This window comes from Bubalus kerabau, chromosome 11 (assembly GCF_029407905.1).
Source record: "Bubalus kerabau isolate K-KA32 ecotype Philippines breed swamp buffalo chromosome 11, PCC_UOA_SB_1v2, whole genome shotgun sequence".
Classification (NCBI taxonomy): Eukaryota; Metazoa; Chordata; class Mammalia; order Artiodactyla; family Bovidae; genus Bubalus; species Bubalus kerabau.
In genome coordinates, this window is record NC_073634.1 from 17,304,543 (window position 1) to 17,358,496 (window position 53,954).

At 41.0% G+C, this 53,954-nt stretch overlaps 1 long non-coding RNA gene across 1 annotated transcript; it reads left to right on the forward strand.

Moving 5' to 3' along the window:
- Positions 1-16,235: 16,235 nt before the first annotated feature.
- LOC129622513 (uncharacterized) lies at positions 16,236-35,489 on the forward strand. Its single transcript, XR_008700028.1, has 4 exons — positions 16,236-16,287; positions 19,900-20,056; positions 33,661-33,942; positions 35,452-35,489. It is a non-coding gene; the product is annotated as an uncharacterized LOC129622513 (long non-coding RNA).
- Positions 35,490-53,954: the final 18,465 nt, after the last annotated feature.

Here is a 53,954-nt window from a genome sequence, read left to right on the forward strand (position 1 = left end):
AGGAGAAACTGTTTACAATGTTATATGTGTGAATTGTTTTATATCAAATTGTGTTGATGGGAATTATTATAATAATTATACGGCTGAGATGATCATAAAGCAACCACCATATTTGATGGTTCCTGTAAAATTAGAGGGACAATGGTTGGATGATTATGCATTGAAAGTTTTATAGAACTTAATGGCTTAATTTCTCGACCTTAGGAATTCATTGCAGCTCTGGTTGTGGGAATAACTGCCTTGATTGCCATAATTGCATCAGTCACGGTTTCTACTGTTGCCCTGTCAAAAGAAGTGCATACGGCCTCGTTTGTCGATCAGCTGTCCAAAAATGTCTCCATAGCTCTTACTACACAGGAAATTATAGATAAGAAAATAGAAAATAGGGTCAATGCTTTAGAAGTAGCAGTTCTGCTTATGGGGCAAGAAATTACAAACTTAAAAATTAAATTATCTTTAAGGTGCCATGCGGAATTTAAAATGGATGTGCCTTACCCCTCTACAAGTGAATGAGTCCATGCATTCTTGGGAACGCATTAAGAATCATATTTTAGGCATCTGGAATCATTCAGATTTTAGTATTGATATCTCTAAATTACATCAGGATATTCAGGATACGAAGCAGGCGGAGTCTGACTTTTCCTCACAATGGCGTTCTAATTCCCTCTTTGAAAATCTGGAGGGGTATCTTTCCCATGGATCCTTTTCTACAATAATGATTAATGAGGCCATGTGCTTATGCCTGTTAGTTCTGATTTGTGTAATAGCCCCGTGCCTTTTCAGAATACCCAGCCGAAATGTTTCTGCTCTATCTACTGAGTTTCATACCTATGCTCTAAAAAATAAAAAAGGGGGAAATGTCAGGAGCCACATTAGGCATTACTGACAAAATGGAGGCACGGCCCTAACCCCCTCCCTTTGTTCCACAGGCACGGATCCAGAATGAAGGAGTTAGGCTTTGTGATTCTGACTTGTTTTTACCTTTCCTCGGCTGAGTGGACGGAAGAGAATATTAAGGTGCTTATTGTTTTTGAGAGGAGCATGAGAAGGCATAAACCTTCTGCAGCTGTGCTCAAAGAATAATTCATAAAGTTAATCATTGACATTTGTTCAAGGACTTTTACAAAAGACTTCCAGGATGAGCATGCAGGCCACAGCTCAAGGCCATGGGAGGGATTGCTATCTGAAGCCCATTTGTGAGAAAAGCGCTTATGGCAAAGGAGTTTGCTGAATTTAGGGCTTAGGAATAATTAAAATAGTTAGAAGCTAAAGAGTTAAGGATTGTTGTAATGTTAGCATATTCTACTATAGCTTATAGAAATTAGGGACTTTAGAGATATTATTAGCTAGAAGCCCCTTCTAAGAAATAGTGAGCCAGGATACTAGGGGCAAACAGGACTTAGAAAGACAAGAAATAAACTGAGGAATGTGGTATGCAGCCCAGGCATTAGCATGAGTTACAGTGTATTCACAAGGACACATGTGAAAAAGTAGATGAGAGAATCGCTGAGGAAGGAACTCCTTGTTGAGGGGCAACAATGATTTTTGGAGAAAAATAAATCTGGGTCAGTGGGAACTAAAAGTATCAAACCTCTGACCTAATACTTTTGTAAAAGTATAAAAGGGAATCATAAGCTTGAAACAAACAGGCAGTCCAAGAAAAATGAGAGGCTGCCTCAGTTTCTCGCCGACACAGTTCACCCCTTCAGATTGAATCCCTGGATGCTGGAGCTGGACTCGGGCAAGAAAGGAAACTCCTCAAAACTGAGAGAGTTGCATCAGGCCCCTCACCCACAACATGCATTTTGAGATCGCATTGGCACAAGGTCTTAGGGTTAGGGTTAAGGCAGAGGAACCAGAGATCAAATTACCAACATCTTCTAGATCATCAAAAAAGCAAGATAATTCCAGAAAAACATCTATTTCTGCTTTATTGACTATGCCAAAGCCTTTGACTGTGTGGATCACAATAAACTGTGGAAAATTCTTCAAAAGATGGGAATACCAAACCACCTGACCTGCCTCTTGAGAAATCTGTATGCAGGTCAGGAAGCAACAGTTAGAACTGGAAATGGAACAACAGACTGGTTCCAAATCGGAAAAGGAGTACATCAAGGCTGTATATTGTCACCCTGCTTATTTAACTTATATGTAGAGTACATCATAAGAAATGCCGGGCTGGATGTAGCACAAGCTGGAATCAGGATTGTTGAGAAAAATATCAATAACCTCAGATACGCAAATGACACCACCCTTATGGCAGAAAGTGAAGAAGACTAAAGAGCCTCTTGATGAAAATGAAAGAGGAGAGTGAAAAAATTGGCTTAAAACTCAGCATTCAGAAAACTAAGATCATGGCATCCAGTCTCATCACTTCGTGGCAAATAGATGTAGAAACAGTGGAAACAGTGGCAGACTTTATGTTTTTGGTTCCAAAATCACTGCAGATGGTGACTGCAGCCATGAAATTAAACTACGTTTGCTCCTTGGAAGAAAAGCTATGATAAACCTAGACAGAGTATTAAAAAGCAGAGACATCACTTTGCCAACAAAGATTCGTACAGTCAAAGCTATGGTTTTTCCAGTAGTCATGTATAAATGTGAGAGTGGGACCATAAAGGAGGCTGAGTGCCAAAGAATTGATGCTTTTGAACTGTGGTGTTGGAGAAGACTCTTGAGAGTCCCTTGGACTGCAAGGAGATCAAACCAGTCAAGTCTAAAGGAAACCAACCCTGAATAGTCATTGGCAGGACTGATGCTGAAGCTGGAGCTCCAATACTTTGGCCACCTGATACAAAGTGCCAACTCATTGGAAAAGACCCTGATGCTGGGCAAGGTTGAGGGCATGAGGAGAAGGGGGCAACAGAAGATGAGACAGTGGTTGGATGGCATCATCAACTCAATGGACATGAACTTGAGCAAACTCTGGGACATGGTGGTGAACAGAGGAGCCTGGCATGCTGCAGTCCATAAGGTCACAAAGAGTCAGACATGAGTTAGTGACTGAACAATAACAACAACAAAGACAGACTTGAGAACTAAGTGCAAGGCATGATCCTGGGTCCTGAGGTTGTGGAGAGAAAGCTATAAATTACATTTTTAGGAAAATTGGAGTCATGCTGCATAAAGTCTATAGATTAGATAATAATGATATAGTAACACTAGATTTCTGATTTTTATAAATAGATTGTGGTTATGTAAGAATACCCTTATTCTTAGTTTAAGGGAGAAAGAAGTATGATATCTGAAATTTATCCTTAATGGTTCATTAAGAAAATTTTATACTTTATATGTTCAACCCAATTAATTACATATTTAAATATATAAAATTATGTACTTATAGATCTATATATCTAGGTACCATATATCATTTTGTTGGCATTCATTTAGCAAGCATTTCTTTGTATTCTTCTTGCAAGTTTCCTCTAAGTTTACCTTTTTTTTAAAGTTTAACTTTTAAAGTTCAAAGTTTGAAAAATAAATTTCTTTAGTAGAGGATTTCTCAGGGTTTTGATATCCATCGATTCATCCTTTCCGCATTAATTGGGCACCTACTATGTGCCAACAAAATGGTCTAAGAATATCTAAGAAGAGCATCTTGTGGGGATTCTGGTCTTTGAAATACATTTTGGAATATGGTAATTTACCTGATCACAATCTACTCTGCCAACCCGTTCATTAGCTCCCAAATGGTACATGCCCGGTCTTGGAGATTGTGTTCCTCTCATGCATGTGTGTCCCATAGGCTCAGGCCTGGGAGGAGCTCATAAATGTTGATAACAATGGGAGTAGGTGGTTAGGTGACTGAATGTTGACTTATCACTGACTGCTGCTTCTCGTGGGCGTCACTCCTGGACACTTTCAACTGTACCCTCCATGCAGAATTTTCTAGACTTCTCCAGGGGTCAACATCTTCACTAACCAGAGAGGGACTGTTTGAATAACAAGAATCCAGTGCCCTCACCTCACCCCAACCAACCCACCGCCAGGAGCAGAGATGCAGACATAGAGAATGGACTGCAGAGAGGCAGACACAGAGAATGGACTGCAGAGAGGCAGACACAGAGAATGGACTGCAGAGAGGCAGACATAGAGAATGGACTTCAGAGAGGCAGACATAGAGAATGGACGTGTGGACACAGCAGAGGAAGCAGAGGGCGGGACAAATTGAGACCGCAACACTGACATGTCTGCACTACCATGTGTGGGGTAGATAGCTGGTAGGAAGCAGATATATAGCACAGGGAGCTCAGCTCAGTGCTCTGTAATGACCTAGAAGGGTGGGATGGTGGTTGGGAGAGAGGCTCAAGAATGAGGGGATATATGCATACTTATAGCTGATTCACGTTGTCATACAGCAGAAATCAACACAACATTGTAAAACAATTATCCTCCTATTAAAAATACATTAAAAAAAAAAAAAAAAGGATTCCAGCCAAAAGCATGGTCACTACAGTGATACCAAAATACTGGGCAACACTTTCCCTTTGACTCTGACTTCAAATCAGAGGAAGTGGAAGCCATAGTCACCAAGGCCTGTCACCACGACAGAAGGCTCTGGAGATATTTGATCATTTGTATCTTACACCCTCTCCAGGATCACAGAGAGTGAAGACAAGAGTCCTAGACAGTGGTCTAAAACAGGAAGAGGAGGAAGTGTATATTTAAGAGTGAGTCAGCAAGTTCCATCAGCTTCTTTGGTAACCTTCTTGCACAGTGTCTGGTAAAGAAAGATCTAGACCATCTTGAGAATAGAATTGCGAAGAAACAGCTGCCTCTATTTGACTGGGAATTCCTTTCTTGGTCCAGTTTTTACAGCACTGTTTTCACCTCATCTCTCCTCGCCTTGCCTCACCACCTTTCCAGTAGATTCTCAAAAGTCCATGTTTACAAAATTAAATGTGCCAATATTCATCACAGAAACTGGAGGTAGTCCAAGTTTCAAGAGATGGTAGGGTTTGATGCCATAAGACCATCTAAAAATTTTTAAATTGCTTTCCTAAGGTGAAAATAAAATACACAGGGAAACAATTTTCAACAAACCAGACTGACCTTGAAATGCTGCTTTCTAGATTTGGTGCATCGCAGCAACCATCCCCAAAGCAAGAACCCTGCACTGGCACACATGAATTGATGGCTTCATAAATCATCAAACCTTTGAGTTAAGTCACTGAATCCAGCTGCTCACCCACTACAAAACTCACTTAGAAAAATGCCACGGACGATGCCTCTGTGTAAGTAATATGTGAAGAAGACCTATTCAGCAACTGTTTCTTAATCTCTCCAATGTACCTGCTGCGTGCGACAGCATTGTTGGAATCCTTGGCTGCAGAAATCTTACAACCACCAACGTGGAAGCTTTGCCTTACCTCTTGGTTTGCTGTCAGAGGCCAACCCTGAAAGCAAGTCAACAAGAAACACTCTGCACCCGAAAGAGCACGGGTGACCTCCTTCCCCAGGGCCACCCGCTGATACCACTGAAACTGAATCCGACCGCCTTGGAAGCCCCTTACATTGCAACAGCTCACAGCATTCCCCTGCTAATCACCCAAACACCCCCTGACAATTTCAGCACTAGTTGCATTTTAATTCTTGAAAACTTCCTCCAAAGTCGCCTAGTTTCTCAACTTAAAATTGCCAATCTTGCGAAACAAAATTGCTCTAACTCCTGGGTGTGGTCCTCACCCATAAAATCCACATGGCCATTCACAATGTACAACCACAGCTACCTTTTAACTGTCCACTTCATTCCCAATCAGGGAGCTGAAGCGAGCACCTCAGCACCGGTGGAGGGAGGGCAAGTGGATGACAAGGGAGACAAAGTGATGTGTTTACAGCTCTCTCCAACTGCCTTAAAATTTGCAAAGATTCTTACCCTTCTGGTGCTGCAAGGACTGGTACCCATGTCATAAGACCCTCCTCTGCCCCATTCCATCCCCACTTTTCCTAGGTCCCTATGCACACAGTGAAGTTGATCCAAGTGGGCAATTTTTATCAAAGTAAGAGGTTTGCAGTATTTATACATATAACCAAGAGTGGGGTGGGGGGACCCATGCCCTTTAGGAAACAAGAATTGTGACTTGCCACAAGATGTCAGTATATGTCCTCACGCAAGTTAGCTGTTACATTGATATGGATGAAATTTCAGAATCAAAGCTGTGTACACGTTATACCCTGAGATTAACAAGAAAACACATTCCTGTTCCTTTTCTCAGTAAAGAAAGCAACAAAAGCCTTAGGATACATTTGATTAAACACCAAAATAGAGGTGGGGTGGGTGACCTCCAATCTCACTGAGAACCCTGTCCACATTTCTGAGCTTGGTGCCAACATCTCTACAGGCTGGGAGCCTGGAGGAGGGAAGTGCTCACATATACCCCTCTTCTCTCTTTCCTCCCCATCGCTCCTCTGCCCTATGAAGATCTTGACTGGGTTCTAGACCCGAGAAAGTCTTCTCTCCCCAATGATACCACAAATTCAGGAATGGCTTTGAAGGAAGAGAAAGAGAGAAGGCGAACAAGTGACTGAGAACCCAAAATAGAGAGGACAAACATTCCTCCCAGGGATCAGGGAAACCAGAGGAAAAGTCAGCTTCTGCTTACCTTTTTGCCATTCACAAAGAAAACCAGTTCATCTGCTGTCATTGTCAACAGGTTGGGGGTCCCCGAACTCCAGGTACCTCACGCAGGAGAGGCACTGCCAGTTATCACTGCCCGGCAACTTGACAAATACACCTCCCCCAAAAAGGAAATGAAGTCAGCCCAGGGGAGGGACCAAGCTCAGAGCTTTGGGACACAGAGAGTTCTTGGCACAAGCCACCAGTTTACATAATCAAGGAAAATCCAAACAGCCATACACAGCTCATCACACCCCCAACACTTGTGTCCAAGAGCACAGAGGAAGACACGGTGGATACAGCCTTGGTGCTAGACGACCGTGTGTCTTAGGCATCACCCACATGGAAACTGCTTCATCCCCCTACTTGAAGACAGAGAAGGGAGAGGGGCCATGGTCATAGTCACAGTCGTGGCAACAGAGATGAGTCACATCCTCCAAGTCCACACTTGCCATCTCGCTATTTAGTTATAGAGACCCAGACTCAGCACGTAACAGCAGGACTCACTCTCCCAGAGCCTGGAGGTGTCTGGAGTCACCAGAGGCAGAGTCCAGTGCTTCAGATGCAAACTCTGGCATTTGACTCCAGCAGGTCTCTTCTCACTTTCAGAACTCATTGATTTTCATCTGTAAATGGGCAAATGAATGACATCAAGAGCAAAAGGCTGAGGGATAGATGATGTATTGGGGAAGTGCTTTGTAAATTGGCAAACAACCAAATTTTTTTTTCTGTTGCAAATGTATTCTCAACAGCACAATAAAAATAATCCTCATAATAAACCAATTTTGAGGTTTCCCTTTTGTTTCTCTCCATGAAACACCATAGATTAAACTGTCAGAATAACTCATAAACATATTTTAAAATACTGCACCAAATAAAATATGCCTATCTCATAGTATAGGCCAAATTAATACAGAGCTGAAAACCTTCCCCATCCAGTTTCCATCAACTCCTGGTATAAACACACATGCATATCACCTACCTGACGCCACCAATGGGCTCTAAAGTCCAGCCCCCCAATGTCCCTCCCAGCTCTCTGTCTCTGTCTCTGATACATGCACACACACACCAGCATTCTCTCTGGTCTCCTACTCAGCTAGCCTCTCTGAGGTAGGTCACTTTCCCTATACCCCTTGAAGGATATAAGGAGGGAGAAAAGCAGACATGCTTGTACAGAAGTAACTTAGAGAAACCAAAGACTGGCAGGACAACTACCACGAGATCAACCAACACCCCTCTCACAACAGCCTCCACTTAAGCAGGAGATGAAATTCCACTTGTTGGGTGGCTGATCCTCCCAGTTTGCCTCCAGATGTCTTGATTTTAGCACTAAAGCCTTGACGTATCTCAGTCCAGGGAAAACAAGGATGATTGGTCAACATAAAACAGTAGTTCTTAACCGGGAAGCGATGATGCCCATCCCAGGAGCCTTTTGGCAGTGCCTGGGGATACGTCTTGGTGACAGCAATCATCAGTAATCAATCTGTAATAATAATTCCAACAGTAACAATAATAAAAAAGAGTTTATCTGAGCCAAACTGAGGCCTACAGTTCAGGAGGCATTCTCTCCGATAGTTTTGAAAAACCGTTCCAGAAAAGCATGGTTTGGGGAAGTTTTATATCTTGTCAGAAAAAAATAAAAACATCTACCATGATAAGAGTACTTTTCTTCATAGTTTCAAAAAAAGACAGGTCAGCACACACACAGGGAGTCAGAAAAGCGCTGGTACCGGGAAAGGAGGCTTATCACCCAAGGAGCACCAGAACTGGTGTCCTAGGAAGGGAGGCATTTATTTTTTAAATGGACAGTTTCACTCTGGTCAATGCAGTTTTTCTTTATTGTTAAAGCAGATGTACAACATATGTTTAATAGGTCACAAAACAGGCTGTCCTAGTTAGGATAAAGTTTAAGTTAATTCATGGATAAGCCAGAATGACTTCCTCATGCCTCCATATGTGAATATTTCCACCATCATTTCCCTCTTCTGATCAAACAAAATCTTTGAAAAGAAAGCAGTGATGATCAGAATCTTTGTCCCTTGATGCCAGAATGGTTGCTCCCTACCCACAGGTCTCTCAGGGCTAGGACGTCCTCTCTTTTTATTTTTTATAGGAAAAGAGTTGCCCAATTATTCTCATTGAAAGTGAAAGTCTCTCATTCATATCTGCAACTCCATGGACTGTAGCCTGCCAGGCTCCTCTGTCCATGGAATTCTCCAGGTCAGAATACTGCAGCAGGTAGTCATTCCCTTCTTCAAGGGATCTTCCCAACCCAGGGATCGAACCTAGGTCTCCTGCATTGCAGGTGGATTTTTTACCATCTGAGCCACCAGGGAAACCCAATCATTCTCATTATGGGGGAGGTAATTGATTAATGAATGAATGAAATGAAGTCACTCAGTTGTGTCCGACTCCTTGTGACCCCATGTACTGTAGCCTGCCAGGCTCCTCCGTCCATGGGATTTTCCAGGCAAGAATACTGGAGTGGGTTGCCATTTCCTTCTCCAGGGGATCTTCGCAACCCAGGGATCGAACCCAGGTCCCCCGCATTGCAGGCAGACGCTTTAACCTCTGAGCTACCAGGGAAGGCTAAATTAATTAATGGAACAAAGTAAACACAGAGGTATATGATGATGGGTAAACATTTTATAAGATATATTATCAATTATATCAAATTGTTGCTCCAACATTGTACATGTGCTTTTAGCAGTCAGCTTAGAGCAAAGAGCAATACATATCACGTGTACCTTGACAGCTAGGAAAAGAATAATAATGCCTACTATGAACGATGATAATCCTCTGTAAAGCAAGCTGAAGAAAATTGCCTACTACTGATGGACTGTAACCAGATTATTTAAAGGATCTGTTTCCCATACATCTTTTAGCTTTTTTGCAATTTTTTTTCTAAATGTATAACCTACTTTTCCTCAGGTGTTGATATGAATGCAACAAGAAATGGGAGCAATGGCACAAACATCTCTTTGTTTAGCCAGCAAAAAATCTAAGGCAGCCCTGTTATCCAGTACTACCTGGACTAAGCGATTGAGAGATGTCTGTTGTGCTCTAACGCTGTTTGCACTGTCCTCTGTCAAAAGTTTTGTCCTTTTGTCCTTTGACCAAAAGCAACTGATAGATTCCTAATCATCTCTCTGTGTACATATACTCCTGCACTAAGAATCAAGATTCCCCAAAGACTTTGCCACCAGGTATCTTGGTATTCTGCTAAAATGGATCTCTTGACTCCATAATGAAAAGAGAAAGAAGGTTCATCTATTGCCTTCTGCAGAGACGATGGGCTAATTATTTTATTTACCATAATTATTTTATTTACCATAAAAACATTATGTGTCCATCTCTGAGAAGGTGGGTCAGTTCTAATGCCACATGCAAAGATAAAACTCCAGGGAGCACAAGCAATCTCACTACAGCTTTGTTAACTGGAAGCTTTCTTAACACAGTATTAAAGCATGGATTTATTTATTTATTTATTTTTGCAGGTTTTCCAGAAGTTATCTGTATGACATTTAATATTTGAGAGTAGCTGGCATAATATACACACGTTATTTTCTTTAAGACGTTTGTTAATTAAGGCATACTTTATTTCACATATATTCCCAAATATGACATTTCTGTTAAAGCCATGGTAATATCTCCAATGTTTCCAGTTGTGTCTTGCTTGCTATTAATATAATATCAACAACTTCAGATATGCAGATGATACCACTTTAATGGCAGAAAGCAAAGAGGAGCTAAGGAGCCTTTTGATGAAGGTGAAAGAGGAGAGTGAAAAAACTGGCTTAAAACTTAACATTCAAAAAATGAAGATCATGGCCTCCAGTCACATCACTTCATAGAAAATAGGTGGGGGAAAAGTGTAAACAATGACAAGTATTATTTTCTTGGGCTCCAAAATCACTGCAGATGGTCACTGCAGCCATGAAATTAAAAGATGCTTTCTCCTTGGAAAGAAAGCTATGACAAATCTAGACAAATCTAAAAGCAGAGACATCACTTTACCAACAAAGGTCAAAGCTATGGTTTTTCCAGTAGACATGTCCAGATGTGAGAGTTGGACTATAAAGAAGGCTGAGTGCCAAAAAACTAACGCTTTAGAACTATGGTGCTGGAGAAGACTCTTGAGAGTCCCTTGGACAGCAAGGAGATCCAACCAGTCAATCCTAAAGGAAATCAACCTTGAATATTCATTGGAAGGACTGGTGCTGAAGCTGAAGCTCCAATCCTTTGGCCACCTGATGCAAAGACCGATTCATTGGTAAAGAGCCTGATGCTGGGAAAGATTGAGGGCAAGAGGAGAAGAGGGTGACAGAGGAGGAGATAGTTGGGTGGCTTCACTGACTAGTGGACATGAGTTGGAACAAACTCCGGGAGATAGTGAAGGACAGGGAAGGCTGACGTGGTGCCATGCATGGGTTCACAGAGAGTCAGACTTGGCGACTAAAAAACAACAATCAATACAAGGAGAAAAAATTCTTATTAAACTCGTGCGAGTAACTATTATCATGAACTTAAGAATACTCCACATTCTGGTGGAAACAGGTAGAGAGGAAAGACAAAAGTTTTCATTCTGACTACGAAGGTTTAATTTACCAAATTGGTATAAGTCATAATTAGGTTGGGCTTCCCTGATAGTTCAGTTGGTAAAGAATCTGCCTGCAATTCAGGAGACCTCGGGTTGATTCCTGAGTCAGGAAGATACGCTGGAGAAGGGAGAGGCTACCCACTCCATTACTCTTGGGCTTCCCTTGTGGCTCAGCTCGTATAGAATCTACTTGCAATGCGGGAGACCTGGGTTTGATCCCTGGGTTGGGATGATCCCCTGGAGAAGGGAAAGGCTACCCACTCCAGTATTCTGGCCTGGAGAATTCCATGGATTGTATAGTCCATGGAGTGGCAAAGAGTTGGACACGACTGAGCGACTTTCACTTTCATAATTAGCTTAGGGGAAATGTTTCCTTATATCTGAAAAAGAAAGATAAAAAGCCAGTAATATTTCAGATCACAAAATCACTAAAACTATTTTTCTATTTATCAGTTCATTCAACCCATAGAACTAATTCTTGTTTTGCTTAAACCCAATTTTTCCTTTAGTTTTATTACTCTTGCCTGATGATGGAAGGTGATAATGTCAGTGATCATCTCAAGAAGTTTGCAAGGTTTTTGTTAAGGCTCATAGAATTTGCTCAGGGAGACTGTGGAAGATATACCCCAAGTAGAAAACACATTTATTTTCCAGTAGTTCCTTTGTCATTGTGAGGGCATCAGCCTTGCTGTAAGGGAAAGCTCTAACCCATCAAAAGAAAAGTGGAGTTTGCCAGGAATCCAGGAAGAGCCAAACAGTCAACTTGAGTTTCCCAAGGCCCAACTATTTAATTTACAGCTATTCCTCACTCATCTTAATTCCTCTGAGTTAGGAGTAGACATTTGCCATGTTACAAGGATGTCAGAATAGCAAAAGTCTGACAATGAGAAGTTAATTTTCGCTGCAGTAGCATGGACTTTATCTATACATAACATAATCTTCACAGATTCTTTTGCTGTTGCCTTCACATGTGCACAAACTGGGCATTTCCCTGATGCTTGAGTTCAGTCTCTGTGAAAATGAAAGTGGCTTCAGTCATGACTTCGGTCTTTGTGACCCCATGGACTGTAGCCCGTCAGGCTCCTCTGTCCGTGGGATTCTCCAGGAAAGAATATTGGAGTGGGTTGCCATTTCCTTATTTAGTGTAGACTTAATTTTGATGACAGATAACATTTCATGTCAGGACATATAAGACTTCCAGGAATTTCACATAAAAATTTCTGGGACACTTATTTTGCATATTTACTAACAACATAAAGATAGTAACAACATAAAGAAGTAACAACATAAAGAAGGCTGAATGTTACTTTCTGTTTGACAATACTTCCCATACAACATGCTGGATTAGTTTAGGAGAGAAAAATATTTCAAAGTTAGTTCTAAACCAAAAGACTTCAGTTATAATTTGAACATGGGAAATTTTTTCAAAATGTCAAAAAGGTTTTTTTAAAACCTTTAGTCAAATAAGTCACCATGGAAAAACATTTAGTCATTAATTTAACCAAAGTGACAATAAAATATTTCAAAGGCAAATACAGAAAGACAACAGATTGCTTAAAATGTATATATTAAAAAAAAGACCTTTCACAATCCATTATCAAAACAGATCAATATTCTGAGAAAACTTTGTCCTCCTAACAGAGAAAACCAAATTCTAGTCCTGACCACTATCTTTTCTCAGGTCACCTCTTCCACAAACCTCCCACAATCTACAATATCCAAATTTGTCTATCTTCTTTCTCATTTAGAAATAACCAGATTCTGGACAAAATCACTTTCTTTTTACCTTAACAAAATGCATTTACATTCCTCATATCTTCTTTTATTGGATCACATCCTACTTTCCTTGAATATTGAAATAGTTTTCTTATTGTTTCTAGTAGGTTTAATTATATTACTATTTTTAACCCTTAAGAACCTTCAGTTCAGTTCATTTCAGTCACTCAGTCATGTCCGACTCTTTGCAACCCCATGAATCGCAGCATGCCAGGCCTCCCTGTCCATCACCAACTCCCGGAGTTCACTCCGACTCACGTCCATCGAGTCAGTGATGCCATCCAGCCATCTCATCCTCTGTCATCCCCTTCTCCTCCTGCCCCCAATCCCTCCCAGCATCAGAGTCTTTTCCAATGAGTCAACTCTTTGCATGAGGTGGCCAAAGTATTGGAGTTTCAGCTTTAGCATCAGTCCTTCCAAAGAAATCCCAGGAATGATCTCCTTTAGGATGGACTGGTTGGATCTCCTTGCAGTCCAAGGGACTCTCAAGAGTCTTTTCCAACACCTCAGTTCAAAAGCATCAATTCTTCGGCATTCAGCTTTCTTCACAGTCCAATTCTCACATCCATACATGACCACTGGAAAAACCATAGCCTTGACTAGATGGACCTTTGTTGGCAAAGTAATGTCTCTGCTTTGTAATATGCTATCTAGGTTGGTCATAACTTTCCTTCCAAAGAGTAAGCGCCTTTTAATTTCATGGCCACAGTCACCATCTGCAGTGATTTTGGAGCCCAAAAAAATGAAGTCTGACACTGTTTCCACTGTTTCCCCATCGATTTCCCATGAAGTGATGGGACCAGATGCCATGATCTTCGTTTTCTGAATGTGAGCTGTAAGGCAACTTTTTCACTCGCCTCTTTCACTTTCCTCAAGAGGCTTTTTAGTTCCTCTTCACTTTCTGCCATAAGGATGGTGTCATTTCTAGCAAAAATCAAGAACCAATCATTGCAAGCTGTCTGTTTTATTAGCATTTCCTGATTGGTGTGCTTACATACATATTCCATAACTTCTAGAAACATATGTATTTTCACAACATTATTTCTCTCAATGTGGTATAAGATGTCTTTTCAATAAACCAAACATCTTTCAGTTCAGTTCAGTTCAGTCGCTCAGTCATGTCCGACTCTTTGCAACCCCATGAATCGCAGCACGCCAGGCCTCTCTGTCCATCACCAACTCCCAGAGTTCACTCAGACTCATGTCCATCGAGTCAGTGATGCCATCCAGCCATCTCATCCTCTGTCGTCCCCTTCCCCTCCTGCCCCCAATCCCTCCCAGCATCAGAGTCTTTTCCAGTGAGTCAACTCTTCGCATCTGGTGGCCAAAGTACTGGAGTTTCAGCTTTAGCATCATTCCTTCCAAAGAAATCCCAGGGCTGATCTCCTTCAGAATGGACTGGTTGGATCTCCTTGTAGTCCAAGGGACTCTCAAGAGACTTCTCCAACACCACAGTTTAAAAGCATCAATTCTTCGGCACTCAGCTTTCTTCACAGTCCAACTCTCGCATACATACATGACCACCGGAAAAACCATAGCCTTTTTAGCAAGCTGTTAATTAGAGAAAGGAAACTCCTCAAAACTGAGAGTTGCATCAGGCCCCTCACCCACAACATGCATTTTGAGATCGCATTGGCACAAGGTCTTAGGGTTAGGGTTAAGGCAGAGGAAGCAGAGATCAAATTGCCAACATCTGCTGGATCATCAAAAAAGCAAGAGAATTCCAGAAAAACATCTATTTCTGCTCTATTGACTATGCCAAAGCCTTTGACTGTGTGGATCACAATAAACTGTGGAAAATTCTTCAAAAAATGGGAATACCAGACCACTTGACCTGCCTCTTGAGAAATCTGTATGCAGGTCAGGAAGCAACAGTTAGAACTGGACATGAAACAACAGACTGGTTCCAAATTGGAAAAGGAGTACGTTAAGGCTGTATATTGTCACCCTGCTTATTTAACTTATATGAAGAGTACATCATAAGAAATGCCGGGCTGGATGTAGCACAAGCTGGAATCAGGATTGCTGAGAAAAATATCAATAACCTCAGATATGTAGATGATACCACCCTTATGGCAGAAAGTGAAGAACTAAAGAGCCTCTTGATGAAAATGAAAGAGGAGAGTGAAAAATTTGGCTCAAAACTCAGCATTCAGAAAACTAAGATCATGGCATCCAGTCTCATCACTTCGTGGCAAATAGATGTAGAAACAGTGGAAACAGTGGCAGACTTTATGTTTTTGGGTTCCAAAATCACTGCAGATGGTGACTGCAGCCATGAAATTAAAAGATGCTTGCTCCTTGGAAGAAAAGTTATGACCAACCTAGACAGCTTATTAAATAGCAGAGACATAACTTTGCAACAAAGGCCCGTCTAGGCTACAGTTTTTCCAGTAGTCAAGTATGAATGTGAGAGTTGGACTATAAAGAAATCTGAGAGCCAAAGGATTGATGCTTTTGAACTGTGGAATTGGAGAAGACTTCTGAGAGTCCCTTGAATAGCAAGGAGATCCAATCAGTCCATCCTAAAGGAAATCAGTCCTGAGTATTCATTGGAAGTATTAGGCAGTTAGAATAGGAAAAAGGAGTCCAGAATGGCGGTGGCTAAAAGATAAGCAAGGGAAAAGCCCTCGAAAATAGAACAAAGGAAAGTCTGAGAACCAGAGTGAGGACCTCAGGAAGAGCAAACAGCACCCCAGGCTAGCCCAATTTACACAGGGCGGGCCCAGGGGGAGGAAAAAACATAAAAAGAGGAGCCAAAGGGCTGGGGGTGTCTCTCCCCTGTGTGCGCGCGCACTCTCTCTCTCTCTCTCTCTCTCTCTCACTCTTCTTTTCGTGTCTTTTGGGTCAGCATATCCTCACACCTCAAGGATGTATTTTCCTTTATTTTCTAAATAAAACTGAGCAGTAACATGGAGCTGTAACACTGTCCGAGATTTGTGACATGCCGAGGGCTTTAACGTCTGTCGCTTCAAATTTTTGTTGTGATGAGACAGAACCAAATAAATTATACACTCCCCTGAGAGAAGGACTGGTGCTGAAGCTGAAGCTCCAACAGGACACGTGATGCAAGGAACTGACTCATTTGAAGAGACCCTGATGCTGGGAAAGACTGAAGGTGGGAGGAGAAGGGGACGACAGAGGATGAGATGGTTGGACGGCATCACCGACTCGATGGACATGAGTCTGAGTAAGCTCCGGGAGTTGGTGATGGACAGGGAGGCCTGGTGTGCTGCAGTCCATGGGGTCGCAAGGAGTTAGACACAACTGAGCGACAGAACTGAACTGGCACAAGGTGAGTCCTGCCCAGCCATAAAACAATTGACATGAATCTTAAAGAAAGGCAGATTTCCAAGCAAATACATAGTTCATTAACATAGCTTAAGAAAATATTTCCATAAGAAAAACGCACTGGTTAGCTCAAGGTTTGAGATGGAGTTAAGTTCAGGCAGAACCAGGTGTCACCGTGACAACACAGGATTAGAAGAGAAATTTTTTAAAAAGCGTCTGCCACTTGCAGTTTATTTCCTCCTGCTGCTTGGGGACCTCTGGCCTCAAGTGTCCGACACTATTAACACTCTCAGATGGAACCACAACAAGAGGGTGGGAGTGAGGGGACATGCGGTATAGTCAAGACCCACAAATGGGAGGATAATCAATTGCAAAGGTTCTCCGCAAGGAGTCAGAGTCTCCCATTGGGCTCCCCAGCCCAGGGCTCCTGCTCTGGGAATATGAGCTCCCAGAATGTTTGGCTTTGAAGGCCAAAGGGGCTGGCTTTGGGAAAACTCAGAGAGCTATGGGAAACAGAGCCTGTACTCTCAAAGGATGCACAGAAAATTTCACACACTCTGAGACTCAGGGCAGAAGTAATTTGAAAGGCACCTGGGTCAGACTTGTTTGCTGATCTTGAAGAATCTCCCAGAGAGGAGAGGTGGGAGCAACTGGGACTGACCCAGGGTACACAGAGCCTGGAAGCAGACATTCTGGGGGAGCTCATTCTACCAGGAGGACACCAGTGCTGCTGAGCACCATTTTGGAATCCTTATAGTAGCCACAACCCAAACACTGAGAATAGACACACACGGACAAAGAAGGGGATCCAAACACAACACTAAAGACAGTCATAAATCACAAGCGAAGAGAGCAAAAGAGGAGAAAAGGAACAAGAAAGAATTATAAAACAACCTCAAAACAACTAACAGAATGCAATATTGCATACCTACCAATAATTAAATATAGGTGGACTAAATGCTCCAATCAAAGACATGGAATGGCTGAAAGGATATAAAAAGAAGACTCGCGTACATGCTGCCTACAAGAGACTCACTTCAGATTTAAAGACACACAGAAACTGAAAGTGAGGGGATGGAAAAATTATTTCATGCAAATAAAAATGAAATGAAATCTTCAGTAGCAATATTTGCATCAGACAAACTAGACACTAAAACAAAGACTGTGACGAAATACAAAGAAGTTTTTGTTTGTCTGAAATAAAGAGTTTTAATTACTCACCTCTATTATTTATACTATCATTTCTCTTTTTTTAATTTTTGCCTTATTATACTGGTTATTATCTCCAGACCAATGTTATATAGAAGTGATGAGTAGATATCCTTGCCTTTTTCCTGACCTTAGAGAGACCAATATTTTTTATCTGTCATTTCTCCTAACTAAACAGTGAGATGGGAGCTTCCCAGGTGGCTCAGGGGTGAAAAATCCACCTGTCAACGCAGGAGATGCAGGAGACGCAGGTTGGCTGCCTCTATCAGGAAGCTCCCCTGGAGGAGGAAATGGCAACCCACTCCAGCATTCTTGTCAGGAAAATCCCATGGACAGAGGGGCCTGGTGAGTTTCAGACCATGGGGCTGCAAAGAGTCAGACACAACTGAGCACGCACACACACACACTGAGATTCTCCAGAGTAGGAATTATGCCTTATTCGTGTTTATACTCTCTGTTATGCCTGACACAGAAAAGTGCCTGTCATTTAAGAAGAATTTAGTAAATGTTTATTGATGTATTAAATAAATGATAGCAGAAATGCACTGGGCCATAGTCCGTTGTGAATCCTCAACACATTTGGAAGTGGTCTCTTAAAATGAAATGGCAGCTAGTAAACAGGCAGTGACTAACAAGGAAATTTTTAAAGAGTTAATGGTTTCCGGGAACTTCCCTGGTGATCCAGTGGTTAAGACTTTGAGCTTCCACTGCAGTGGGCACAGGTTTGAGCCCTAGTCAAACTAAGATCCCACATGCTACAAGGTGAGGCCAAAAAAAAAAGAAAAAAAGTTGGTGGTTTCAGATTCTGAGTTTTATGCAAATATCACATTAAACTGTCTAGACATGTGCAGGAGAAAGTGAGCATTTTGACCAGGATGCTAAGAAAGACACATTGCATTACCCTGACTCTGAAATTCTATGCACACTAAGAACTGCCAAAAGTAACCAAAACATTCAATTTTGCCAGCTGTGGACCTCAAATATGCAAAACTATAAAGTTGGCTAAAAATGATAAAAAACTGAAAAACTAGGACTTTTGGGAAAATAGATTCATCCATCTGATATTCATCCACAAAGCACCATGGCTTTCAACCAGAGTGTTATTGAAACTTTATCATCAGGTTCAGCAGCAACTGCTGATTCGGAGCTTTTTGAAAAATAACAAATAATAGTAAGTACCATCAATGATTGAGAACTTATGCTAAGCATTGTGCTAAGAGTTTCAAATACTTTATGTCATATCACCCACCTACACTTGGAGAGCTGCACTGCATCCCATGTTATAAATAAAATATAATGCAGATTAACACACATATATGAAATTTAGAAAAATGGTATTCGGGGGCAGGGAAGAAGAGGAGGACAAATTGAGACACTAGCATCGACATATATACACCACCATGTGTAAAATAGATAGCTAGTGGGAAGCTGCTGTGTAGCACAGGGAGCTCAGCTCAGCGCTCTGTGATAACCTAGAGGGGTGGGATGGGAGATGGGGTGGAAGGCAGGTTCACAAGGGAAGGGATATATGTATACGTTCAGCTGATTCACACTGTTGTATAGCAGAAACTAATACAGCCTTGTAAAGCAATTATATTTCAATAAAAAATATTATGTGGAGATCACATTATTCCTAAAGATGACTTTTACCTTAAAGTCCATTTTATCTAAAATTATTATCTTGTCACCAGCTGTCTTTTGTTTAGGATTTATGTGTTTCATCTTTTTCCACCCTTTTTATTTTTAACCTTCCCATGTTTCTAAGTTTCTGGTACATCTTTTGTAAAAGCACATGGTTGAATTTTGAATACTGTTCTCAAAATCATTCTAAAGTCTATTTTAACTAATATACTTACGTCATTTGCATTTTATTGATTACACATTTGGACGTGTTTCTACCATTTTTCTTTGTGTTTCTTTTGTAGAATTTTTTTTCTCTTTCCTTTTTTTTTTTTTTTTTTTTTTAAATATTGAGTTCCTGGCATATTTACTTTTTTATTACATTTCTTTCTCTTTTCTAGCTTGGAAGTTTCACCCTGCATTTCAGTTCTTATAATGGTTGTCCTTGAATGTTTATAATTTATAGGAGTTTTTAAAACTTTGTTTTGGTTCACTTTAAATGTTCTATTATTTTCTAAACCAGCCATAGTTTCGAGCCTTGAACCTTTTCTAAGACTAATCGGTCAAAAACTTAGCAATAAAAGTGCCAGAAGAACAACAGAACTGTTAAGAAAAGTGTCTGGTAGGTATGAAATATAAAAAATATTGTATGCAAATTGCAAATGCTTATAAAACTGGAAGCATATAGACCTCAAAATCTTCATAAGGTAAAGGCAGAAATGTTGACTTGCAAGAAAAGGGAAAATGACTCCTTTTATCTGAAAAAAGGTGATTTTTTTTTTTTAAGGTGGAAGGAACTTTTGCAATCTAATCCAAGCTCTTTGTTTTAGAGATGAAAAATATGAAATCCAGAAGGTGGAAATAATTTGCCCAAAATGTTGATCTGTGGGCACAAGATACACCATGAAATAATGTCTTTTTCTGCAGCTGTTCTGGATGGAGAGGTAGGTCAAAATCCAAGCATGAAATAATAACTGTGAAAGCAAGGTCATTTTACATTAGTGTTTCCATCCATGTAGGCCTAAAAGCCCACTTATACCAATCAAGGAAAAGGGGAGCCTTTGGGCAGATTAAAAATAAAAGCCAGTTGTGGGACAGTTATGGTCAACTGACTGATTTTTATTTGCCAATCACATGCCCACGATCCAGGTAGCTGCCACCAGGGTGATGGAATTTGCCTCCATTATTGGCAAAATTCAAACTAATTTTCCAGTACGTGGGTCAGAGTACCTCTCCACACACTGAAAGCTTTTTATTTACCATCGGTTTACCAAACTAATAAAGCCTAACAAATTAATCTCTAACTGTTGATCACAAGTTCACTAGGTGTATCTATAAAGAATGGAGCTTCCATAGAAAATCACCCATTACTTTCCAAACACATCTCTTATGCAGTTTGGAAGAAGACTTAAATAGTTCTTTCCAAGCTGATGTTTTGCAGAATACCAGTTCTAACAGGTGTTTAAGGGATCTCTGGAAAAGGTGTTCTAGGGTCAAATACATAGAAAAGCTGGATCAAACAAAGCTTTAAAATGGTCAGTGCAAATCTTATCAGAGACTTTTTTGTACTTAATGCTTTGTGTATGGAGAGTTCCCCAGCTGATTCAAACAAGAGAATCTTATTCTCATAAATGCTTTCACAGAGTATATGTGGGAAAATATGGTCAAAAGAAATACAAATTTTGCCAATAGCATAGTATCTTTCTCACTAAGCTTTTTTTTTTTTTTTTTTTACTGTTGTGGAATATATATAACATAAAATTTATTATTTTTTACCATTGCCACCATTTTTAAATGTACAGTTCAGTGGCATTAAGTATACTCACATAGTTGTGCAACCATTACCAACATCCCTCTCCAGATCTATTTTCATCTCTTCATACTGAAACTCTGCACTCATTAGACAGTAACTCCTTATTCTCCACCCCCTAGACCCTGGCCACCACCATTCTACTTTATGTCTCTGTGAATTTGACTCCTCTCGGTTCCTCACATAAGTGGAATCATGTAGCATGCTTGTGACTGGTTTATTTCACTTAGTATAATACCTTCAAAGTTCATCCACATTGTAGTGTGTATCAGAGTCTCCTTCCTTTTAAAGCCAAATGATATTCCACTGTATATATATACTACATTTGTTTATCCATGCATCTATCAATGGACACTTGGGTTGCTCCCATCTTTCGGCTACTGTGAATAATGCTGAAATTATTTATTAAACTTTATTTACTGCAAATTTCACTCTGGTTCTATTCTTGAAGTTGAAAAAACTTTGTCCAGAACATTCTTTTCACCCACAAAATCCTTTCTGATGAGTAAGGATTTCTGGCCCTGACTAAGGTTCTTAAAAGCATTAGATGGCCTGGTGTGGAAACTTCCCACAGATACTTTGTTTCACTGTTTGAGAGGAAGCATTTGGCTAGGTTTTGGAAGCATTTGAAAGGTTCCCCTAGAACCGTCCAAAGAACACATAAGCTGTCTGACTATTGCTACTGCTCCACCCAGCTCTGTCCCTTTCCATAATAAGAAAGTCCTTTATACAACATGACTTCAGATCCAGATGGGAAATCTTTAGAAGCCTCCTGTGGGCAACAGGCAGCGAGATGTGTGACTTATCCTTGAGGATCTGTTTTTTTCAATTGGATAAAGCTAGTATCCTCTCAAAGGAAAACCCTTTCATCAAGTATTAAAAACCTGCAGTTAACTTATTGGGTTGGCCAAAAAATTCATTTGGGTTTTTCCATTAAGCTGTTACCGGAAAACCCAAACAAACATTTTGGCCAACCCAATATTCACTGGGATAGAATTTTATTGATCTCCATCAAGGATCTTGAAAGCCTTAAAGAACAAAGAGGAGGTCCTGTGAGGTACTTTGTGCTTTTTAAAGCCTGCAAAGCATGAGTCAGTATCATCTCCTGTTGTGTAAGGAGAAGAAAGTACAGGGATGCTTTTAGAAATAAGCAGAAGACCACTTTGGCCAGTCAAACAACAGTATAGGAGGAAACAAGGCTAGGAAATACTAGAAAAAAAGCTTTCCTCCCTGGCTTCTGGAAAGTTAAGTTATTAACATCTTCCAAGAAGATGATGGGAATATTAAGAAGTTGAATTATCTTTTCCAATGGCAGGACACAAGGGTCTACCTATGCTGTCTTGTACTTGATACCTTCCTCTTCTTTAAACCAAACCTTGTAGCTCCTGACTGTGCTGATTCTGGGTGCCCTATGCTCTTGAGCCCATCCAGGTGACCAGTACTTTGAGATTTAAATAAAAGTTGGGTTGGACTTGATTCTGCACCATATGAGCACACGTACTGCTTTCATTACAATTCACTGGGAATCTTCAGAAGCTTGTATATTCCAGTCATTGTGATTCTGAGTTGGACACTCTGGGGCTCCCAGGCAAATAGCTTTTTTGTGTCCCTCATTTCTTGATTACCGGAAATAGACTTCATTCAACCTCCACAACCTTCCCTGAGTTCCATGGGGCAGGTTCAAACAGTTGCTAATTAGGGAAATGAAGTGCTGAAGAGATGAGGAAGGAATAGTCAAAAGAAACAACCAGAATCCTTGGGTCAGAGTTCTGATTCCCCCTCAAGGGATGTACATAACAATATCTTTAAGTTGTTTTGCAAATACTGAAACCCCCACCAGGTGGGAGAAATTAAAGGTATGCTGCCCACAAACACAGAGACCCGGGACCAGTTGGAACCTAAATGTTGGTGATGCTGCATCCCACTTACCTCACCACCAACCAATTAGAAAAATGTCCATAAGCTGAACAAGTCCACTACTATAAAACTCCTCACTAGCCCCTTCAGGTTGGGACACGTAGTTTTGAGGGCGTTAGCCCGCTGTGGCGCCCTTTGCCTGGCAAAGCAGGCTATTCTTTTCTATTTCATCCAAAACTCTGTCTCCAAGATATAATTCAGTGTTGCAGTACAGAGGCTTGATTTGACTTCAATTGCTTGATTCATCCTATCCTTTGATAGAATTCTCCTACTCTCTGTCATCTTCCCTCCTGCAACGTTTTTTTTTCTCCAACTTGTAGCAACCCAAAGCTGGTGCTTTTCCTTGTTTTTCCAAAGCACTACCACATAGGCAGTTATGAAGAGAAGGGTTTTATTAAGAATCTTGAGACACAGACAGGGAGATCATAGCCCCTACAAATTCCCTAAGCTTGGATACAGGATCTCTGCCTATCTCTGCTCAGCTGTGTTCATCTCAGTAAGTCCTCTCCCCAATACCCAGTCTCCCTTTCCCTTAGAAAATTCCTTGTTCCTTTGGTGAAAGGAGGAAAATAAAGGAGATAGGGGCTGCCTCACCTTGCCCCTGGGCTTTCAAAATTCTGCTTCCATCATTTTTGCAGAAATGGTTTTGTCTTCTTTGATTGATGCCAGCCAATCCAGAAAAATTTTTGAGGGATACTCTTTCATGTCAAAACATAGTTATCAAGATGTTTTGTTAAATGCAATTCGTTCTCTAAGAGTCAGAGTTTACTCTTCACTAATCAGTATTAAACCTCTTCCTGATGACAGCTGACCTTTGCTCAGATCTTGCACATTTTTCTAAAGATACTGGGGGCTAGACAGAAATTAGGGCAAAATCCTGGTTGAGTCTTTTACTGGCAGAATGTCTAGAAAGGTGCAATCTACATTCACATTGCAGTTTCCCCCTTGCCGGCCTGTACTCCATGCCCAATTGTAACTGCTGCTAAGTCACTTCAGTCGTGTCCAACTCTGCGACCCCATGGACGGCAGCCCACCAGGCTCCCCCATCCCTGGGATTCTCCAGGCAAGAACACTGGAGTGGGTTGCCATTTCCTTCTCCAATGCATGAAAGTGAAAAATGAAAGTGAAGTCGCTCAGTCGTGTCCGACTCTTAGCAACCCCATGGGCTGCAGCCTACCAGGCTCCTCTGTCCGTGGGATTTTCCAGGCAAGAGTACTGGAGTGGGGTGCCATCGCCTTCTCTGAATTGTAACTGAACAGGATGCTATGGGGCCTTCCTGGGACAAGACCTTTACCCATTTCTCTCTGCTTTAGCTCCTCTCTGAAATATCTAAATAACAGTATTTGATGCACATTTCCTGAGTCACAGATATGAACAGTTACAGATATGAACCCCACCACCACCACCACCACCAAATGAAAGACTTCACTACTTGATACAATGAGCCCATAGCCTCAGATGTCCTAGAGCCTGGGGACTGATTATGTTAACCCCTGTGACACCACCCTGTTTCCTCACCATCAACCAAAGACTTGTGCACAAGCTGATCACAAACTCCCTTAGCTGGCTCTTAAAATGCCTTGCCCAAACTCTTTGGTGAGCTCAGGGCTTTTTAGAGTACTGATAAAAAAAAAAAAGATGTACCACGTGAGAGTGCAAGCTAAGTTTTATTTGGGGCAAAATGAGGACTGCAGCCTGGAAGAGAGTACTTCAGACAGCTCTGAGAAACTGCTCCAAAGAGGTATTAGGGCAAGGTCAGTATATATGATTTTCATGAAGGGGAAGTTCAATGCAATCAAGTACTTATTTTACAAAAAGTTTTCTGCTAGTCACAAGAAGCTGATATCATGAAGGGATTTAGTGCTTTTCTAGATATGAGGAGATACAAGGATTGGGATCATGAAATCAGTTCCTGACATTATCTATCTGAAGACCTGTTTCACCAGTTTTCCTGGAGCACAGAGTGCCTCCCTCTCCACCCCGAACCCCTTTCAGGGCATGTCAAAGGTCAACAGCTACAGCAGCACAGGATGCAATCTACACAGAGAAAGTTGGCAAATGTCCTTGGCAATCACCAGTTTGGAGCTGACAAAGGCATGAGCCACTGGACTCCTTGCATGGCCCTGCAACAGAAATTTTTCTGCTCCAAACTCTGACATTTCGGTTTGTTTGGCCTTGCTGTGCAGTAAGCACACAAACTTGCTCTAAGAGCGTCTCTGTGTCAACACTTCCCAGCTCTGTCTTGGAAGTCCAGTTACATTTTCTCATTGAGCATGGACTTCTAAGGTTTGCTGGTTGAGGACCTTCACCTCTGTACCTAAGGCAAGATTAAGATACCAGAAAAAGTGCTAATATTCATATCTTCAAAATACATAAGAGTGACTTGAAAAAGAGGTGCAGTGCTAAAAACCAAGTCTAGAAATTACAGAGAATTTTTACTCTTGGTGGAGGCTGCAGGATTAAAATCCCACAAGGTAATTTCCAAAAGAATTTTCTTACTGACTCATCTGGGCTCCTCTCCCTGCTTTCTGCAGTTCTTTCATATTTACAGTAAATTCCACCTGATTGGCAGGCAGTCTGTATCAGCAGAGAGAAAACATCCTCTGCTCCAACAGAACTACAGCTATACTTGTTAGCACTAGCCTCTTGATTTCAGAATCCTTTTGAACTAACTTACAACATCTGCCCATCCTTCCCTGTATTCATACTATCTAGAGCTCCCAAGGGCTTCCTGGGTAAAGAATCTGCCTGCCAACACAGGAGTCAAGGGTTTAATCCCTAGGTCTGGACAATCCCCTGGAGTAGGGAATGGCAACTAACTCCAGTATTCGTGCCTGAAAATGTCATGTACAGAGGAGCCTGGCAGACTACAGTCCATGGGCTCACAACAAGTCAGTCATGACTGAGCATGCACACATACAGAGCTCCCAAACTTGCTGCTTGTTTTCAACCTAGAACTTTTCTCATCTGCCTAGAACCCATAGGCAATGCCTAAATGCTCATCCAGTGTTTTGACAGTTCTTTTTTTTGGCTGTGTTGGGTCTTCATTGCTGCGCAGGCTTTTCTCTAGTTTTGGTGCACAGGCTCACAGGATTTGTTGCTCCAGGGTATGTGGGATTTTCCCCCATCTGGGATGGAACCCATGTTTCCTGCATCGGCAGGCAGATTCTTTACCACTGAGCCACCAGAGAACCCTGACAGTTCTTATTTGATATGCAGTTCTGACTAGACTTAGTACCTGATTTGTAACACATTAGAATTAGATTTGGAGAAGGCAATGGCACCCCACTCCAGTACTCTTGCCTGGAAAATCCCATGGATGGAGGAGCCTGGTAGGCTGCAGCCCATGGGGTCGCAAACAGTCGGACAGACTGAGCGACTTCACTTTCACTTTTCACTTTCATGCATTGGAGAAGGAAATGGCAACCCACTCCAGTGTTCTTGCCTGGAGAATCCCAGGGACGGGGGAGCCTGGTGGGCTTCCGTCTATGGGGTCGCACAGAGTCGGACACGACTGAAGCGACTTAGCAGCAGCAGCAGCAGCAGAATTAGATTATAGTAGGTTGTGATTTGACCATGAAAAGTGAAGAGAAACTAAAGAGCCTTTTGATGAGGGTGAAAGAGGAGAGGGAAGAAGCTGGCTTAAAACTCAGTATTAAAAAAACTAAGATCGTGGCATCTAGTCCCATCGCTTCATGGCAAATAGAGGGGTGGGGTAGAGAAAAGTGGAAGCAGTGACAGATTTCCTCTTCTTGGGCTCTACAGTCACTGCAGATGGTGACTGCAGCCATGAAATTAGAAGATGACTGCGTCTTGGAAGGGAAGCTATGGCAAATCTAGACAGCGTATTAAAAAGCAAAGACATCACTTTGCTGACAAAGGTCCACATAGTCAAAGCTATGGTCTTTCCAGTAGTCATGTATGGATGTGAGAATTGGACCATAATGAAGGCAGAGCACTGAAGATTGATAAGACACCCCATAAGTGTGTGGGAGATAGTCAAGACAGTGGAAGACAGAGGAGCCTGGCGTGCTGCAGTCCTTGAGGTCACAAGGGGTCAGACACAACTTAGGGACAGAACAACAACAACAAGTAAGTGAGTCTTCGCCCTCTGATGTCTTCTCTGCACCCTGCTTCTGAGACTTAACATGTAGAAGTGTTCTCAACCATCTCACTGCCTGCAAGCTCCCTGCAGCCTCTGTGAAGTTTACAAACTGATTTCAGCTCAAGCCTCTGGATGTGTTATTTGCCTACCCCTGCTTAAAATGGCTGGCCTTCCATGCTCATGAGAATCTGATTGGCCCCCCTTTTGCCCTGTGTGCATGTGTGCGTGCTAAGTCACTTCAGTCGTGCCTGACTCTTTGGGACCTATGAACTGTAGCCTGCCAGACCCTTCTGTCCATGGGATTCTCCAGGTAAAAATACTGGAGTGGGACACCGTGGCCTCTCTAGGGAGTATTCCCGACCCAGGGATCGAGCCCATGTCTCCTTTGTCTAACCTCCATTGGTAGACAGGTTCTTTACCACTAGTGCCACCTGGAAGCCCCTTTTCTCTGTTTGAGGGTCACCTACTAGCCAGGATAATATCAATAGTATCCAATAAATGAGATCAGAGATAGGCAGAGGCCAGATTTATCTACTCTGTGGGCCATGGTAAGAAGTTATATTTTATTGTAAAATAAATTCCGTGTGCATGTTCATGGGGATGTGGAAATTAAAATATGGAAACCAGTTAAAAAGCTATTGCATTGATCCTGGTAAGAAATAACTGTGAATATTGTGGGTTAAATGGTCTTCTTCAACACCACAGTTCAAAAGCATCAATTCTTCAGCACTCAGATCTCTTTATAGTCCAACTTTCACATCCATACATGACTACTGGAAAAACCATAGCTTTGACTAGATGGACCTTTGTTGGCAAAGTAATATCTCTGCTTTTGAATATGCTATCTAGGTTGGTCATAACTTTTCTCCCAAGGAGTAAGAATCTTTTAATTTCATGGCTACAGTCACCATCTGCAATGATTTTGGAGCCCAAGAAAATAAAGTCTGTCACTGTTTCTATTGTTTCCCCATCTATTTGCCAGGAAGTGATGGGACCATATGCCATGATCTTAGTTTTCTGAATGTTGAGCTTTAAGCCAACTTTTTCACTCTCCTCTTTCACTTTCATCAAGAGGTTCTTTAGTTCTTCTTCACTTTCTGCCATAAGGGTGGTGTCATCTGCATATCTGAGGTTATTGATATTTCTCCTGGTAACCTTGATTCCAGCTTGTGCTTCATCTGGCCCCACGTTTCTCATGACGTACTCTGCATATAAGTTAAATAAGCAGGGTGACAATATATAGCTTTGACGTACTCCTTTTCCTATTTGGAACCATTCTGTTGTTCCATGTCCAGTTCTAACTGTTGCTTCCTGACCTGCATACAGATTTCTCAGGAGGCAGGTCAGGTGGTCTGGTATTCCCACTTCTTTCAGAATTTTCCACAGTTTATTGTGATTCACACAGTCAAAGGCTTTGGCATAGTCAATAAAGCAGAAGTAGATGTTTTTCTGGAACTCTCTTGCTTTTTCCATGATCCAACGGATGTTGGCAATTTGATCTCTGGTTTCTCTGCCTTTTCTAAATCCAGCTTGAACATCTGGAAGTTCATGGTTCATGTACTGTTGAAGCCTGGCTTGGAGAATTTTGAGCATTAGTTTTCTAGTGTGTGCTGATGCTGCTGCTAAGTTGCTTCAGTTGTGTCCGACTCTGTGCAACCCCATAGACGGCAGCCCACCAGGCTCCCCTGTCCCTGGGATTCTCCAGGCAAGAATACTGGAGTGGGTTGCCATTTTCTCCTCCAATGCATGAAAGTGAAAAGTGAAAGTGAAGTCATTCAGTCATGTCCAACTCGTAGTGACCCCATGGACTGCAGCCCACCAGGTTCCTCCGTCCATGGGATTTTCCAGGCAAGAGTACTGGAGTGGGGTGCCATTGCCTTCTCTGTGCTAGTGTGTGAGATGAGTGCGATTGTGTGGTAGTTTGAGCATTCTTTGGCATTGCCTTTCTTTGGGATTGAAATGAAAACTGACCTTTTCCAGTCCTGTGGCCACTGCTGAGTTTTCCAAATTTGCTGGCACCATGGCCCGTCTGTCTTGGGTGGCCCCACACGGCATGGCTCATAGTTTCATTGAATTAGACAAGGCTGCATAAGTTATTTTGTGACAGAAGGTCCTGGTTGGGAACATAGGACTAACAAGCCACCACCGACCAGAAGAATTCGGGGAAGTTCAAAAGGAGACACCACATTTCCTACCACCTCCTAGAATCCTTTTTGGCTTCCACCTTGGCTGAGTAATGCATGTGCCACCAAGAAGGACCCTGAGTCAGAGTAATTGGCCAGAGACAATCTGGAAACTAATCCAATCACCACAAAACCTGAGACTTCGAGCCACATAGCAGAACAGTTCTCCTGGGTTCCCTTACCCTACTGATCTCTACTTGGGTGCCCCATCCCAGTAAAGTCTCTTGCTTTGTCAGCACATGTGTCTCCTCAGACAATTCATTTCCAAGTGTTAGACAAGAGCCCCCTTTCAGGCCCTGGAAGGGGTCTCCCTTCATGCAACAAAATCTGCCAGCACTTTGATCTTGGGCTTGCCAGCCTCCAGAACTAATTGTTTGCTGGTTACACCAACCAGTCTATGGTATTTTTTTGTTATAGCAGCTTGAATGCACAGAGTATAAATGATATTTTAAATTATGTCATTATTTGAGATCACCTGTTAAATGAGCAGAAAAACAAGGTTGAACGCTGCGGAATTCCAGGATTTAAGGTTAGAATCAGCAGAAGCCAGACAGGAGATGAAGAAGGAGTGGCTGGAAACATAGAAGAGAAACCAGTAGAGCGTGGTATCCCAGAAGCAAGTGGAGACAGGGTTTTGAGAAGGATTAGTGAAAACCTCTTTCAAATATTGTTGAGAATCTGAGTCAGATAAGGAAAGAGAACCGAATATTGACAAAACAAGATGAAAGTCTTTGTTGGCCTTCAGAAGAGTGGTTTCAGTGGAGGGATGGACTGGAGATGGATGAGGAGAGAATGGGAGGAGAAAAATAGAGAAAAGTCTTTCAAGGAGTGCTGATATAAGAGGTCGGTAGCTGAAGCTGGTGTGGGACCATGGAGGGTTTTTTGAAAGAGGAGTCTTAGAAGCAAGAGTTGTTTACACACAGCCATAGAAGGGAGAGTATTTTCTCACTGAAATAAGAAGTAATGTCATAAGTGGATGAAGAGCAGGGGCTTGGGGGTTGAAAGTTCACAGAAGGGAGGAAATGTGGACAAGCTGACTCAAGTAAAAGACCAATTGATGAGAGAAATATGGTTAAGATGACCAAGGATCCATTTGTAATGTGTGCTCATCAATTTAGAGCGAGACCAGGCTGCAGGCCTGTCAGTCTTTCCCAGTATCAGGGTCTTTACAACTGAGGTCAATTCAGAGACTTAGGTCCACTGTGAGGTTGATTTAGACTAAAATTTTGCTTATCACCCACCCTCCATGGCCCCAACTCTGGCAGGCTATGGATACATTTTAGGTTCACGGGGATTAACATTTTCTGCTCCTTCTTTAATCCCCTGGGAAACACACCCAATCTTACAAATTTAAATGCCATACATTTCTGTATGTATGACAAACCTAGACAGGGTATTAAAAAGCAAAGACCTCACTTTGCTGATAAAGGTCCATATAATCAAAGCTATGGTTTTTCCAGTAGTCATGTATTGATGTGAGAGTTGGACAATAAAGAAGGCTGAGCGCCGAAGAATTGATGCTTTTGAATTGTGATGCTGGAGAAGACTTTTGAGAGTCCCCTAGACAGCAAGGAGATCAAACCAGTCAATCCTAAAGGAAATCAACCCTGAATATTCACTGGAAAGACTGATGCTGAAACTAAAACTCTAATACTTGGCGGCTACCTGATATGAAGAACCAACTCACTGGAAAAGACCCTGATACCGGGAAAGACTGAAGGCAAAAGCAGAAGAGAGCAGAGGATGAGATGGTTAGATGGCATCACAGACTCGACATGAATTTGAGCAAACTGTGCGAGATAGTGAAGGACAGGGAGGCCTGGTGTGCAGCAGTCCATGGGGTTGCAAAGAGTCAGACTTGACTTACCAACTGAACACCACCACCACATTTCTGTACATACCTCCAGCCCTGATATCCAAATCATATACAGTGTCTTCAGACTTGGGCGTTCACCTGTCTTCCCAATAATTTCACTTGAATAACCGCTAGATATGATAGTTTTTCTACCCCAACCTGGACTCAATTCCTCCTCTACCTTTTTTTAAAATTAATTTTTATTGGAGTGTAGTTGCTGAATCAGTTATATATATATATATATATATCCCCTATTTTTGGATTTCCTTCCCATTCAGGTCACCACAGAGCACTGAGTGTAGTTCCCTGTGCTTACAGTGAAAGGAAAGTGAAAGTGAAGTCGCTCAGTCGTGTCCGGCTCTGCAACCCCATAGACTGTAGCCCAGGCTCCTCCGTCCATGGGATTTTCCAGGCAAGAATACTGGAGTGGGTTGCCATTTCCTTCTCCAGGGCATCTTCCCAACCCAGGGATTGAACCCAGATCTCCCGCATTGCAGGCAGATACTTTAACCTCTGAGCCACCAGGGACTCTGCTTACAGTAGGTTCTCATTTATTTTATATATCAATCCCAATCTCCCAATCCATACCACCCACCCCCTCTCCCCTCTTGGTGTCCATATGTCTGCTCTCTACATCTGTGTCTCTATTTGCTTTGCAAAAAAGATAATCTATACCATTTTTCTAGATTCCACATATATTTGTTAATATACTTAAAAAAATATATTTCTCCACAGATAATCACCCATCACAGTTTCAATCAATTGCTCAGGTCAAAAAATATCTCAGTATTATCCCTGACTTCTCTCCTTGTCTCACATATCACCTCTGATCCATCAGCCATGATATTGGCTCTACCTTGAAGATATAATGTAAATTCAACCACTTTTCACTCTGTCCATCACTACCACTCTGGTTCTTACCATCACCCTATCTCACCTAGACTACTGTCCTAACCCCTAGGTTGTTTGCTTTTTTTTTTTTAATTTGAGTCCTTATTGTCCATTCTCCACAAAGTAAGCAGATTCACTTTTTTAATACTTAGCTCATGTCTGGCACCTGTCCAACTCCCGCTCCTTATTGAATAGAACACACTGCCTTCTTCATCACTCCCCATTCACTTAGGTTAAGTCAAAGAACCACAAAATTCTTCCAAACACTCTAAAACCATCAAAATGTAAGTCTAGGCTTCAGGAGGTTTGCCAGACCTTGTATCTGAACCTTGTATTTGATTCTCAGCCTTTTAAAATGACACTTCCTAAGCTTTCATTCTCATCTTAGCCCTTCATTTGAGTTCAACACCTCTCTTGCACCAACTTCTCAACACACCCCTGAGGTGAATGGGGTGAGAATGAGAAACAACAAACTTGTTTCTTCTCAGGTTTTTATTATTCTCCAAGTAGTAATAGAAAGAAAATGGATTTGGTAGTTAACCAGGCAGTCTTTCAAATCTTGTATCTTTTATCAATAGTATGGACACAATATTAATTTATCAGGATTTTATGACATAAAAAGGGACAAAATATACAAAATGCCTGGCTATAGTCAGATCTCAACAAATGCTTCCTTTCCCCCCAATATCTACTTAGTTTCCCTTCTTTTTCTTTATCCTGCTTTCTTCTTGAATCAAAAGTCAACTTTGTATACACTCAGCCAAAGAAAATCTGCCAAGATAAAATGGAAATTGAACAGATGGCCAAGTTGCTTTGACATTCTCAAACCCAGCTTTTAATGATGGGAAGTAATATTTCCAAGTGAAGGCAGCAAATGGTGCCATTTGAGACTAACTTAATTATTTGGCTTCACTTGATTTGAGGAGACCAGGTTTTACTCCCCAACCTGTCCAGCCTGAAATACTGTAAAAATGGCCAGTTTCTTCTGCTGCCAAAAGTAATAAGATCTCAGAAATATGGTGGCTCAGAGAAGGGAATTCAATGTGGAGTTGACTTCATTTGATAGGATACTTAAACCTCAATGCCCGCAGAGAAACTCTGTTTTGTTGAAATATGAGTGTATTTGGCTCACACCATGTTTTCGTTTATATAATATACCTTAGTCTAGTTAAAAAGAGAAAAACCTATTTCTTTTCAAAGAAACCTGTTCTTAAAATGTGTCCCCCATTTAATGATAGGAAGCAGGGGAGTGGTATATACACTGCTGGAGAGTCCTGGAAAAAATAGGCTCCTGGAGATCTTTATATGGGAAAAATATGATCATAAATACAACCAGCAGCCTGCAGGCAGACAAGGTGATTTGTGTTTCAGTTTAGCCGCGCACATCTCTGATTACGCCTGCAAAATGTTGCCAGGGAACTGGAACCGACCAGAGCATCTATCACTTAGCAGCAGTTTTCTTTGTTCATAAGCTATTGCTTGTTGCTGTTCAGTCACTAAGTTGTGTCCGACTACTTTGAGACTCCATGGACTGCTGCCTGCCAGGCTACTCTGTCCACCAGATTTCCTAGGCAAGAATACTGGAGTGGGTTGCCATTTCCTTCCCCGGGGGGTCCTCCCAATCCAGGGATCAAATAAACGTCTCCTGCCTGGCACGTAGATTCTTTATCACTGAATCACCTGGGAAGCTCCTATCTATTCCTACATGCTAATTATCCCTGATTAAAAAGAAAGTAAATTCTTGTTTGGAGTTTCTAACAGCATTATTTTCTGTTTCATTTATAAAGAAACAGTTGTTGCAGTTCAACGGGCCCTTGAGAACCCTGTTGCATGGAACTGAGGCTACTAACTCACCACCCATGTTTCCATAGCTGACACAATCTCCTACCTGGAAAAACAGCTCAGGAAAGAGCTAGATCTCGGGCAAGTGTGAGTGACTGCCCTGCCCTTCCTGAGCACTTGATTCCACCTCCTCTGGAATAAATCTGTGGCATAGAAAAGTGACACATAGCTTCTATCAAAACGGATGACCTGGAGAGCTGTATTCAGCAACCACCCAAGCAACTCAAGTAAGTGGGTCCAACCAAGAGAGCAGAAATCACTGAGCAAACTTGAGTGGCTTGTTCATTGAGCTCAGGTGGGATCTTACTGCAGTCTTTGGACTAAATATGCTGGTTGTTGTTCAGTTGCTCAGTCCTGTCCAGCTCTTTGAGACCCCATGGACTGCAGCACGCCAGGTTTCCCTGTCCTTCACCATCTCCCAGAGCTTGCTCAAACTCAGGTCCATTGAATCAGTAATACCACCCAGCCATCTTGTCCTCTGTCGTCTCCTTCTCCTCCTGCCTTCAACCTTTCTCTGCCTTCAACCTTTCCCAGAAAATAAGTATGCTGGATCAGGTAGCTTATTTTCCATGTTTAATTAACAACATAAGTAAAAACAGCAGGGGCAGAGAGCAGCTACCACAGGTACTGAAAGGAACCAATGTTCACTCATCAGTTCAGTTCAGTTGCTCAGTAGTGTCCGACTCTTTGCAACCCCATGGAATGCAGCACACCAGCCCTCCCTGTCCATTACCAACTCCCAGAGTTTGCTCAAACTCATGTCCATTGAGTCAGTGATGCCATCCAACCACCTCAGCCTCTGTCATCCCCTTCTCCTTCTGCCTTCAATCTTTCCCAGCATCAGGGTCTTTTCCAATGAGTCAGATTCTTTGCATCAAGTGGCCAAAGTGTTGGAGTTTCAGCTTCAGCATCAGTCCTTCCAATGAATATTCAGGACTGATCTCCTTTAGGATGGACTGGTTGGATCTCCTTGCAGTCCCAGGGACTCTAAGAGTCTTCTCCAACACCATAGTTTAAAAGCATCAATTCTTCAGCACTCAGATTTCTTTATAGTCCAACTCTCACATCCATACATGACTACTGGAAAAACCATAGCTTTGACTAGCTGAACCTTTGTTGGCAAAGTAATGTCTCTGCTTTTTAATAAGCTATCTAGGTTGGTCATAACTTTTCTTCCAAGGAGCAAGCGTCTTTTAATTTCATGGCTGCAGTCACCATCTGCAGTGATTTGGGAGCCCAGAAAAATAAAGTCTGCCACTGTTTAATGTATTTCCCTTCACTTAGAGGTTAAGCTGGAGCCATGGTAACGCCCACATTTCCTATACTAGTTCAATAGTATCTATATTTTTTCCATATGCAATAAATAATTCTGCAAAAGCAACATCATGTTTCCACACAAATCTATGACACACCTTACTACAAGGTCTGTGCAAATAATAATTTTTTAAAAAGCAAAAAGGAAAAAAAAGGAAAGTGTCTTGTTGGAGATCAATAGGACACTAGTGTGGACCCTGATAAACTACAGAGCGTGTTGAATGGCATGTGCTTAGAATAAAAGGGGTGGCTGCCAATCGGTTCCCACTTACTGTAGTCATATGGAAATTCAGGTTTAAAGGATAAATGCATTGTTGTTATTTTTCATTTATTTCAAACACTATTTAGTTTAAACAACCAAAACATTCCCGAGGCTCCATAATTTGCAAACTCCAATTCAGCCAATCACTCTGACTTGGCAGAGACGCTTGATGTTGGGGGAGCAGTTGAGGTCCGAGTCCAGTCCTGACATGGTGACCAAGGAAGACAGGGTATGAAAGGAAGATTATGAGTTCAACACGGGGCCACGAAGTTTGGAAGAGGAACCCAGAGACTTGAGGGCATTTTCCTGGGAGCCCACCAAAACTCAGGAAGCATGAGAAGGAGGAGTGGGGTCTGAGAATTAACCACCCAAGAAGTGAGAGGGAGACCAATGCAGGTTCAATCACAAACGTAAGGAGGGAGCGGTCACTTGAGAGAAATCCTGCTCAGGGTAACATCCTTTATTTGGTGTGTTAGTCAGTCTGGGCTGCTGTAACAAAAATGCCATAGTCCTGGTGGCTTAAACAACAGAAACCTATTTCTCAGACTGGAAAGTCCAGGATTAAAGGGCCAACCTATTCAGTTCCTGGTGAGAACAGTCTTCCTGGTTCTGTCCTCAGATGGAAGAGTGAGAAAGGGAGCAAGCTGCCTTGTTTCTCTTCTTATAAGGGAACTAATTCCATCATGAGGGCTCCATCCTCATGACATAATCACCTCCCAAAGGCCCCACTTCCTAATACCATGACAATGGAGACTAGGGCTTCAACATATGAATTTTGGAGGGACACAAATATGCAGTCCACAGCACTTGGAAAGGACAGTTAAATGCTTGCTGTAGCTGGCCAGTATGAGGTCCTTAGCAGTGCTCTTAGTGAGTGTGGTGAGCAGACTAGAAGGTGGACCCGCTGACCACACCTGCTGGTATTCACACCCAGTGTGAGCCCTCTCACATTGCGCTAGGGTGGTCTGTGTGTCGGAAGGGAAGGTGAATGTCTGGGTGAATAAATGGATATGTGGACTGACTGACAAAGAAAACAGCTCTGGCAATTTTGTCTGTCCTTGGAGCACCCTATAAGTAGAGTGCTGTATCCCTTAGGATTATCTTACTTCATTTCTGTGTATCTGTGGGGACATGTGAGACAATCACATTAAAGGTCATTTTCAGGTCTGCTAGCTGGCTGTCACTCGTTGGGTACTAGCTGAAGGTCATCCTGATACAAGCATCTAATATTTCCTCAGTTCCAGTTCTTGGTTTCAGAGGCCCCCATGGCTGTGTGTTTTCCACTGCAAACCTGCCAAAATGAGAACAAGTCCCATGAATCAACTGCTGCTGAAGAAGCCAGAATCTATCAGCATTCAGAGAAGGCTTTCCTTCTCATCACGATTTGTTTTCATAGCTACTGCATGAGATCAGTTAGGTTAAGTGTTAACCCCACTACACAATAAAGCTGTGATTAAATTCTACTCTGCCAAAATAGCTGTATTCATTATGCTAGTAGCCTTTCACTTTTCTTAGGGACACAGTCACATGTGTTAGTGGTGTTATTCTTATTTGAGCAGAGTTCTGCTTCTCCTGGCTTTAAAGTAAGGGGGGAAATCTGGAGGTGCATGGAAGGTCTCAAACAAAAAGGAAGAGAATGTATTTTTTGCATAACATTCCATAACTGTGTTTTTGAGATTTCTTTTTGTTTATATTTTCAGCTCTGATTTATCTAACTCTGTACTGTATAGGATTTCATTTCATTTCATGGAGACAAATTAGTCATAGTCCTATTAATTAACATAGAGGTTATTTCTAAATTTGTCTTTGCAAGCAATGCTACTAACAAGCATTCTTGTACATGTCTTCTCAAGTAGATGTATGGGAATTTTCCTAGACCAGCACTGTCTAGTAGAAATATAATGCAAGATACATTGTAATTTAAAATTTTCCCATAGCCACAATTTAAAAATTAAAAGTAACAGGTTAAATTTTAATTCAAATAATATATTTTATTTAACCAATATATGCAAAGTATTATCATTCCAATAAGTAATCATCATATATAAAATTATGAATTAGATACTGTACATGCTTTTTCTTATACTGTCTTTTCAATCTGTTGTTTATTTTACACTTATTTTTGTTGTTGTTTAGTCGCTAAGTATTGTCCAACTTTTTTGCAACCCCATGGACTGTAGTCCTCCAGGCTCCTTCGTCCATGGGATTTTCCAGGCGAGAATACTGGAGTGGGTTGCCACTTCCTTCTCCAGGGGATGGTTCCCAACCCAGGAATTGAACCCGAGTCTCCTGCATTGCAAGCAGATTATTTTTTACTGCTAAGCCACTAGCAACCCCATTTCACACTTACATTATATCTCAATTTTTCAAGCGCTCAAATAGCTACATGTGGCTAGAGATTACTGTAACAAAGAGTGAAACTACAGCCACCACGCCTAAAAGTAGAATTGGTGAATTGTCATGTAAGCAAAGTAACCTTACCAAGTACTGCAATATCACCCTTTGAAGTGATTGTCCCAACTTCACTCAGCAAGAATGTACAAAAGTTTCCATTTTCCATATCCTTGCCAACAATTCAGTTTTGAATTTGTTTTAGTGTTTGAAAATTTGATAATTGCAAAGTATCTCATTTTTGTTTGTTTTTCCCTGATTAGTAATGAAGTTGAACCTCTAATCATATGTTAATTGTCCATTCAGGTTTCTTCTTCCACGAATTGCCTATTCAAGTTCTTTGCCACTGGGGATTACTGATTTGTGAAAGGGGTGTATACGTTTCTGATCAGATATATTCATTGCAAATATGTTCTTCCAAGCTATGGCTTATCTTTTTACTTTCTCTATGTTATCTTTATTTTGAAGAAATTGGCGGGTTTTTAAAAAACTAAGAAGTTATCAATTGTTTTATTTCTTATACTTTTTGGGGGGATTTTTTAAAGAAATTTCTTTCTATCTCAAATTCATAAATATAATATTCTATTGTTGTTCATTCGCTCAGTCATGTCCGACTCTTTGCAACAACATGGACGCAGCACACCAGGTTTCCCTGTCCTTCACTATCTCCTACAGTTTGCTCAAACTCATATCCATTGAGTGAGTCAATGATGCCATCCAACCATCTCATCCTCTGTCTTCCCCTTCTCCTCTTGCCTTCAATCTTTCCCAGCATCAGGGTCTTTTCCAATGAATCAAAGTATAGGAGTTCCAAAATATAGGAGTTCCAGCTTCAGCATCAGTCCTTCCAATGAATATTCAGGACTGATTTCCTCTAGGATTGACTGGTTTGATCTCTTTGCAGTCCCATGGACTCTCAAGAGTCTTTTCCAACACCACAGTTCAAAAGCATCAATCCTTCGGCACTCAGCTTTCTTTATAGTCCAACTCTCACATCCATACGACTGCTGGATGCTTACCTTAGTATCACTACCTTCAAAATAACTTTTATTTCTGCTTAGGAAAAGCTTCTAAACATGTTTTTCAAAACTGTCTTTCCTTCAATTCTGGTATCCTCAGTGTGTATGCCCAGCAGTGGGATTGCTGGGTCCAAGTTCGATGCATGAAACAGTGCACTCAAAGTCGGTGGACTGGGAGAACCCAGAGGGATGGGATGGGGAGAGAGGTGGGAGGGGGCTTTGGGACAGGGGGACACATGTACCCCCATGGCTGATTCACGTCACTGTATGGCACCACAGTATTGTAAAGTAATTAACCTCCAATTATAATAAATAATTTTTTTGTCTTTCCTCATACTGGCCTTTTCTTGTTTCCTATGAATTTTGGAATCATTCCATAAAGCTCCATGAAATACCATAGAAATTATTATTCTATAATTTCTTCTAAAAATTACCTTTCACACATTTAGACTTTAAATCCGTGCATAATTTTTTTGTATGAAGTGAATTAGGAATCCATTTTTTTCCCCAAATGGGCAATTACTCGATTGTCCTAGAAAAGTATTTAAAGAGTTCATCTTTCCCCCATTTATAAGAACTGCCATTTCTGATTTTATATGTATATATATATAGCATCATCACCACCACCACCACCATCATCATCATGAATTTATGTTTCAGGGTCCACATCCTATACCAGTACCCTAGTTGTTTCTCCCCAACTCTGTGCATGCTTACCTTAATAGATGTACCTTCAAAATAAGTTTTATTTCTGCTTAGGAAAGTCTCCTAAACTCCTTCAAAATTGTCTTCCCTCATATTGGTCTTTTCTTGTTTGTTTCCTATGAATTTTAGAATCATTCCATAAACCTTCATGAAAAATCATTCTAAAAACCTCCTGTTGCCATTTTTACCAAAAATGCCTTGAATTTATGAAGTGATATGTAGATACTTGGACAGGGAGGCCTGGCATGCTGCGGTTCATGGGGTCGCAAAGAGTCGGACATGACTAAGCAACTGAACTGAATTGAATGTAGACATTTGATGTGTTCATACTTTTTAGTCTTCTTGTCTAGGAACACAGTATATCACTATGTCTATTCAGATATAATTTGGCCTTCAACTTATTTTTTAATATTCTCTATAAAGGGCTCACACATCTTTCATTTTTAATGAGAGTTATCTCTAAATGCCTTTTGAGTTTTGTTATTACTATGAATGCCTTTTTCTTCTATTAAATATTGGTTATGCCTAGTGTAAATAAAGGCTATTAATTTCTGTATGTAAATCTTTTAACCAGCAAATTTGCTTAATTCTCTTTTTTATTTCTACTCATTGTATTTAAATTCTTTTGAATTCTATGTGAACAATAATATATCTGTAAATAAAGATGGCTTTGTGTTTTCCATTTAAGTTCTTACATCTTACATTTTTTTCCTATTTTACATTATTGGCTATAACCTCTAATACTACATTGAATTGTAAAAGTAAGCACACTTTTCTTCCTGAGTCTTAGCTCTTAAGTGTGATGTTTTCTGTAGTATTTGAACGGCATTATTTGTCAAATTGGGGCTTCACAGGTGGAGCTAGTGGTTAAGAACCCACCTGCCAATGCAGGAGACTTAAGAGGTTCGATGCCTGGTTTGATGCCTGGGTCAGGAAGATCTCCTGGAGGAGGGCATGGCAAACCATTTCAGTATTCTTGCCTTGAGAATCTCATGGACAGAGGAACCTGGTGGGCTACAGTCCATAGGGTCACAAAGAGTTGAATATGACTGAAGCTACTTAGAATGCACTCAAGCTCATTTGTCAAATTAAGAGAGAGTTTCCTTTAATTAGTTTGTTAAGAGTTTATTTTTAATCATGGATGAATATTGACTTCTCAAATGTCTTTCATGCACTTATTTATATCATTATAAAGCATTTCCCTTCATCTGTTAATGTAAAGACTTACGGTAGTAGATTTTTGGATGTTGAACCATCCTTGTATTTGTGGAATAATCCCTCTTCTTGTAATGTATGATATAAGTAAATATATGATATGCAAACATTTTCTTTGAGATTTTTGTATCTATACTTAGGTACAATTTATAATTTTGATAGCAAGGTTACTCTAGCCTCATAAAATGAGATGTATAGCTTTCCATTTGATACAATTTTATGAGATAGAAATAATCTGCAATTTTTTTAAAAGAAAGAGAAAAAAAGAATTCACCTATCCCTTCAAAGTTCAAAAACCTGATTGTTAATCTCTCTGGGTACATTTTGGGTATGGCAATGTTCAACGTGGTCCGTGTGATCAGATTGGCTAGTTGTCTGTGATTGTGGTTTCAGTCTGTCTGCCCTCTGATGCCCTCTCTCAGTGCCTACCATCTTACTTGGGTTTCTCTTACCTTGGACGTGGGGTATCTCTTCACGGCCACTCCAGCAAAGCGCAGCTGCTGCTCCTTACCCTGGACGTGGGGTAACTCCTCTCGGCTGCTGCCCTGACCTTGGACCTGGGGTAGCTCCTCTTGGCTGTGCTTGTGCACCATTGCAGCCATGAAAAAGTTGGCTTAAAGCTCAACATTCAGAAAACGAAGATCATGGCATCCAGTCTCATCACTTCATGGGAAATAGATGGGGAAACAGTGGAAACAGTAGCTGACTTTATTTTTCTGGGCTCCAAAATCACTGTGGATGGTGATTGCAGCCATGAAATTAAAAGACTCTTGCTCCTTGGAAGGAAAGTTATGGCCAACCTAGACAGCATATTAAAAAGCAGAGACATTATTTTGCCAACAAAGGTACGTCTAGTCAAGGCTATGATTTTTCCAGTAGTCATGTATGGATGTGAGAGTTGGACTGTGAAGAAAGCTGAGTGCCGAAGAATTGATGCTTTTGAACTGTGGTGTTGGAGAAGACTCTTGAGAGTCCCTTGGACTGCAAGGTGATCCAACCAGTCCATCCTAAAGGAGATCAGTCCTGGGTGTTCATTGGAAGGACTGATGTTGAAGCTGAAACTCCAATACTTTGGCCACCTGATGCAGAGAGCTGACTCATTTGAAAAGACCCTGATGCTGGGAAAGATTGGGGGCAGGAGGAGAAGGGGAAAACAGAGGATGAGATGGTTGGATGGCATCACCAACACAATGGACATGGGTTTGGGTGGATTCCGGGAGTTGGTGATGGATAGGGAGGCCTGGCGTGCTGTGGTTTATGGGGTCGCAAAGAGTCGGACACGGCTGAGAGACTGAACTGAACTGAATGTTCAACTAACAGTTCATTTTAATAATGGTCACTGCTAGTATGTAGACCCTGCATTTCAAGCAATATACCTTCTTAATCACTGAGTGTCAGTTTTATCATCTGTACCTACTTCTGAAGTTTATTATTCATTTATTCAATCTTCCTTCCTCTTGAGACAATTCAAGTTTATAAAATTTTTAGAAAAAATAAATTATCATACTTTCAGCATATAGACTTATTATCATTTGTTTTATTGATTTGCTATCTGTAATTATATCCTTCTTGAACTGAATATGAATTGAATTGAATATGCCATCTTTTCTTCCTCACAATCAGTCTTGCTTAAAATTTGTCTAGATTTTCTCTTCAAAGAACTGATTTTAGTATTTTGAACCTATTTAAATTTTGTTTTCAGAATTCATTATTTTTTTATCTTTATTTCCTTGCATCTATGTCCACAGAAAGACTTGTACAAAAATAATAGCATCAGCTTTATACGTAGCAGCCAAAATCTGGAAACAATCCAAATGCCCATCAACAAGGGAAGTACATTCATTCAATAAAATATTACTCAGTTAAGAAAAAATTCTTGCTACTCACAGCAGCATGGCTATAACCCAAGAGCATCATGCTGACTGAAAAAAGAGTAAATACTTTATGGTTATATTCATATGAAATCTTAGAAAAGACTAAACAATAGTGACAGAAACACTTCAGTGACCATCTGAAGTTGAGATAAGAGTGGGATCATTATTGACTGGAAAGGGGTATAAGAGTAATGGGAACTATTTTATATACACACACACATATAAATATATCTTGGTGGTTGTGGTGATAGTTACATAGGTGCATAAATTTTCAAAATTCACAGACTATATACTTAAAACTATATTTTATCATATAGTATATTGTAAATATCTTAAGTTTTTTTTAATACTATCAGATACCACTTCTAACCCACTGGAATGGTTAATATTAAAAAGATTTGCAATAGAAATGTTGTGAGGCTGTGGAGCAACTACAACTTTTATTAAATTAATAAAAAATTAAAACTCATTGTTGGTGAGTATAAAATGGTCCACTCACTTTGGAAAACTCTCTGGTAGTTTCTAATAAAGATAAACATACACTCACCTTATCCAGACATTCTACTTTTATGTATAGAACTAGCAGAAATGCAAGCATGTCCACAAAAGGTCTTTTCCCAATAGCAGCTTTTTTCACAATAGTCAAAAAATGAGAATAATCCCCATGTCCATCAATAAGTGAAACAAGATAGATAAACTGCAGTATATTCATATGATCAAATAATAACCATTTAAAAAATAATTACTGATACACACAAGAGTATAGGTGAACCTGTATATGTACTTGTATCCCATGTGAATCTGGGTCAGCAAGGTGCAAATGGTCGGTAAGATGTTCCACAGCCTTGGATACCCCTCTTCTTACCCATCTCTCCTGGGCTTTAGTATTCATTGTCTTGTGAATGATTTTGGCTGGCTTGTAAGATCACTCTGCTGTTTCTTCTTGTTTGATAACTCCTTACTCTATCCTCTGAACTGCTGAGAAGTTTGGACACCAAGTAAAAAGGCACAAAGTAACTGACAAAGTAAGGTCTTCTGAAACAGACCTTAGCAGGAAATCCCCTTCCTCCTTTAATCGTTAGTGGACTTTTGCTTGACTTTCCTTCTCTTAACCTCTCCTCACTTGGGAAACTGAGAATGGGGAGTAGCCCAGGATAAGGGATTAAAAACTCCCTTACCTGCTTTTGATGTCACCATTAACCAACTGTTTGAGGGGAAAACTGCAATCCTACAGTGTTTTGCCTGGAGTTTTCTTCTCTGCATGGCTCCCTGGAGAGCCTGATCACAGCTAATTTGGGTGGATCCTGGGAGCTGGGAGAAGAGCAGCACAGCTGAACAAACAGCTACATAGGAATTAATTCTCGTTCCCCAAACTCATGTTTACTTTTACAATGATACAAGCACCATGAGGACAAAGAAGCATGTCAAACATCCGAGTACAATTGAATCTTTTTTCCCAGAGCACTTTCTCTCTTTTGCGCATCCCGGGAGACATCAGCTTAGGCATCCTTTTGCCATTCAGAAGACCCTGAATTGACCCTTTAGAAGAGGATCAATGAGCAAATCAGCATTAAACTATTGTCTTTTATTTCTGGCAGTGCTACACTTTATTCCAGTGTAAGACACTCATTAATAAAAGAGTTGCATTTAATATCCATCAATAAAATGGATAGAATAAAAGAAAAGACCCAGAGAATAAATTAGCTGTCGTATTAATTATTATTTTTTTTGCACAAATTGTAGCCTCTGTTTCTAATAATGAAGACTAACTTAATAGAAAAAAGGCTGAGATGGATTACATCAGATTTCCCTTTATTAGCTCTCTTGGTTTCAGAGAGCTCTGCTTTCTACCTAAGCTTCAGATGTTTGAAGAAAACCTGTTTACTGGAGAAAACCATCAGTGAGTCACAAAGAGTCCTTTAAACATCAGTTCCCTCCTGGTTACAGTGTTCTAAGCAGACGAAGCAGGTAAGTTACTTGGCACAGAGATAAACTTGAGGGGCAGGACGTCCAGAAAAATTTTAGGCTCTCCTTGAAGGAGATGAAACAACTGATAGTTTATAGAATAGAGACAGCATGTTAAGAGAACACACACCACCTTACCCACTACTCTATCAGCTACATCCTTGGTCAGATATCTACATTTCTAAAGAAGGAAAAGATCTGCTATTTACGCTGGTGGGAGGCAGATCGTGACTTGGGCTATAACAGATAACCCTGAAGCTTGTTTGCAAGAAAGTGTTCATGAACTTGAAAATCCTTGGAGGGAACGCCTCCAAATTCCCAAGAACACAGCAAATCTACAACTACATGTGGAATAATCCTTTCAGGATTATACCTGAAAATTGGATGAACAGATCTTCACAAGAAAGGATGAAAAGATATTTTTGAAATGGGTAGGAGATGTAGAGATATGGTCTTGCCAACGTCCCTGCCACATATTCTTATTATCCAAAGCAACTTACAGATTCAGTGGCATCCCTAACAAAATTCCAAGGGCAGATTTCACAGAACCAGAACAAATAATTCTAAAAATTAATGGAATTACAAAAGACCACAAAGAGCCAAAATGACCTTGAGAAAGAAGAAAAAATATGGAGGTATCATTCCCTTGTATCAAACTATATTACAAGCTTATAGAAGACTTCAACAGTATGGGAACAGTAGGCTTCAACAATAGGTGAACTGAGAACTTCCAGATGTTCAAGCTGGATTTGGAGAAGGCAGAGGAACTAGAGATCAAATTGCCAACATCCTTTGAATCATAAAAAAAGCAAGAGAATTCCAGAAAAACATCTATTTCTGCTTTATTGACTATGCCAAAACCTTTGACTGTGGGGATCACAACAAACTGTGGAAAATTTTGAAAGAGATGGGAATACCAGACCACCAGACCTGCCTCCTGAGAAATCTGTAGGCAGGTCAGGAAGCAACAGTTAGAACTGGACATGGAACAACAGAGTAGTTCCAAATTGGAAAAGGAATACATCAAGGCTATATATTGTCACCCTGCTTGTTTAACTTATATGCAGAGTACATCATGCAAAATGCTGGGCTGGATGAAGCACAAGCCGGAATCAAGATTTCAGGGAGAAATAACCTCAGATATGCAGATCATATTACCCTAATGGCAGAAAGCAAAGAGGAACTGAGGAGCCTCTTGATGAAAGTGAAAGAGGAGAGGGAAAAAGTTGGCTTAAAACTCAACATTCAGGCATTGAAATATGTATAATATCATATACAGAACGAGTCGCCAGTCCAGGTTCAATGCACGATACTGGATGCTTGGGGCTGGTGCACTGAGACGACCCAGAGGGATGATATGGGGAGGGAGGAGGGAGGAGGGTTCAGGATGGGGAACACATGTATACCTGTGGCGGATTCATTTCAATATTTGGCAAAATCAATACAATATTGTAAAGTTTAAAAATAAAATTAAAAAAAAAAAACCTCAACATTCAAAAAACTAAGATCATAGCATCCAGTCCCATCACTTCATGGCAAATAGATGGGGAAACAATGGAAACAGTGAGAGACTATTTTCTTGGGCTCCAAAATCACTGCAGATGGTGACTGCAGCCATGAAATTAAAAGACACTTGCTCCTTGGAAGAAAAGCTATGACCAACCTAGACAGCATATTAAAAAACAGAGACATTCCTTTGCTAACAAAGGTTTGTCTAGTCAAAGCTGTGGTTTTTCCAGTAGTCATGTATCGATATGAGAGTCAGACCATAAAGAAATCTGAGCAGTGAAGAATGGATGCTTTTGAACTGTGGTGTTGGAGAAGACTCTTGAGAGTCCCTGGGACTGCAAGGAGATCAAACCTGTCAATCCTAAAGGAAATCAGTCCTGAATATTCATTGGAAGGACTGATGTTGAAGCTGAAACTCCAATAATTTGGCCACCTGATGCGAAGAACTGACTTGGAAAAGACCCTGATGCTGGGAAAGATTGAAGGCAGGAGAAGGGGACAACAGAGGATGAGATGGTTGGATGGTATCACCGACTCAATGAACATGAGTTTGAGCAAGCTCTGGGAGTTGGTGATGGACAAGGAGGCCTGGCGTGCTACAATCCACGGGGTTTCAAAGAGTCGCACACGACTAAGTGACTGAACTGAGCTGATGGCACTGGTACAAAAACAAACACACAGATCAGTAGGATGGAATTGAGAGCCCTAAATAAACCCATACCTATATAAAATTAATATATGACAAAGAGCAAAGAACATTTAATAAGGAAAGGATAGTCTCTTCAATAAATGGTGTTGAGAAAAACAGACAGCCACATGCAAAAGAATGAAAGAAGGCAGCTATATTACACTGTACACAAGAATCAATTCAAAATGAATACTTAAGCTAAGAGCTGAAACTACAGATGTTTGAAAACTATGTTTTCAAAAGAAAACATAAGCATAGACATCCATCTCTGTGATATTTTTGACTCCAAAGGCAAGGAAAACAAAAGCACAAATAAACAAACGGAATTATATCAAACTAGAAATTTCTGCACAGAGGAGGAAACCATTGTCAAAAAAAGAAAAGTTAACTTACTGAATGGGAGAAGATGTTTGCAAATCATATATCCAATAAGGAGTTCCTATCAAAACATATAAAGAACTCACTCATATAACTCAACACAAAAACAAACAACCAGATTAAAAAAATGAGTAGAGGATCTAAATAGACACTTCTCCAAAGAAGACATACATATGGCCAACAGGTATGTGAAAAGATGTTCAACATCACTAATTATTAGAAAAATACAAATCAAGACCACAATGATATGTGGCCTCCCACCTGTCAGAGTAGCTACTAGTATTATTGAAAAAACAAGAAATAACAAATGTTGGATAGGATATGGAGACAAGAGAACCCTCATCAATTGCTGTTTGTACTGTAAATTGTTGTAGCCACTATGGAAAATAGTGTGGAGGCTCCTCAAAAAATCAAGAAGAGAGCTACCAGCGATTCCACTTCTGAAGAACAGAAATAAATATGTATTTATCTCAAGAACATGAAAACAGTAATTCAAAGAGATACAGGCACACTTATGTCCATTGCTGCATTATTTACAATAGCCACGATATAGATACAACATAGGTGTCCATCAGCAGGTGAACAGATAAAGAAAAAATGGTATGCATATACAGTGGACTGCTATTCAGCTATAAAAGAAGAATGAAATTCTACCATTTGCAAGACCATGAATGGACCCTTGAAGATACAATGTTTAGAGAAATAAGTCAAACAGAGAAAGACATGTACTTTATGACTTCGCGCATATATGGAATCTAAAACAAATAAATGAATAAACAAAATAAATAAAAATTAAGATAGATAAAGTGAACAGATTCGTGGTTACTAGGAGACAAGGGGGGTTAGAGGGGCAATGAGTGAAGGGGGTTAACTGTACGGTGACAGATGGTAACTAGATTTGTGGTGGTGATCACTCTGTAGTGTACCCAGATATCAAATTATAATCCTCTTTACCTGAAACTCAGAAAAAGAAAAAGATCAGAGAGTTAAGAGAAGCAGAGTGCATTGAGGGGATTCTGAAGCAGTCTATCACCATAGCAGTTACTGAGACCTGTACAGCTTCACATAGTGCTTTGTGCTAAAATGATCCTGAAGTGTGAGACACAGGCTCTGGACCTCACAGGGGACAAGACTTGCATCCATTAGACTTGCATCCAATAGACCATCCTAGACAAGACATAAATCATGACCAAGTTGTGTGGGACCACTGGGGAATGCATGAACAAAAGGCAGCAAAGGGAGTGAGTCTGGGAAACTTGAAAGAAGGTAGTGAGACTGGGGCAGGATTTGGAAGAAGAGTTGGGTTAGCTGAGGAGTGGAAACGCAGTGGGGGAGGTATTCTTAGTTTGGATGGGAAAGAAACGAAAAGGAACAAAAACTCAAAGAGGTAATTGAGTGCTGAATGTCCATGTGACAAGAGGAGGTAAAGTACAGAAAAAGAGGATAAGGGGTTCATAAGATAAGCTGTTAGAAAATCTTGTAAACTGAGAAGTCTGTTTGATTCCACATTTGGGGAAATACAAAGCCTTGTTAGTAAATAGTAAATAGAAATCTATCAATTCAGCTGCTATTGGCGCTGGGACTGCTGCTGCTACTGCTGCTAAGTCGCTTCAGTCGTGTCCGACTCTGTGCGACCCCATAGACGGCAGCCCACCAGGCTCCCCCATCCCTGGGATTCTCCAGGCAAGAACATTGGAGTGGGTTGCCATTTCCTTCTCCAATGCAGGAAAGTGAAAAGTGAAAGTGAAGTCGCTCAGTCGTGTCCGACTCTTTGTGACCCCACGGACTGCAGCCCACCAGGCTCCTCCGTCCATGGGATTTCCCAGCAAGAGTACTGGAGTGGGTGCCATTGGCACTGGGACTAGAGTGAGGCAAATGAGGTGAAACAGGCACTTGCTTTTCTTTTGCAAAATTTGAGAGGGCACGAAAAAACTCAGTAATCAATATAAATGATATTCTAAGGCAGCATTTGAAGAACAAAGCAATGTACAAAAATTTATTGTGAACAAAATATCAAGGTTTTAAACAAAGGCAGAATCAGTGGTAGTGGCACACTAAGCCGTATTAAAGCTTGAGACCAAAGCAGAAATAAGTAATATCTTGTCCTCTTTTTGAAAACACAGAATATGTATTAACATATTAAAGGCTTTGAAAAATACTGCAGGAAAGAACCCTATTCAACTTTGTTTAATCCTACAGATTCCACATATATTTAACCACACAAACTTTTTGCAAGGAACATCTCTTTTCTGTGTAGAATATTTTTCAGGGCAGACCAGTATAGTCTGACTTTTTAAAAAACTGATAATGAAGCCAAGGCATTGAGAGTCAGCAAGACCTGCCTAGTTAAGTAGGAGTAAAATCAGTCAACATGATTTGAGTTCTTTGAAATTTGAGTTCTTGAAATGTATGAGTTCTTTTCTTCATTAACAAGTGTGATATAAGAAATAGTTTTTAATCTTTAACTGTTTTTACAGACCTTAGGTCATTATTATATTATTAGTTCATTGAGAGCCATCTGTGAAAATGATTGTATAAATTGTGAGTGGTTGGGTTAAACCCATGCTAACTTCAAGGTAAAATACTACCTTTAGTTTCTGCTTACTGTATTGGGAAATGACCTGAAAACCTGCACTTGCTGAAACAAGAGTTGTAAAGTCTGGACAAAATATAAAAACAACTACCTGAGACTCTAGAGATGTAACAAAAGCAGGCAGTTTTTGGAGGAGAGTTGAAATCTGCTGCAAGGAACACAATGGAAAACAATAACGTCCCCTTTTTTGTGACTTTCTTCTGAAAGCTGTAATTTAAAGATGGATCAATAGAAAGTATATACCTGTGGCGGATTCATTTTGATATTTGGCAAAACTAATACAGTTATGTAAAGTTTAAAAATAAAATAAAATTAAAAAAAAAAAGAAAGTATACAATCTAAACAACAGGAAAAAATTAACACAGCCTCTTGGATATATGGAACAATTTCAAAAGGTCGATATATGTGTAGATGTAGTTAAAGACAAAGAAGGGAGAAAAAAGGGAGCAGAAAAAAGTATTTGAAGAAATAACAGCCCAAACTTCCAAAATTGAGTTCATAATTTAAATTCAAAAATTCTGTAGTTTCATGAACCCCAAACAGGATAAAGTTGAAGAGAACCACACCTAGATACATCATTTCTCAAACAGTTGAAAACCAAAGATAAAGAGAACATCGGGAAGTATGATCTCTGAAAAAAAATGACACATAAACACAGCATTCAACAATTATCTGAATGATCACAACTTCTCATCAGGAGAGGTCAATATACAGGGGAAAACATCTTTACAGCACTGAGAGTTTAAAAAAAAAAAAACTGTTTACTAAGAATTCTATATACCACAAAAATGCTTTGCAAGAATGAAGATGAAATGAAGATGCTTCCAAATAGTGGAATGGTCCTCATCTCTGCGGATCCGCACAAGCACATGGATGAGTCTTGTGACTGCCTTGTGATGCCCAGTGAAGAAACCAACACAGAATGGGGTACATCCTGTATGATTCCATTTAGATAAAATGCAAACGACGAAGAGGTGGACGCAACTCAGTACACAGGCAGTCTCAGAAGGATGGGCTCACTTGCTGTCATCCAACCAGTCTGGTGACTCCGACAACAAAGAATCTATCTGCCTGCAAAGCAGGAGACCGGGTTTGATCCCAAGGTCGGAAAGATACCCAGGAGAAGGAATTGGCAACCCCCTCCAGTGCTCCTGCCTGGAGAATCCCATGGGGAGCCTGCAGAGCTACAGTCTGTGGGGCTACAGAGTTGGACACAACTTAGCGACTAAAGAACAAACCTATGGTGAAGAAAATCACTTCAGTGGTTGTCTGTGACTAGCGTTGGAGGGAAGAGTGGACTACATAGTGGCATAAGGAATCTTTAGGATGAGGAGACATTCCGTATCTTGATTGGAGTTGTAGTTTCACTGATGTATAGCAAACTCATCATACATATACTCAAAACAGAGAAAGTTTTTTTGTAAATAAATGATTCTTTATTGAGTTGATAAGGAAAAGACATCTCTAATACCATTTTGCTTTCTTACAATCTTCTTTCTCCTAAAAATGAATGAAAAAGAAAAATTTGTCTAATAAAGTGATTAACATAATCAAGTCACCCATATTTTTCTTAGAGTTGCTTCTCCTCCATCACAGTTTCTCCATCTTCTTTTCTCCACTATTTCCTTTAAATTCAAGTAGTGCAAGTGTTTGGGTGCACTAACCCCACTTCTGTAGGCAGAACTTCTGTAGCTGTTGCCCAGAATCTTGTGCTCCAGAGATAAGGCTCTCCCTGGAATTGAGGTAAACTGCTTGAGCCCTGCATTTTTCCATCCGCTCACATCCAGGTGTTAGACTCAAAGCCCAATGCAACTGAATTATTGATGCCTTGAGAGCTACTAGGTGGGACTAAATTGATTTCCTATGGCACCAATTGGAACCGTAGGCCAGGCTTGCCCAGCAAAATTTGTCAACCAGGAATTTTGTCTTCATTGCCTAGCACTTCGGAAAAGGCAATGGCAACCCACTCCAGTACTGGAAAATCCCATGGATGGAGGACCCTGGTAGGCTGCAGTCCATAGGTCGCTAAGAGTCGAACACGACTGAGCGACTTCATTTTTACTTTTCACTTTCATGCCTTGGAGAAGGAAATGGTAACCCACTCCAGTGTTCTTGCCTGGAGAATCCCAGGGCTGGGGGAGCCTGGTGGGCTGCCATCTATGGGGTTGCACAGAGTCAGACACAACTGAAGCGACTTAGCAGCAGCAGCAGCAGCAGCCTAGCACTTAAGAGTAGTAAACTTTGAAGAGGGCTTAGAGAACATTAGCTGAAACCCTAGCTTCAATTCAACCTCAGTTCAGTTCAGTTCAGTTGCTCAGTCATGTCCGACTCTTTGCGACTCCATGAATTGCAGCACGCCAGGCATCCCTGTCCATCACCAACTCCTGGAGTTCACTCAGACTCACGTCCATCGAGTCAGTGATGCCATCCAGCCATCTCATCCTCTGTCGTCCCCTTCTCCTCCTGCCCCCAATCCCTCCCAGCATCAGTCTTTTCCAGTAAGTCAACTTTTTGCATGAGGTGGCCAAAGTACTGGAGTTTCAGCTTCAGCATCATTCCCTCCAAAGAAATCGCAGGGCCGATCTCCTTTAGGATGGACTGGTTGGATCTCCTTGCAGTCCAAGGGACTCTCAAGAGTCTTCTCCAACACCACAGTTCAAAAGCATCAATTCTTTGGTGCTCAGCTTTCTTCACAATCCAACCCTCACATCCATACATGACCACTGGAAAAACCATAGCCTTGACTAGATGGACCTTAGTTGGCAAAGTAATGTCTCTGCTTTGTAATGTGCTACCTAGGTTGGTCATAACTTTTCTTCCAAGGAGTAAGCGTCTTTTAATTTCATGGCTGCAGTCACCATCCGCAGTGATTTTGGAGCCCCCAAAAATAAAGTCAGACACTGTTTCCACTGTTTCCCCATCTATTTCCCATAAAGTGATGGAACCAGATGCCATGATCTTCGTTTTCAATTCAACCTGACCTTCCCCAGATTATCTTCCATTCTCCTCTTGAACACTCCAGCGATGGGGAACTCACAGCCAGGTTCTTTGTCTTCCTATAGCTAGTCAAATCTCTCTCCCTTAAGATCTACCCCTTGCTTTTTTTCTGGCCTCTCTCCCCAGTCCATGGGGTGCCCTAATTCTCATCCCAGTCCCCAGGTGCCCACAGCACCTACTGCACTTCTAAACAGTTCCCACCAGAGGGCACTCCAAGCACTGCTCAGTCTTTCCTCTCTTCGGGTTCCTCCTCTACAACCCTGTGTAAAGGGTTCAGTCAAACTAATTCCTGCCAAGAGGTATTTAATCAGTTGTCTTTTCGGGTTACTTGCTGCTTTAACCCAACTAAAAGAAGGTAAATACCTAAGAGTAGAATTGCTGAGTTATTGGGTAACCTATCTTTAACATTTTCAGGAACATTTCAGGAACCACCAAACTGTTTTCCAAAGACGCTGCACCATTTTATCTTCCTACCAGCAAATGTTTAAGGGCTCTGATTTCTTCACATCCTCATCAACCCTCGTTATGACCTTTTTTATTGTCATCGTTCTAGTGGGTGTGAAAAGCATCTAATTGTGATTGTGATTGCATTTCTCTAATGACTAATAATGCTGAGCTTCTCTTTATGTCCTTTTTGGGCATTTGTATATCTTTTCTAAAGAAATGTCTTTTCAAATCCTTTGTCCATTTTTAACTGGGTTATCTGTCCTTCTATTATTGAGTTGTAAGAGGTTTTTATATTTTGGATATAAGTCCCTTATCAGATATATGACTGACAAATATTTTCCCCCAGTCTGTGGGTTGCCTTTTTACTTTTTGGTGGTGTTCTTTGAAAAGCTGAGCATCAAAGAATTGATGCTTTTGAACTATGGTGTTGGAGAAGACTCTTGAGAGTCCCTTAGACAGCAAGGAGATCCAACCAGTCCATCCTAAAGGAAATCAGTCCTGAATATTCATTGGAAGGACTGATGCTGAAACTGAAACTCCAATACTTTGGCCACCTGATGCGAAGAACTGACTCATTGGGAAAGACCCTGATGCTGGGAATGATTGAAGGCAGGAGGAGAAGGGGACGACAGAGATTGAGATGGTTGGATGGCATCACCGACTCAATGGACATGAGCTTGAGTAAGTTCCGGGAGTTGGTGATGGACAGGAGGAGGCCTGGCGTGCTGCAGTCTATAGGGTCCCAAAGAGTCAGACACGACTGAGCGACTGAATTGAACTTTGAGGTACAAAAGATTTTGATTCTGATGAAGTTCAGGTGCCAATCGTCTCTATTATTCCTTGTGCCTTTGGCATCATATCAAAGAAATCACTGCCTAATCC